Source organism: Amia ocellicauda, chromosome 9 (genome assembly GCF_036373705.1).
Source record: "Amia ocellicauda isolate fAmiCal2 chromosome 9, fAmiCal2.hap1, whole genome shotgun sequence".
NCBI lineage: Eukaryota > Metazoa > Chordata > Actinopteri > Amiiformes > Amiidae > Amia > Amia ocellicauda.
Window position 1 is genome coordinate 32,018,887 of NC_089858.1, and position 72,089 is coordinate 32,090,975.

A 72,089-nucleotide genomic window follows, 5' to 3' on the forward strand; every position below is an offset into this window, starting at 1 on the left:
ATGTTTTGGGCAACCTTTGGCCCCAACTGGAAAGTAAAAGCAGAAAAAGATCCAATAACTGCAAGCTCTGCTCTGGTAAACAGAGAGGGTATATTCAACATTCATATGAAAGGTCAAGGGATGAGTCATAAAGGAAATATTTGCTTTTTTAGTCTGAGCCAGCATGCCTTCTCTCTCTCAATCCCTTCATCACAATACTTGCTCCGTCACTGCAATTGTAAGGCTTCAATACCACAGGGGTTAGAAGAGGGAGCACTGTTTCTGAATCGATATTAAATTATAAGCATCAAGTTCCCGGTGGGCTAGTCAGGCAATGTGTGGGGTCTTGCGTGCAGGACTAGGGCTGGCTATTGATTTTCAAGCATGAAGCAAGAATATTGTCCAGGTTTTCATTGCACTGCTTGCCAACAGTTTCTTTTCTTTTCTTTTTTTAACTTCTCTTGACAAGCAGCCACGAATGGAAGGCTATTCATGAAGGAGAGAGAGTTGAGCTTTTTAAAATGACAGCACTGAAGCCCTGGACTCAAGTGTCAGAGCAGCTAAACGAACCAATCTTACTTCTTGCGGAAGTGGTAAGGAGTTTTATACACAGGTGGAGATTAAGGGAGACATCTGCTTTGTAGAGGAATTAAAGTACAATGCAGACAAGAACATAAAATCTGAAAATTATTATAGGGAATATCATGTTTTTGTAAGGAATACAGTAACTTATTTATAAATCATTTTGTTTTCTAATCGTTTAACCTTTAATATATCTTTATTCTTATATATTTTATTGCAAAAAATAATAATTTACTTTTATTCTAAAAAAATGTATCTACTTTTTTATCATAACTAACACTTTGCAGTGAATATATAATTAAAAAAAATAACAGTGTGTTTATGATGCTTCAATATCATAATTGTTAATGTGTACACAAAATCATTATATATATATATATATATATATACACACACACACACACAAATAATGGATTGTCTATCCATTTATAGAACTGGGTGCGCCCTTTGAAAAATTATGTTTCTGAAAATGTCATTCTGATCAAAGTTGGTGTAGAAAAACAAAAGTGAATACAGATGTGCAGACTACGCCGAGATGGCTTTGATTCAGAAATGGTAGGCTAATTTGAGAGAAGTGCAGTTGCAATGCCATACACCCAATATTGCAGTTATTTAAAAAAAAAATTTTTTTTAAAAAAGACACTTTGCTAACAAGAAATGTACGATTGACGTTAATCAAGTCTATTCCAGGTAAAATCTTGAATCACAATATAAAAGACCAAAAAAATTCAGCAGTGAATTACATATTATATAAATATATTACATGCTATCAGTATCTTCTATTTAATGGTTATGTCTTAAGTCATAAGCTCAGTGTACATAAAGTTTTTTGGGTTTTTTTTCCCCCAGTAGAACACTAACTTTACAGAAGCGCATGCACATGATAACATGCCCTTCCAAGCACAGATTTTTCAAAAGACTAGATGCTTATGTCGGTCTTAAAAACATACACACTTATAATCTTGATGATATTCTTAAAAACAGCACCAGAATGTCAACAAAAGAGTAAAATACTACACTTTACATTTGATTTTCACTATGTTCAATAAATAGAAAAACAATCTGAAAACATGTTTGTCAAAACTTGGCAAATCGGTCGTTTTAATTCAGCTGAGGTGGGAAAAAAATTAAGCTGTAAATTGTCTACCACCTTATGTTTCAGTATCTACAATTAATGTATCATCTGTTACCTATTTAATATAACATTAATTAAAATACAGTTTACCTTTTCAATTAGGTATAGTATATTGATGGCTGAGGATACAAACCTATTACTACAGTGGGGAAAAAAAAATATGGGGAACTATTTACCTGGTGAAGGAGGGGACACATTCTTCCACATTATCAGAGTCTATCTCTCTCTCTCTTGCTACATGAATCTCGCCACAGTGACAGTTCATTAACACAAACTCTTTGTTAATCTTAGGTTTCAATTAGCTCAGTCAATGGCATTCTATACCCCTGCCAGAAATCACCATTATAGCCAAAATTCACTTCAAATCGTGAATAGTCAAATCATCATTTGTTTTCAGAACCAAGGCATGTTTTAATGTATTCAAATCACATTAAGCTTTCTTTGTTTTTCATAACAGAAAAATAAAGATAATGATAATAATAATAATAATAATAATACATGCAGTACAGTTCTATAACCTTTTCACTTGAACGTGAAAGCCAGAGAAATACAAACTAACAGCCTCTTGAAGTGTTTCAGAATACAGCTGAGAGAACCTGCTGAAAGGTTGTGGTTGTTCTGCAGATACCATATGCCAGTAATAACATTTCACAACTTGCTGCAAAAAACTATTTTAGACATTTGAAATCGCTCAGCCACTCACTCCATTACTGAAACAGTGGCTGCCCCGTGTAGAATTTGGACGAGGAACCATACATTTATCTTGGTCTCAAAAAAGGGACTGTCCACGCTGTTGATCTGTTTTCTTGGCATCAGAAAATGAAGAGCACTGTGCAGCACTGAGAAGTCTCCAGCAAGAGCAGAATCAAGTCTCTGACCGTTACTGTATGATTATTGGTTCACTAAAAAGGCAAACTGCCAAACAACCAACAAAACTGTTTCTGCCATTTACCAAGACATGTAATACAGAGTGTTCCCCCTTAAATGTTCTCTAATGAAGATGACTAGAACCTAACTTGCCGATTCTTGGAGTCCAATACGCATGTTTTTTTTTCTTATGTTTTCAGTGAGATTCACCACTTCCATTCTTTCCACATCCATGGCAGGAAACACATTCATTATCCTAAATGCTTTGCTAACCTTATGTAACCCTTTATTGTACAAGACAGAAAAAAGGACACAAAATGCAATCCCTGTGTAACATACAGTAGTGAGCAAAAGTTTTAGGCAGGTGTGAACAAATTCTGTAAAGGAAGAATGCTTTCAAAAGTAGACCTGTTAATAGATTATATTTATCAATTAACTAAATGTAAAGTGAGTGAACAGAAGACAAATCTAAATCAAATCCATATTTGGTGTGACCACCCTTTGCTTTCAAAACAGCATCAATTCTTCTAGGTTCACTTGTACACAGTTTTTGAAGGAATTTGTCAGGTAGGTTGGCCCAAACATCTTGGAGAACTAACCACAGTTCTTCTGTGGATTTAGGCAGCCTCAGCTGCTTCTCTCTCTTCATGTAATCCCAGACAGACTCGATGATGTTGAGATCAGGGCTCTGTGGGGGCCATACCATCACTTCCAGGACTCCTTGTTCTTCTTTACGCTGAAGATAGTTCTTAATGACTGTTGCTGTATGTTTGGGGTCGTTGTCATGCTGCAGAATAAATTTGGGGCCAATCAGATGCCTCGCTGATGGTATTGCATGATGGATAAGTATCTGCCTGTACTTCTCAGCATTGAGGAGACCATTCATTCTGACCAAATCACCAACTCCATTTGCAGAAATGCAGTGCCAAACTTGCAAGGAACCTCCACCATGCTTCACTGTTGCGTGCAGACACTCATTCGTGTATCGCTCTCCAGCTCTTCAGTGAACAAACTGCCTTCTGCTACAGACAAATATTTCACATTTTGACTCATCAGTCCAGAGTATCTGCTGCCATTTTTCTGTGTTTTTGTGCATAGTTGAGTCGCTTGGCCTTGTTGCCACGTCGGAGGTATGGCTTTCTGTCTTCCATGGAGGCCACTTCTGACCAGACTTCTCCAGACAGTAGATGGGTGTACCAGGGTCCCACTGTTTTCTGCCATTCTGAGCTGATGGCACTGCTGGACATCTTCTGATTGTGAAGGGAAGTAAGCATGATGTGTCTTTATCTGCTGCAGTAAGTTTCCTTGGCCGACCACTGCGTCTACGGTCCTCAACGTTGCCCGTTTCTTTGTGCTTCTTCAAAAGAGCTTGGACAGCACATCTGGAAACCCCTGTCTGCCTTGAAATGTCTGCCTGGGAGAGACCTTGCTGATACAGTATAACTAGCTTGTGTCTTGTTGCTGTGCTCAGTCTTGCCATGGTGTTTGACTTTTGACAGTAAACTGTCTTCAGCAGCCTCACCTTGTTAGCTGAGTTTGGCTGTTCCTCACCCAGTTTTATTCCTCCTACACAGCTGTTTCTGTTTCAGTTAATTATTGTGTTTCAACCTACATATTGAACTGATGATGATTAGCACCTGTTTGGTATAATTGTTTAATCACACACCTGACTATATGCCTACAAAATCCCTGACTTTGTGCAAGTGTACCTAGAAGAATTGATGCTGTTTTGAAGGCAAAGGGTGGTCACACCAGATATGGATTTGATTTAGATTTTTATATTATGTTCACTCACTTCGTATTTAGTTAATTGATAGATATAATCTATTAACATGTCTGTTTTTGAAAGCATTCTTACTTTACAGCATTTTTTCACACCTGCCTAAAACTTTTGCACAGTACTGTATGTATAACAATTCAAAATGTAACATCCAGAGGAAGTAATGAAAGTTTGAATTGATTACATAGCAGTGTGGTTAATTGTAAAAAAACAAGTCAATTCTGTTTATATTGGCATACACCCTGAGAGAGTTGGTGGTCAATGAAGTAGCCTGAATCCAACCATCCCCTGGCTCTAATCAGGAGGGTAGATTGTCTTGTTCTTGGTGAATCACCTTCATGGCAAAAACGCAACTCACTGCCTGAACTCTGCATCTGCCAAATCAAACAGCTCTGTGAATAGGTTTGCTTATTTTACCATTTACAGATATTTCTGCGAGTTCTTAGAAGCTAACTTAGCCGTAATTAGAGTTGGCCTCCGCATAGTCTCTTTTGCAACAGAGTTTTGTTCGGTTTTCCAGAACGGCTGCTATTACAAAAAGGCGTGTTCTCCATTGTGTGTTCGCTGTTGGCTTTTCTTGTTTTCACAGAGGCTTTCAGTTTTAACAGAGACGCACTGGAAAGTTGTTTTATTTACTCGCTGAAATCAAGACGTTTAATACGGCAGATTACATAATTATCGAGCGAACATGACTGCTTACTGCCAGGGAAAATGAGATTTGTGCTTATATCAGTATTCACAAGCAGAGAAGGGTAATTTAAAAGGTAATAAGCCTGATCTCACAGCTGAGAAAATAGAAATTGTGCATCCCTTACAGTGTTTTGAATTGTAGTTCTGTTCCAGATCATATAGAATGGCAATTGGTACCATTGGAACTACAATTTCTTCACTCTTCAATAATTAAAAAAAATATTGGACGGGTATAAAATGTGAATAATACCATTCAATCTAGTAGCTATGTGAGACATTAGGTTTAAAATAACATATTTAACAGAATTGTAGAAGACAAAGAAACCAAATAACTTTGAAAGTATCCCTCACAAATGTATTGGATAAAAACAATGCATATTTAAAAAACATAACCATACACTCCAGATTTCGTCACAATCAGTTCAATGCATAAAAGCCAGACTGGGTTTATTTTAGTATTATTCAAGACAAATTTCTGATTGTATGGTATCATGGATGTGTAAATTTAGACAGCCTGATGATCTGTTTTTGTCATTTTGTTTTCATTTGATCAAACATTTCTCACATTGTATTTCCCAGACAGCCTATAACCCATAGGTGTAGTTATGAACTGGCAGAAGTCCTCAAGACAACAAAGCTGTCTGTTGCTCTATTTGTGCTCTTCGTTTGCACAATAGCAAATGCCACATAAAAAAGGTACAATCTTAAGCTGGTAATTGCAAGTGGACTATGATTAAAACACACACAGCACAGTTGGGCCTACACATCCTGGGCTACAGTTTAACCATCTGCTGTGTGTATGGCCATGAGTCAGTTTGACAGCACACTCACATGAGCTTCTCTCACTGGGGAGCCCTGACTGCAAGAAGATCCTGGATACCACAACAAGGGAGTTCGCTGGTTTGTGGTTTCCTTACTACAGCAGCTAATAATTAAAGACATATGAAAACATGACTCACTCGGTTATACTTCTGGCTTTGTGTGATTTGTCCTTTTTAGATTTCCATCACAACATGTTTACTAAAATTAACCTATAAAACCATCTAAACAGTGTAACGATTTGGACAATGCAATCTTGTATTAACAATGGTCATTATAGGTTGATTGGATCAATGTCCAATAAAGTGTTATCTTATTCCGATGTACATATGGAGTAAGGGACGTGACTGACAGGCATACATGACCCCTTCAGTGCAATCAAAGGGATCACTGTATCATAACAAGTATATAATAGTAAAAGCAAATTAATATGGTTACACATGTTTAAAGAAGAAGAAAAAAAAACATCTGTTTTCTCTTGTATTGTCATACCACATTAGGCATGAAATTGATACAAATGTAGCAATTTCTAGTAGCTTAACCAAAGGATACAATAATAAAAAAAAGAATAAACAACTTTGTGGACAACAGTCTCACCCTTCAATCTTTCCAAAAGGAGCAATAAAAAGCACAGCTATTACTGCAACTGCAAAAATTAAGGCATGTTTCTAACCTTCTGTATACAAACCCTTATCTTGACATCTTTAATTTGCATTTATTCAAGAGCAACTGTATATGAAATCAGAATGTCTTCCTACTGCATTATTTGTATACTCCTACTGCATATGCAGGTTCTCTTCCAAAGTATGTTGACTTCACAGGGCAGACATTCATTAAACCTGCAATAATCAATAGTATACCTTTGCCACCCCAAAAATAAGGAGTGAAGGGAAATAACAAAATGCAAGACTGAAAACATACATTTTACAGTCCGGCGTGTATATTTCTCTCCCCTTTGATACTGAAGAAGACCAAAATAGCTTGATATAACTACAGGACTGTTGTTTTGAATAGCAAGTAAGAAGTATTTTTATAATAACAAATCATCACACCTAGACGATTTGCTCCAACTTGCACATCTGGCTGTATTTATAGAATATTAAACATTTTTTTTCTGTGATTCTAATGTTTCCTTCTAAATAGACATGTTCGCAGATAGCCCTTCGTGTTGAATAACGATTGTACAATGTGATGAATCGTCCGTGTTTAAGTGGTTTTATAAACACTGGACCACCACAATGCTACATTTACGCTCAAAGTATGTGAGATAAATGTTTATTATAATCCCAAACACCTGTGGAAAAGACAGATCGCCCCTCGCACAGACTCCTGTCATTTACCGTCAGACACTGAAGTGGGTCTTTTTCCTACGGCTGTACTGAAAGGGGTACTTGTTCAAAAAGGGAAAATGTAAACTATTTAAAAAAAAGAAAAAAGATTTAAATCAGTAAATCGCATTCTGGCTTTTTAAAATGGCTCCGGTGGTTTGGCATAATACTAGTTTAACGAAGATAATGACTGCATGGTTAGTATTTATTTACTAGTTGGTATAATGCTTCTCAGCTTTGGTGAAAATCGCTTTCTGCCACTTAGAAACTGGCTGCTTTGCTGAAAGCTTTTTAAACCTTTCAATTGCTTATGTTCTGCTGAAACTGTAATAAGCTCATTGATTCTGGACGTGAATATGTTCGGCTATGGACGGTGTGGGTCGTGATGATGCTGGAGTCTGTCTTCATCGTGTGCAACAATGCATGCAGCTCAGTGAGAGTCCACTTTCAGCTCTATGGGCCTATAGAGGATATAAGCTTCCAGACATCAATCTTGGGCGTTTAAAATAATGTCCAAATACATTTCCCCACATGTTTTTCACTCACCTTGTGTAAACGAAGTGCACTGACTGCCTTCTACAGGGCGTAGTTTCAATAGCCATTCAAGGGAGCAATCGATCATTTACATTGAACTTAAAATGTATTTATTTATACATGTGCGTCACCACCTGTGGATCCTTTCGGCTGCATTCATGTATACACTTAGCACTGCAAAACGGCAACAGGTGGGAGGCACACATACGTCACTGGTAGTTATATACTAGTTAGAAATAGTATAATTTGTGATGTATGTGCATTACTTTCGTTTCGCCTATGATAGAGAAAAATAATTGTTTGACAGTACTTTTTGCAAGCAGAAGTTTCTGGGAGGTCTTGCCTGGTATCCTGTTATGAATGTGTCTGGGGGGGTTGACTAATTTCGCAAAATGGCTCTTTCTACATTTATTCATACCCCTTGATAAAATGTAAAGGTTTTACAGAAGGAATGCAAGTTTCTCTTGGATATTATACACGTAATAGTAACAACACTACAAAGACCAACATAATATCTACTATAAAATAATAGCACGCAATAAAAACACAAAATTCATACCTGTAGCAGGTAGCTGAAAATTAAATCCTGCATCAACACTCTGTTGTGTGAATGTTAATACGAAGCATTTGGAACTTTTATAGAAGTTTCCAAATGTCACCTGTTTCTTCAGGTGTATAAAAAGAGGTTGCACACAGAAGCAATCCGTTAGTAACATTCATAGTCATGGTCAAAGTCACAGGGCTCTTTTGCAGTCATTGTCCTCCAGAGGTTGGGTGATCTGAACAGTAAGAGGATGCAAGAAAATGTGACCAATACTTGCTATATGAAGAGTCGTTAGGGAGGCAAACAAACCCAAGACAAACAGTTGTATATCTACAAGAGAGTTTGGTATAATTATTTTTATAATTTATTTCTTAGCAGATGCCCTTGCCCAGAGCAACTTACAAAATAGAAGAGCAATACAAAGTGCAATAATACAGTGCAGTTCAGGCATAATACATTTTACAAATGTAGAATTTACATAAGTGTATACCAGATACAGTAAGCAATATATAAGGTCTTACATCCTAGATTGTAAAAGCTGATAGCTGTGGCAGGATGGAAGAAGCTTCTCTGAAAGCACAACACAACAATAAGTGATATGGATTTACCTGCATCTCAGAGACACTTGGGACCAAGCTTTATGATCAGATTAAATAAAAATGTAACTTTATGGATATGCTCACCAGCATTATGATTGGCACTGAAAAGGTGAAGCTTATGTTTGCAAAGAACATCTTCCCTCTGTGAAATGTGAGGAGGATCTATTTTGCTTTGCTTATTCTTCTGGTCCTGGTGCCTTTTGCAAAAATCTGAGGAAAAGATGGATTCCAGCAGATACCAGGACATTGTGCCTAAATACCTGATTTCCTTTACTAAGAAGCTTAAGCTTGGAAACAAAAGGACATTCCAATATGATAATGAACACAAAATGAACAATCTGCAAAAAACAATATGCAAATTAATAAATAAATACTCAGCAGATTCAGTAGCCAAGTGGCAAAACGTATTGTGGTCTTACAAACCTAAAATGCAAATTTCTGGCTTAAATACAAAACATTTTGTTTGGCTCATATCCAACACAGCACATTACACAAAGAACACCATCCCTACTGTGAAGTATGGTTAAGGCAGCATCATGTTATGGGCATGTTTCTTAATGGGAGGGACTGGGGCAATTGTCAGGATGAAAGGGAAAATAAATGGAGCATAGTACAGAAACGTAATGGAGGAAAACCTGCTGCCCTCTGCAAGAAAGCTGAAACTGGGATGAAAGCTCACCTTTCAGCAGGACAATGACCTGAAACACACAGCCAAAACTCCACTGGAGTGGCTAATGTCCTTGAATGACCCAGTCAGAGCCCCAACCTGAAACTGACCAAAGCATTGTGGTATGACTTGAAGATTCTACCTACATTGATTCTAGCCATCAGTGCTCCCCTAGGAACTTGACAGAGCATACAGTTTTGTAATGCAAAATGCACAAATATTGCTAAATCTAGGTGTGCAAAGTTGGTGGAGACATATCACAGTGGGGATCTAAAAGAAGCTGTAGAGGAAAGTGTCTCATGATTAAACAAATACCACATAAGTGATACAATACTACTGTAATTCTTCTTCACAAGAAAAGAGACTATATCTATTAAATATATCTACAACAATGCTACAGCAACAACCCATCTCCACCGACACACTGACAAGCTCAATATCTGCAAAGGAAAATGTCAAGGAGACGCGTTCTCTCCAATACTCTTTACAGCAACTCTTGAATGATCAAGACTTTGTACTGGGAAGAAAAAGGAATCAAGTTAAATAGAGTTTGAACATTTTAACAACGTATGATTTGCTTATGGCATCATCATATTTTCAAAAACACCTGAAGACCTGCAGCTTCAATTTCAAAAACTCTCAGATGCAAACAAGAAAACTGGACTTAAAATGAACCTGAGTAATAACAAAGTCATGTGTATCAGCTTTATTAAATCAAAGAAAACTGAATTACATCAACAAATACTCAATGAAGTCAAGAGTTATATATACCTTGGACAACAAATCAGCACAGATGGAGATTTTATGGAACAAATCAAAAGAGTGACAATGGGATGGAGTGCATTTGGAAGAAACAGCATGCTGTTGAAAGAAAATCTACCCATTTGTCTGAAGAGAACAGTATTTGATTAATTCATACTACCAGTGCTCACTTATGGTTGTGAAATATGGTCACTATTTGCATAAATCGTAAAGAAACTGTGGATGACACAAAGAAGCAGAGATAACAGAATAATGAGAAGAGGTAAACAAATAAATAAATGCATCTGAGAACAAATTAAAATATGAATGAATGAAAAATTAGAATGTTTAGAATTTAAAATTGGTTGGACACATTTCAAGCACAACAGATCAAAGATGGACAAAGGAAGCTATCAAATGGGTGCCAAGAGAGGTAAAAAGATATAGAAGACGACCACATTAAATCATAACCTTTGCAAGCATGAAGCTGTAGATCGAAGCAAATGGAAACATCTTGGTGGGGCCTTCATCCAGCAGTGCATCGATATGGGCTGATACAGATATATATTAATATTGTAACACAGTGTGCCGTGTGCGACATGTGCGTCCGGGGATCTGGTTTGCAAGTTGCAGTGGTGTGGTGAAATTGTTAAGAAAAGCCTTCACAAAGACGCTATAAAGAAAATAACTCCTAGCCTGGGTTAGGGCGCTAACTAAGACTGTTAATGTCATCCTATCTCCTTTCGGGATCACAAAGCTCTGGTGTAGATTTAGAGGTAGATGTGTCCTCGTGGTCATAGTGGGGACTCCTAGGTCAGCAGTCATACTCAGGTTAGTAATCTGGTCCAGGTCAGGTTTCCAGATCAGGGTCTCAGTCAGACAGTAGTTCATGACCCTAAGGCATATTTTATACTTAAAACCCAGTTCAGTTGTTGTAATGGAAAGGACTCCACTCTGTCATAGACGTTATGGACAAAAAATAACTAAAAACACCATAATGCTGAAAAAGAATTAAATAAATCAATGAACACACCTTTTGCTTTTACTTTGGTTCACCAAGCATACTTTACATATGAGTCTCTGCACAGTGATTCAAAACAATGTCAAAGCGCTAACAAGACAGTGACATCTGGACATGCAATTCTGTCATATGTCTGCACGGCTGTGCAAAAAATAGAAAATTTGGAAATCCAAAATGAAGAAAACAGCAAAATCACAGGACTTACACTGAAAGTAAACAGTGTTCCAAAGCCTCTAATTACCCTGAAATCTCAATCTTTTCACTGGAATTAAGGGGCTTGAGGATCAGCTGTGGTGAGTGCTGATTACTTAATAATATGTTGATAAACAGAGCTATAAATCAGCTGGTTCGACTTGCGTTTAAATTCAGAAGAAAATGTCCAAGGCACAAGCTGCTGACTTTCTCACTGCACAGTATGTCATAAGGAAATATAACCATACTGCTGGTTAATAAGTTGTAAATGTGCATGTGAAATAAGAAATGAAGAATGAGGTTCATATATTGATTTTTAATAATAAAAACATGCCCTTTGTCAAGATTAAGTTTTGACATAACATCACAAAACAATAAACATAAAGAGTAACTACTAGGGCAGACATATTTAGACTACTGGAACTATTTCCAAAAATAAAATCTATTACTTTTTATAGCCTGTTTGGAAGGCTTTGTTCAGTGTGACATATAAGACAAGGAAAAACAAGAAAGAAAGGTTAAATAAAATACAAAAACTAAACTGTGACATTGTTTTAATTCAATGAAATGCAGCATCTTTGTTTATTTTTGGGTTATATTGCACATTGTTTCAGATTTATGCATTATTTTCAAGTTTGTATAAACATAAAATCCACATTAGAGGTTTACAAAATACAAAAGGAACAGAGTAAATATGCTGTCAGTTAAGCCTTGATATTATCCCAGCCCTGTCTGCTATATTTATAAATATTGCCAATCGTTTAAAAAAACCTGTCATGCATTTTCTACTGACAGATAAATAGAATCACCCAATAAAAAGTGAATATTGAAGGTTTATGGGTTTGTGTCTTTAAAAGACCTTAAGATTGTTTTCACAGAATTTTAATTAAGGCACATTTTCATATATTTTAAAATAAAAGAAACAAAATGTAACAGTCACTCATTGTTTCTGTATTTATTTATTCTCGGGAATACATTGTCAGTTTATCTGAGTTTTTCACTGTGAAGCAAAAAGTCATCTAAACTACATTAATGTAATTAATTTCAAAATAGAAAATAAGCCCAAAAAACAGACTTTTTTCTCAAATTATACCAATATATTTACAAAGCATTTGTTCAAGAAAGTGCATTGTATTCAATGTATATACAATATCTGATTCTTGTTGTTATATATGTGTTGCATTACAAACAATTATTGGCTGAATGACATTTTAAAATCAAAACATTAAACAAAATGATTGAAATAAAGAGAGATAATTTAGTGGTCAAATACTTGAACACTAATCTCAGATGAAAACATGTTAAAGGAGAAGCATTAATGTATTATTGTCTAACACATTGTTTTAGACAGTTTTCTCAGTATATTACCTGTACTAAAATTCAGGCAAAAGTTATATTTACAATATTTAACATAGCAGACAAAAACAAAGTAATAGTAATAGTGAGCTTAAAAATCACATAAAACAAAAAAGTCTGACAATTTAAAATAAATTGAAAAAAGAATCAAGTACTAGGCAGACCCTTTGCAATGCAAAATATAACTCATTATGTGTATTTAAGACCTGCACAAAGACTACTCCTGAATTACATTGAATTAAGAGATCAACTGATAACAGAAGGTGTTAGTTTATATCTATCCAACATTTTCGCAGGTATGTTCCCTTTCCTTTTCCCAGTTCTTGGAATACTTGAATGACTGAACCAAACCTCTTGACATCTCACAGTCTTAAGTAGCAGTTCCAAATTATATCCTTCCAAATCCTTAAAAAAAGATAATACATAGATAAATATTTAAAGTTAACTTTTTACATTTTAAAGAGCAATATCATGTACATATTATTTGGCCGATAACTGTCCATCCTCATGAGGTCGTGACCATAAATAATTACTCCAAAAACAAAAAACAAAAGAAAAACATGTATTTTAAAGTGGCAGTATGGGTTTGAGGATGCAGCGAGGGAAACCTTGTGATAATCAGAATATGCTAGTGTAGGTTTTTCCTGCAGGGTTAATAAATACTCTCCTGCAATGAGAAAGTAAATAGACTTATGTTCTACTTACTTTATTGATCTCTCATAATAAATTAGTAAGTAGAAAAAGGACCCTGTGTCTTAGCCAGAATATTTGTTTGCAGGGCTCTCAAACTCAGTCCCTGGAGGGCCACATTATCTTTATGCTTTTGTTGCAACTCAGCTCCCACTTACTGAATTGTTCTGATTAGTTGATTAACTGCATACATTGAATACTTCTCTACAGACTGCAAATTGTGACCTGAGAAGTACACCTTGAATCACAACATTATGTTCACCATCCACTGTACTTTGTAGAACACAACAAACAAAACAAAAAACATCACCAAAAATATACTTTAATATAGTCTTATATGTTTAATTGATAAAATAACTAAATTAATATAATTGAACGTTACAACTGGAATGAAACCCAGAAAACATTGCCGCCCTACCGAATTTCAGGACCTGAGGCCACTGGTGGGAGACCAGTGGTTTAAAGGGTGATTTTAAGAATCACGTAAGAATCTATTTTCATCTGGTTGCTCTGAGTGACAGGTTTTGGTTTAATTATTGTTCCAGTTTCTCTCATAATCTTAGGCAATTTCCCTCCACAAAATGTTCTATAATGTGTACACTCTCAGAGAAGGGACCTCCTTAGACTAACATCTTACATTTCTTTCCACTCATTTACACCTTTAAAAAAGGAGATGAAAAACATGTATTTCAGAAAATGCATGCTAAGAGATGGAGCATTTGAGATGGCTTTATAACATACGCATACATACCCTAAAGGAATCATAAAAGTACTGAGATACTTCACAGCTTCCGTGCTCTTGCTTTGGAGACCAGTGCTTCATTGCGTGAGATCTAAATGACAAAAAACAAAACAAAACAAAACAACAAAAGCACATATTAAAATGATGAATCATTCTTCAGCATGATTGAGATTCATGCAAAACCATGGAAAATAGATGGGCAGCTCCTATCTCTTTCAATGTGAAGTCATTTTTTCAAATGAAAAGCGTGGGTAAATTCGAGGTGGAGTGGTTCAGTTTGGATAGAGTAGTATAAATTAGGTTCATCCTGTTCCATGTAGTGGTGAATTGATTTACGAGTAGTGAAAACCTTGTTTACACTGGCTTGCCAAGTTGCTTTTTCTGGGGAATGGCACTTTTCAGTAAGATTTTTTTTCCAAAAAGTACTGATCAGCACTTTATGTTCTTTTAAGCCGTGTTTTAAGGGGGAAATATGCTACTTCCCTTAAGGTTTACATCTGAAGAAAAAAGGGCCAAACACAATCCAGTATTAATCTAGCAACTGTCATATGGTGCTCTCCAAGTTTTCCACTTCCATTGTTACAGGCTGTCCAGCGGAAAGAGGAATAAGCAGGTGGAAATAAAAAGCCCTTTGACAATTTCAAGAAAGATTCCCTGTGAGCTCCTTTCAACATTTAGATAAGCTCCTGGGAGCAGGTCTTGGCTGCAGAACAAAAACAAATTCCAAAGCAGGAGATGACATTGTCTCGGGCCTTCCACAGCCTGACTGTGATGCATGTTTGTTTCATCCTTCTGTATTGTCTGCCTCTGGAGCGCCCACCCCCCCCTCCAGCCCAGGAGCACTGAAGGCTCCAAGAGATCCTAGACCAGAGCCATTCTGTCTCTGGGATCGTTCACAATTCAGGTGAACACAGACAGTACCGTTTAGCTTGTATATATGTTCAGATATTATCCCTCTACCTCCTTCTGGTCAAGAGGACTCTGGAGGGGTAACTACACCACCATTCGGATCAGAATATAACCCAGCCACCCTCAATCAACCTGGGCAACAAAACCTTGACGCATAGATTATAAACTCTGAAATTCAACGCAGTCTCAGGCACACAGCTCATTTTGTACATTATGTCGGTTTAACATGATGCGTTCCTAGGATCCCCTGCTCTTGAAATAACATAGTAAGGATAGTATTGTTCCTTCCCTTGAGTTTCTATGGTAGCTAGTGGGATGTATACTACACTGTTCCATTAAATTAATACAAACAATAATAAGGGCTGCTCGTTTGGGGCATTGAGCTGTACTTAAAACCAGAAAGACATATTTGTTTCAGAGCACTACAAATTGAGATTAGCTGAAATACCAGCCTCCCACCAGCCACCTCCTCTAATTCTCTTCGTGGTTTTAAGTAGGTGGCTTGTCTGTGGCTCAAAATAGCAGTAACTTTTCAGAGAGACCCATGGAAATGAATATAAATAAATAGATAAAACACACATTGAACCACACAATTTTTTGCATTATTTTCTCTATGATTGTTTTGTATTCTTTTTCTTTTTATTAATGTTTCTCTCTCTCTCTCTCTCTCTCTGTACAAATTGAGATCACTTTCAAAGCAGTCTGCAAACTAACCTGTACCAGAAGTTGTGGTTTTATATGTTCAGGTCGAATTCATGCTTATGATGTTTTACTCCTGATCCATAATTAGCTGACATGAATAGGCCTTTTTGTAGTTAAAGAGGGAAACAAACAGAAATCATGACGATTTCCTTCAGCCAACACTCCATGACCATGTGTTGAGCTACAGAGCCTGTGCGCAGTGCGTGAGAAGGAAAATGGCAATTTTATAGTGGTTTCTCTGGTATTTTGCAGGAGGAGAAACTGTACCCATACCCAATCTTTTGAATCCATACCTCTCAATTATCATTAGTAGTGTCTGTAGAGAAGTACTGACAGACCAAGAGGATCCGTGTAGCGCTATCCATAGCAACAGCTCCCTCTCTCTGGTAAAGAATTTTCATATTTACAGTGAGGGTTGGTGGGAAGAAGTTTGGTTGAAACCTGAGCTAGATCAAGGCCAAAATCCCAGATTTCACGGAACTCATTATAGCGAGCCTTATCATAATAGTGACCGTGGAAAGTCTTTTTTTTTAAAGGGCCTTCTGAATTTAGCCATGCAGAAATGTTCTAAGATTGGAAGATTTCAAAATCCAGCAGCCTTTACCTGATGTAAACACAAAACAATTGTGGTTACCTTGCCACCTTTCTGTCCTCAGTCACTACCAAAATCCAAACTGTCCCTGGAAGCAACGTCAGCACAATAACTGTTCGTTGGGAGCTTCATGAAATGGGTTTCCGCTCACAAGCCTAAGATCACCATGCGCAATGCCAAGTGTTGGCCGCAGTGTAATTCACCACCATTGGACTCTGGAGCAGTGAAAACATGTTCTCTGGAGTGATGAATCTTGCTTTACCATCTGGCAGTCTGACGGACATATCTGGGTTTGGCAGATAGCAGGAGAACGCAACCTGCCCAAATGCATAGTGCCAACTGTAAAGTTTGGTGGAGGTGGAATAATAATCTGGGGCTGTTTTTCATGGTTTGGGCTCGGCCCCTTATAGCAGCAAAAGGGGGACCAACTCCATATTAATGCCCATGATTTTGGAATTAGATGAGCAGGTGTCCACATACGTTTGGCCCTGTAGTATATATAAAGTGCAGAATTACAATGAACAGCTCAGGAGAATAAGTTGCTATATTATAAGTGTAGTCTGAACAGATGTGTATTGAGTAATCGCTGGATGGTGGTCAGGGACTCTGCTGTCCTGACTTCAGTGGGAAGGTCGTTCCACCACTTAGGGGCCAGGGAAAAAAAGGAGCAACTCTGGAGGAAGGGGAGTTGAGAGGAGGCAGAGTTAGTCTACTGATGCAATAGGACCGGAGAGGTCTGGAGGGGATGAGGGTCTTAAGGTACCTCGGTGCAGTCTGGTCGAGACAACGTTAGGTAAGAGTCAAAGTCTCAAACTGGTTGCAAGTCAAGATCTGGAAACAGTGGAGGAAGCGGAGCAGTGGAGTAGCATGTACAAATCAGGGCAAAGAGACACCAGACCAGCAGGAGAGTTCTGGATGAGTTGGACCGAGTGGGTAGTAGTTTCAGGCAGGCCAGCCACACGGGAGAGAGCCAGGGTCTGGACAAACAGTTGAGTCGAGTAATCGGTAAGGAAGGGTCAGATTCGTCGTATGTTGCTCAGAAACGGCAGGTGTTGAGAGTAGGAGAACGCAGGATTGAGGGTGACTCCTAGGTTTCTTAGTGGAAGAAGAGTGAGACAGTGTGGTAGATTCTAAAGGAATTGAGATGAGAGATCAGCAGAAGGTGAGAATGAACAGGGAATTAAGAGGAGATCAGGTTTAGAGGGGTTGAGCTTGAGGTGGTCCGAGTGCAACCAGGAGGAAATAGCAGACAGAAGAGGGAAAAGACAGGAAGATCTGGGCACAATCAGCATAGAAATGTTAGGAGGAACCATGGGATGCGATGAGGGGCCCAGAGAGTGAGTGTAGAGAGAGAACAGGAGGGGGCCCAGTACAGAGCCTTGGGGTACGCCTGTGAGGAGAGCTTGAGGTGTGGATGAAGATCCCTGCCATGCCACTTGGTAGGTCCAGTCGTTGAGGTAGAAGGAGAACCAGGCTAGAGCAGTTCCAGAGATTCCAAGGTCAGCGAGGCAGGAGAGGAGGATGGAATGATCGACAGGCAGCAGAGAGACCAATGAGGATCAGGACTGAGGAGATGGAGGCCACCCGAGCACAGTTGAGGGAGTCAGTGGCTGCCGGAGAGCCGTCTCAAGGTGTGAGTGATGGGATAGAAATAGAAATAGAGAGAGCTGACAGTGAACAGCTCTCACTCAAGGGTTTTCGAGAGAAAGGGGAGCAAAGAGACTGTAATTCTGAGGAGAGGTAGGGTCGAGGCTGTTTTTGTTGAGGGTGGAATCACAGAAGCTTGTTTGAAAGCAGGGGGAAAACAGAGAGGAGCAAGGAGGAGATGAAGGGGAGTAGATCAGGAGCAGCCGTCTGGAGGAGGCAAGTAGGGAGGGGGTCGAGAACATGATTCTCATTTCAATAGCAGGTGTAATTTGTTACAGACATGTAAACACTTTTAATTCCACTCACATCATCCTTCAATAATATAAACCAGTTAACATGGTAAAAAGATCGTCTTATGGAATTCAAATCCTCTTGCCAGAAATTCTGACCTTAAATAACATTAGCCTGATAGATGTATTTCTCCACTTTTTTCAGTAACATATAATAAGGCCAAAAAAAATCAACATTTAAATTTAAAGCGACTACTGGTAAACAAAACAGGACTCATGAAAATAAAAACAGAAAGACCTAATTTTGAAAAACTGTTTCTGGCCATATTTAATACAGAACATAACTCACGCAGCATTTCACTGTTATATTGGGTGCAGTTTGCTCCATGTCTTTCGAGGATTTCATGGGCTGAAATTTCCGCCAGGGAGGGCAGTTTCTCCCCTGATTTCGAAACTCTCAGCTATGTTCACACAGTGTTGTATTCATGATCATGGACTGTACACCTGTATCTTAAATTCCCTGAAGTAGATTGTGGTTACAAGTATCAAGGGTAACAAAATACACCAAGTAAACTAGCACTGAGTGAAACAGCTTTTTCAACTAAAATAAATATATAACTTAAAATAAAAAGTGATTGTGTAATTTCACCTGAGCTGCAAATAAAAACACAACTGAACAATAATCTTTATATTTTCCAATAATAATATTCAGCTATATATATATACCATTCCAGCAACCAGCACAAAACCATCAACACGTAGTGTTCGTCTATTACTGAAATTTAACAGATTAAAATACTTGGATTATTATTATTATCTATTAATTTACACTGTTTTAAATTAATTAAATTAATTACAATTACACTTTGCATAGTGAAGGGTAACCTTAACTGAACTGAAAGCTTTATCTGGAGTCCTGACAAAGGTTTGAGTGCCAACAGGTATTTACATTAAACGTAACTGAAACCTACTGTTAGTGTAGAGGTTTCAACCCATTGCAGTGTTACCGTTATGATCACCTTTTGACTTTGCCACTTTTAATTTGGGTTCTTTCTCTCCCGTCCCTGTGCAGCACAAAGCAGATCAATGGGATAATTTAATTCAATGTTAGAAGTATGTAAAGTGACGGCTTGTCCACTCCACACTGCAGGTGCGCGGATGTACGCAGTCGCAGTAGTGGGCAACAAGTGGAAGAAACTGAAGGAAAAGCGGAAAAAAGTATTATTCGCTTTAAATCCGCAATGCCTCCTTGTCTGCACACATCTTTGTTTGTTTGTGTGTCTGATTTTATACATTTTAACGCTTTTAATAATAATAATAATAATAATAATAATAATAATAATAATTAACATGCTCCACAAATATATGTATTCAACGCAAATACACGGTAATACTTTATCAGAACATTCTCACATATTTTAATCTCATTTAAATAACAGACAAACATTTCAGAGGCACACACCTAATGTTTCAATGGCAGGCTATACTGGAGCAATTCATAGGGATTGGAAGCTATTTGTTTAAAATAATCAGTTACAAATATAACCAGGAGCTTTACAAAAATAAAATGATTCTCTCGCACATAAGTAACTACTTTGTTTCTCTACAAGTTTCTGATGCAGGCTTTCACAATCCTCACCCCCCTTGTTCAGAAAACCACCCCAGTGGGAACCCTCAGTGTTGAGTGAGATAAAAGCATACTCGCCAAATAATGATTAATACAGCTTAAAAAATGTCATTTTCCAAAACTTTTCATGAGACACAAGACTGTTAAGACCGATCTATTTACTTAATAAATTAAAGGCCCAGGTGAATAAATGTCTGTTTGTTCATAGCATCTCCCAGTCACGAGTATGAGCTACCGCTTTTGCATCTTAACATATTATTCTCATCTCAATGTTTGTATCAAACTCCCAGCGCTTTCCGAGATCAAGCAGACAGGTTTATCTTATAAAATCATCCTTAGTGAATGATAGCCTCTAAACCCAACTGCGAAGTCTTAAGGCTTTCGTTTACATACTTGAAATATCCAGACAACAGCCTACAGATTATGTAGGGCATGAGCTACAGTAGGCCTACAGACACAGGCACACAAAAAAATCACAAAAGTGTTCAGAGTAACCCAGATGTTTACGGTTATATTGCATGATGATGTTAGTGATGATGGTGGTGATTGGTATTACTACTACTACTAGAACTACTACTCCTGCTCCTACTCTACTACTACTACAGTACAACTATAACTACTAATAAGAGCATTTATTTCCTGTACATTTAAAGCTGGTAAAATTGGTAATCTTGCACAATTGTAAACTAAGTAAAAAAATCAATAGATATGTGTGATTAATCACAAAACCACAGTATATTTCATGTTAAATGGCATATCCAGCGGTGTTCATTGTGTGGAGGTTTAGCTGAGCACTGCGATGACAGACGCGCTCGCTTGCCTCCTGCACTGCTGGCAGGTATGTATGTTCAAAAGATGGAAAGTCCTATTTTGTGGATATGGAACGGAAGTAATGAATCCACTTATTTAACCGCTGACTATTAATACATCATTCAAGAATGTAAACAGTTCTGTCGTCACACAACTTAAATATAACAATAAGCTATTCTTCCAAATCCGTTCCTGCTGGCTTTAGGCCTGTTTTAAGGGCGGTGGACGTTAAAGATGTATCGGGGATGCTCTTCAGGATGTGACATTAGTAACCTATATTTATTTTGCATGTTAGCGCTTCTAATATTAGGATATGTCATTCGTCGTAAGAACCTCATTCATTTTCAGTGTTTTAATTGATGTTCTGTATCAATAAATACTGTTCTTACAGACAAAGCTGTTTCGTTGCGGTTAATTACTGAATTAGACAAAACGGTAATTACAATCTAATACAGGTGTTCTTTAATTGGATTTTTTTAGTAACCTATCACTTGTACAATGAAGATGTGATAGACAGAGGTGTCATGCCTTTACTGTATAACCCCCCACACACACACACACAAACGAAAAGGTCGCTTGTGGATGCCAGGGTGCACCCGAAGCACAGCTGACAGTCAGGTCGGCTGTATAGTTAACTTAAAACGAGGCCTCGACTTTTTCTATGAATTAACTGTCAATTTTACTTTCAAAATTAAACCAATCAGTGCATTCTTGTTTATTTAATGCACTACACGTTACAAGCAATTTCTTATTCCAATATTCTAAACAATAGGCTACACATGATTTCCATAATAGCCTACCAAATGTAATATAATAATTATTTATGTATATGTTTATTTGGAAAATTCTGAATCTTAATAGGTTTGATATATTTACACTGAGGAACTCATGTAAATATAACTAGTATAACCTCTACATTTGTAATCAAGTAGATTCAGCTTTAAAATAAAAACTACGAAAATACACCTATAAATGCAATATTTTAATACATATTTTAATAGAACCAATAAAATAAATAAGCCTGCAATAGCATATAGCCTACTTAACAGAATCGTTTTCGATTTTTAATCAGTGTGTGTGTGTGTGTGTGTGTGTGTGTTTTCTTGTTAGTGCTAGTGCATAAACCCGGGTTAACCAACCCAAAAAGATATCCTCGCGTATTTGATGGCGGGTTTCCATTGGCTTTTGCCATAATCCAGTTCAATACGTTGGATCTCGCCTACAGTGGTCCCGACCAGAATGCAACCCCCTGCCTACCTCCAAACTCTCATCTGCTCTTACACTCCACCCAGACCACCTCGGTGTCCTTGCGCTTCCTCCACAGCCCGCTCCTTTCCCACCGTCCTTAAATGGTGAAACTACCCACCGAGGGCAGGAACCGCACAGTCCCTGACCACCTTCAGGCGTCAGCTCAAGAAACACCTGTTCATACTGTGTAATACCGCAGACAACCTCTCCTGCAGTCTTGCTCTAATGCACTTTCTTATTAGACGAATTTGCTCGCCTCTGCCCCTGATTATTATCGAATTTGTAGCACAGTTAATAAGTTTACTGAAAATACTTATGCCTACCCTACACCTTGGCATAAGTCAGGGATTTAACTTTTGCACCTAATTTCTATTAAGATGCTTATTGCACATTGAGGTTAATGCATTGAAAATTTGAAGACTGTAAGCAGGGTAAGGGCGTCTGCTAATCCTACTACTACTCCTACTACTACTACTAATAATAATAATAATAATAATAATAATAATAATAATAATAATAATAATCCTTAATTAAAAATAATTTAAAAAGTAAAGTACAGTACTGGTATTGTACTGAAGCATTTATCTGTGGTATACGCTCCAAAGTTGATTTAATGCAAGTGATCTGTGAATAATGTTGTTATTAATACGCTAACATTTTCCTTATCCTTTATCCCTGATATCAACATGCAAGTCACAGACTTCATTTTCAGCACTGAACAGCGAATGGAATTTTAAAAATCCTGAGATGTTCCAGACTGTAAACTACACTTCAGAGAATTGTGACATTGAGTGGGGAGGGGGTCTGACTCTGTGATCCTATCAAAGTGTTGCTGTTTTATTTTACAGGAAGAGTAAAGGCTAAATATACCGGAGAATTTAAACCTATATAGTGTTGTGTGCAGATTCGGTTAAACGTCTTATTTCCTCAGTGTGACAGCACGTCTCCCATCTCCAAGAATGCAGGGGGTTACTGAGCAGTGAATTTGAGTCTGAATGAGGTCACTGTCATTCCGACAGCTTGTTTAAGAGAGCGGGGCCATTGAACACCTGCTGAAGACTGCGCTGTATCCACCGAGTGGTGACTGATCCACTGAAAAGACGAATGCCTGCAGTTCATAGACGCTAGTGTCCTGACATCTGTTGACACGAGTTGTTTTCTATCACGTCCGTCTTTACACAGATGTTCAGTCCTACTACATTTTAAGAAAGCAACGCAATAGAACTAATTACACATTATTCTGCATAATGGAACATTTCGTTAATTATATTATTCAAACTAATTCCATAGGCGAACAACAGGTGGAATTTTAAAGGCTAAGTCGAAGACATCTGTAAAAATAGATACTGTATGGATATTAGTAAATGCATCAATATTTATATATACACACACAATTAACTATAGAGACACTCTACAAAGCCCCGTAACTGTGGTGATTAAAGCACGGCACAAAACAAAACAATGTCTCACACAATAGGCTACCTACATGCTTCTGCTTAAATAATCCAGTTCATTTATTTAGAAGCAATACAACAGCGCACTCAGAAAATGACCACATACCGCCATAATATCAGTGAAGACCTTCTAATTATGTTGGTGGTGCATTTTGACATGTTGCGTTCTGCTCAGTGGTGCAGATGTTTTGTATGTCTGGAATCTATCTATTCTACGTTTTTGTGAAATCTATAAACTCAAAACAGAAAACATCGTTTCCATCCATTATCAGTTGTATAATTAATAGTGATTCCATTTACTCTCGAAATACTTTTGCATTTCTTTAATTTAATCCGATTTAAACAGTCCTCGATCGAGTTTGCAAAATTATTCCCCATCCTAACCCATGATGTGCAGCCGAGGAGAGTGAAGCCACATCCTTAATTAAAAAAATGAAATGAGAAACATTTTGGAGTTTTAATATGTTAAATGTTTTTGAGAATAGAATCTTCAACCACAACAATATACAATAATAATAAGCACGTTTTCATGCAAAACAAAGCTTGCCTTGAGCAATAGCCTGTGTGGGGATTTGTTTAAATCGAGTAAATTGTTCCCTATGCTGCACATTTTGGAAATCATTTGGTTTTGAACCTCTTTTGAATGGTCTGTGTTTATGCCAAACAGTTGATGAAAATTCATACCTCACTTTCGACTTTCTTGTATCTGTCTAAACAGACAATGTCAAAATAGCATTGTGAACAACTCGTATAAAATCATCCTTAACAAGAGAATGATAACTGCATTTCAGATTAGACAGATTGGACTTTCGTAAGTATTACTTGGATGTAAATATGCTTAAAACCATATACTTATATATGCCTACATTCTCTAGGAATTAAATTATTACTGAGACCTATGGTTAAATTACACCTGTTTCATTAATTGTTTTATTTTTACACCAAAATACATCAGTGATGCCAGTGGTGTGAATCTTTTATTTTATTTGATGAGACTGTCTTACTTGTGAATTTGCACAATAGTACATATTTAGCAGTATCCTATTCTGAGTGCTTTGTGACTTATTTACAATTCCTCGATCCATGGCAGGACCCAGAGGAAGTTACTAAAACACGAAAGTGATTCTGTCCCCTCCATGCAGAAAACAATGCGTCTTGGAGGTCCAAAATCCTGTTTTGGCCAGAAGAATTAAAAAACCATATAGTAACATTCTAGTTCTGCTGATTACATGAAAGGGTGGGGCCCATAAATACACAGTTCAAATCAATCTAGCATCCCAATGAGAGTAATCAGTGGTCTGTTTGTAATCCCATCCTTTTTCATTAACATAAACACCACTTGAACAAAAATATACATGACCACCTACTAAGTAAGTAAAAGTGATGAGTGGGTACCCATGATTTTATTTTATACTGTTTTCAATTAAATGACAACAATGTAATATATACTGTACGTGAACCAAGCATTCAATCGTGTTTTAATGCACAGATAACTCGATTAAAATTGACAGTTTCATGTTAATAATTATATATTTTGGGAATATATAGGAATATATAAAAATAAGCTAATAGAGAAAATGTTGGACGGACCCACAGGAACACACACACGAACACACACACACACACACACACACACACACACACACACACACACACACATATATATATTCCAGTAGCCTACAACAAGTATGAGGAATTGGAGTTTTAGGAGACGCCAACGGTCTGCCAGAAAACATCTATGATCACACAGTTGTTTCTTAGAACTCGTGTAAAAGGGCGGCAGTGTATTTAGACATATTCAATAATTTTAGGTTTTCATCAATAAATAAAATCACTATTGAAAGTAAGGGCTGATTTTACATTCAGCATCTTTTACAGCATATTCACACATATACAAACATATATATGGATACATGCGTGTAGATGTATGTAGACACACTGAAAACTACACAATAGGGTGTCCAAACCAGAACAACATAATATTTTGTAAAGTCAATAACGTAACAACACTGTTATTTTCTATCACTTCTATTTTCTTAAAGAACAGACTTTTTTAACAAAAACAAAAATATTTTGTTTGATATGCTGTCCCCGTGCGTACATCATATTCGTACAGGCTATGCACTACAAAAGTGTAACATAGTTAAATGTTATTTTCAATACACATTGATATACAAAATAAATATAAAATATTTAAAGGTTATATATTCACATGCATTTTGTTCCGGAAGTGTTTTCCATTAAAACATATTTTTACAGATAACTGCGTGACTTCGAATTATTTTTCTGTCATTACACATGTGTATATTAATTAATAGATTTTCATTTTTAAAAGTAACTTTATATTTTAATGTTTTATGAAATATCTAAAACTGTTATCCCCCTTTTATCTAAATGGAAGTAAGGCATATACCAATTTGATTTCAGAATGTACAAACTAATACAGTAGTTTAGTTGTATGAATTGTATTATTAGTAAGTTGTATAGCATCCAATATACCGTGTCCCTAAAAACAAGAATAGACAACTTCGGCAGGAGATTTCACCCTAAAACGCACTAGAACACATTTGTTTTATAGGCGCCGCCCATTGTTCTGGTTTGATTGTGAGATGTATTTATGAGAACATTTTCGAATGCTCATAGCTATTAAGGTCCTTTTAAACTTTAGATTCCATAACGACATGCTTTATGAAGCCACTGCTTCCAAATTCGAAGCTCTGGGATTCTTTCGTTCTGAATCACTCCGGCCTTCATGGAGCCCAAGCTGCTGCATCTTGAGAAACAGAACACTCAGAAGAACATCAAATGCCATAAATAAACAGCATTAAGGTTCGACTCCAAAACTTTGAATAACCAATATAGAGCACCATAAATCTCCATAATTACGTTAAGAAATTGATTATCGGAAAGAATATATATAACATACATTAGACCCCTAAAAGCGATTAAGAATGAACCATTTTAAATAAAGCTGGTATAGAGATGTACCCTCATTGGATGAAAAAAGTAAACCACAATATAGTATGAAGCAAAAACTTTCCCGGCTGTGTAAGCAGACAAAACGAAATTACAATCAGTCTGTAATCCCCTACAGTGCAGTACAATTGAGACCTAGCCTACCTATTTTTTTCTCCGCTATTTTGGTTTGGCAAGGAACCATCAAATTATAACCCTGAGTGTAACCTGGCCAACACAGGTCTCCTGTTTTTCTGCAATTAAAGGACGGGATGGAGTTCATTTCCATACAGCATGCAAAGCTCCAATTTTAATGTGAAACCATATTATTTTGAATTGTTTAATTCACTGCAATTTCAAACCATTGTCCAAGCGTGCTTTTCTGTCCAGATATTGTACAGACGTTTAAAAATACCCATAAATAATGTGAGATTTGGGTAATATGCTTAACGTGCTATATAACAGTAACACCGACGTCTGCGCTCAGAGACAGCCAGCCTTCCACAGCGTTACATGTTTATTTGATTATTGATTGGAATCAACATTTAAACACACACACACACACACACACACACACACATATATATATATATATATATGTGTGTGTGTGTGTGTGTGTTTAAATGTTGATTCCATTCTATTGAACTTTAAAATGTGTATCCATATGTTCACAACCTGCACATGTATTGATGATATGACACGTAAGCAGGTAAATACATAGATTCTTCTTTTTTTTTTTTTACCAAAATTCGCTTATACAGGCGCGATAGTGTGTGACACCAAAGTTTGCATTGCCTTCCTCAAAAGTTCAGCGTCTCACTGAGGCTTGTGTCCATTATATTATGTATTTAGATTTAGATTTGACCAGAGTTTGCGTTAAATAAGTGTGAATATCATTATATACAAGGGACTGGTTAAATTCGTATGAAAACGTTCTAACGTATTTTGTTTTTGCTGAAAATAACATATAGTAGGCCTACTATAAAAAAAAACGTAATTAACTTTTATTACATTCATGCTGCAAATTGTACATTTACTGAAATGATTATATACATAAGGTATAAACCGCGGGTGCCGTCTAGCAATAAAGCTTCTACTAACAGGCTTATATTTTAATACATAGTTCATCCCTTTTTAAAATACTGGATTGGGATTAGGAATGCAAACCAAAAATGTGGATCTTATCTTAGCGATACATCAACAATTTGTTCATCTTGTAAGCTACTTTGAAAGGCTCACCAAATGGGAGCATTCAGTGATTGTTTGAAAACGCCTGTGACAGCCGGGTTGATCACAGAGATAATAATAAATACGTCCTCGTCTGCAAATTCACTGTTGTTAAATACCACAATCTTTCAAAATAATCAAAAACTGGTCGCTACACCGTCGCTTTAATGAATTGAACATAGGGTCCATAACACAAAACAACAACAACCTATCCGTCAGATCAGTGGAGGAGGAAGTCACAAATAACAGTCTGGTCATTGTATGCGGAAGCTGATGCTGTAAGCTCATCACATATTTTGGAACTCGAGGGAAATAATCAATTTCGTATTAAACATAAATATATAAAACAGCTGATTCAGTCAGTGAACCTTCTGTGCGCTATAGACTCCACACTTACACATATATTATATATAACAGGGGCGAGTCAACTTAAAATAATTCAAACGCAGACCAATTTTGTAAGCATACCACCTTACTCAATTGTAGTTAATACCGTGCAGAAATAACATAAAAGTTCCACATGTTAAAACTAATATATAACATTTGTTTAAACTGTCCTATTTGGATACTTGTGCAAGCAAGTATTGTGTGAATGATGCCGTAAAAGAGTATTATTATTAAATCGTTTAGCAGACGCCTTTATCAAAGGCGACTTACAGGTTTAAACCAACTAATACATAATGCTCAACACATATATACCATTTTTAGGGCTAACAACGTCACGTCAACGTCAACTAAAAGTACATTAAGAAAATTGCATTACAGAAAGTCATATTTGGTAGCTTTCCGTGGCATTAGCTGATGCACAAATAAGACAGTTCATCAAAAACAAATAGAGTAAGAGTCTGAAGAGTAACACCGAAATACAGAATGAAAGAAATTCACGAAGATGCAGAAACAGAAGATGACATAAAGTCAAAAGTATGACATAAAGTATAGTGACCACATTTTTTAGTCGACACAAGATAGCATTGCTAAATATAATTTAAATAGTTTATGTACACTGTTTACATCTGTAATACTGTATTACATTTATTTGAAGCTAAGAACATGATCCTAAAAATAAGATGGTAAACCTTCAGTTACATTCACACAAACCCGACTTGTTATCAATGCAATGAAAAGTGAATTCATGAGTTATCAATGTATAACACATTTTGCACAGAAATCTAAACATTTCAGGTGATCCGATGAAACAAGAACTATATATTTTTTATATGTATTATATTATATATGTATGTTGCATAAATGTGTCCCCATATATATGTGGAATAACAAGAAGAGATAGAAAAAGAAATGAATGGATCCAAGAACAAAATATGTGACATAATTGATGCAGTGAAAATGTTAAAATGGCAATGAGACTGACACATTGCAAGATTAACAGGTCAAAGATGGACAAAGGAAGCTATAGAATGGATCCCAAGAGATTAAAAAGAACTAGAAGACGATGGGAAGAAAATGGGAATATGAAATCATATCTTTGCCGTCAAATGGAAAAGAGCTGTAGACCGAAGCAAGTGGAAACATCTTGGGGAGGCCTTCATCCAGCAGTGGATCGATTTAGACCGGTGTTGCTACATATATGTATGACAAACATTATTATTATCAGTGCACAGAATTATTTCCCCATGTTTTAAAGACAGATCACATTTACTAGACTGTTGAATGTATTTGCTGAATTTAAGTTAAAACGCTTCCTTTAAAGTAGGCTGCATTATTTCCCTATTGTTCATTTACTTGGAAATGCAAGTAAATTGTATTGTTTTTCTGTGATATACATATTGCAACAAAGTCCAACTATAATACATGAATTAAGATGTTAACATGTTATACCTATTTACTAATAATAATAACAAAGAAGAATGAAAAAAACACTTTCATGCTGCTAAACATTCAGTCAAGACAATGAAGTATTGAAACTAAAATCTGAAAGAAACGCAAAAGTCGTTTAAATGATTCCTCTTGTTTAGTTACCCTTACACATACACACACACACACACACACACACACACACACACACACATATATATATATATATATATATAGTCTTTATGTGTGGGTGGGTGTAAACACAATACGCACATATAGCTCTGATATACAAGTTTGAAGTGTTATCCTCATGCTGTTGTCAGGATTACAATATTTGCATATCAAACAAAACTGTTAAAATCTTTCAATTAATGCAGATATGTGTAAGTGTTTTTCATTATTCTTCTTCAAAAAACATACATAAGAGGTTTAGCTCAACTACTGACAAAGCAGTATTTCACATAATATGTTCTGGATTAGGTTGCGATGGGATAGAAACTGAAAACTTTGCATATAACCTGATTTAAACGGAGAATTTCTAAAATGATATGTTAGTAATGCTACTGGATTAAAAGATTACCGAATGCAGCATTACATGCAAAAAAGAACAATTTAAGGTCAATTAATTTATCTGGAACGCGGTTCAACTTTATGACTACGGAGTTGATGCCAAATGCTGCGAAATTCTCCCAGCGAAGTGGCCGTAAATTCCAAGGGATGCAATGTTGTCAAATATTTCATTGAAGAACGTCATGGAAAATGTGTGTACTTTCAGCTGAGAGAGTCAAATGGATAACAGCAAACTCGGGACGCTAGGTATGACCATAAAATGACCTTCTAAAAACTCCACACAGTGACTTTTCAATTAACACATTTTCCACACTTTATTATATATAGGAACAACTTGGAACGGTTTCGTGTTCTTTTCTTAGGCTATAACTCGCCAAGATTGCTATATGCAAACACGTCTCACTGTCTTCAACGTGTTTAAATTAAACGTGTTGTTATAATACATTTGATAACTATAATTACAAAAAATATGCATCAAGGTGGTTATACCATTAGGCCAAGATAGGTTAATTGTGTTCGTGGTGTTGAAAATATATTTTTAATTGTTTAATATTGCACGGCTAGTGCGCCCAATACTTTGCCTTTGCCTTTCAGATTTGATATTCCATAGTGTGATTGGGTTATCTTCGCTTCCGTCCGTAAATGCAGATAATAATAATAATAATAATAATAATAATAATAATAATAATAATAATAATAATAATAATAATAATGTGACAGACAAATTATGTTGGTATTTTATTGGTAATCCGCAAATACCAAGTAAATGCCCAGAGTGACCATAATATATGGCACTGCCCTGTCAACACCTTATAACTGGAACATTTACAAGTTAACAAAATGCCAATCCTCTCTTGTTTTCTCTCTCTCGTTGCCAACTGGTGGAATTACTGCTGTCACTCCCCCTTCTGGTTTGTGTAAACGTTTAGGGATCAATTTGCAGAAGACTATGGATTTGGGAGCGTAGGCGGGGGTGTGGGGGGGTCTGTGGAAGCAGGGTCTTCTCGCAGTGAAGTCATCAGCGCTAATTAAAAGCAGGGAGAGGACGCGCGCGCCCGGCCCGGCCCGGCCCGGCCCTGCCCTCGCGCGCTGGGTGGTCTGCTCTTCTGATAAATGCGTGGGCCCCCTTCCAGCCCGGCGCCCACTGTACAGACTGCTTAAAACAATACTACCTATATACATGGCTTTACTCGGGTTACAAGCTTAGTCGCTACAGACTCTAGTTCGCTTGTGTTATTACCCCCATAAACATATAACGTTGACCAGGGGGAGACCATGCATATTTTCTTGTTTGTTTTCCCGTAGTGGGACAGTCACCTAATAGCCTGAAGAGTAGAGAAACGGGTTGGAACTGGAAAAAACAAACAAACAAAAAACATATCTCCAACGTGTATTGATTTGTATGTCTTCATAATCTTATTTTCTTACACCAGATGTGAAGCAGTACAAAAAGTCACGTATGTTTTGCCACATTCAGATATGTCACCTATTATCTCTTATTTTGGTGAAATATAGAGGGTAAATTAACCTGAAATTATATGGGACAAATAGGAACTGATATAAGCATCATACCATTTCAAGTTGCATACGCAAGATGCACCTTATAGCGATATTTCACATACATTTTGATCATACCTATATATTGTTTGTGTTGTGTAACCTGCTTTCGTATTTTGTTTAATCTTTTCTCCTTTCTCCTATTATACTTTACGCACGGTGTAAACTTATCTTTCGCATATTGTGCTCTTTTTTATTTAGTTAATTAAACTCTAAGCCAGGTTTACAAGCGCAACGTTATTTAATGTCCAGAATTATAGGCCCAGTGCTATTTTAGTTTGTATTATCATTATGTCAACAAAGTATACACAAATGCCACAAAATGAAGTGAAGTGGAAAATATAAAAAGGTGCCCATTACGATTTTACGTTTCTAGAGAAAGCTCGCGAATTCATAAATCATTCTTGATTCTCCTGGGAATAATAACGAAATGTTTGACATTAACCACAACAGGAGTCCCAGTCAGACTGCAGCAATTTCCAGGTTTAAGGTCAATGCTCTGCGGACACTGCCTTTACAGCCACTCGCTAGGCTGACAGGTAAGGACTTGTCTTTTCCCCGGGAAACACACTTTCACTTTCAGCAACTACAGTACGGTGTTTATATTACGTTGAAACAGTCCTTCTAAAAGAAACGTTACATAAAAATAAGAGTAATTGCCGAAGCTGCACAATTATGTTGCATCATATATAAGCTGAAGTAATAGAAGTGTGTGCATGTGTTCAAATGTTAAAGAGATCAAGGTTATTTGCAGAAGACTGCAAAGTACGAATCACTTGAATGGATAATATTTCCAATCGTCTAAATTAAAACAGAAAAAAACAAAGCACGATGAAAATACCAATTTACACCAGATCAAATTATAATCTAGTCGCACTTATTGATTGTTATGGATTCATACAACAATACCGACACTACATTCGCATTGTAGGCTAGTTTGTTGTATCAACGGTTCCACAGAAGAAAAAGCATAGAGGCATTTAAAAATGTGAGTGATTTAATTGTATTAAATTGGTCCATCGTGTTTTTCAAAGTAATGATTAAATGCATTGAAAAACATCGTGCTCCAAAGCTTAAAACAAACAACTTCACTGTTCTTAAAACGAATGTGTTGAAATTCTACCCTAAATGTGTATCAATTAAACTGACACATTTTGGATACATGTATGCACTGTGGATACTGTGTAGGTCCATGTAGTATAATCTGTTTCTCCTAACAGTTAAATGCACATAGTAATAATAATGTGTAATCATTATTTAATGTGTAAGAAAAACGTGTTTAAATGTGTTTAAAAGCTGCATATATTCACCCATACACACATAGATAGTATATATATATATATACCTTTACTGTAATCAGTAATATAGACAACACATATCAAACAATGCTAAGTTACATGGGCCTAATATATATATATATATATATATATATATATATATATATATATATATATATATATATACACACATATCTGAGGATAAGGGGATTCTTTGATCCCATATTCTGAAATGTGTTCTTCGGCAGTTAGTGCTTTGATTGGAACTGGCGAGGAACACATTCTGACACCTTAGAACCTACTGTGCCAAAGCAGTCAGTCTTTCGGTAAAAGTGACAAGAGTTGAAAGTGACTTACCTTGATTTGTGGATGACATCTGATGCAAGAAAGGATGCCAGGCGCCTCTACATATCCCCTTCAAATTCTGTAGTTCAGATGGTGTGCAGCAAAACGCAGGGGATGCATTTCCCTCTTCTTTAAAGTACAAAAAAAAAAAAAAAATCGTCTCGGGAAGAGCTTTAAAGTCTATCTGCAATTATTTTTAAAAGTCAAATCCAAATACACGACTCTCTCTAAAACGGACATTTTCAAAGTATCAGAAAGGGGCATTAGCCGATCTAGCTGGAGTTTTTGCTTGATTTTTTATTTAAAGAAGCCCAGCGAATATGTTTACATTCTGCTGTATAAACATCCTGCCCATGTTCCTGTCTATCTTAAAAAGAAATCAGAAACGCTATTTAAAATGGATATGCCCTTTTCTATTAAACAACTCTTTCATATTTCAACACTTTAAATTATTTTATATTTAAATAATTTCAGTAATGGGCAATTTGCACACCATCTAAAAGTGTCAGTTTGAACAATGGTTGCGTTATGATTGCCTTATGTGCTAGTAAGTAACTGTTACGTTTTTATTTTCCTAGCTGTCAGACTGATACTAGTATGTTATAGTGCTACATTGCTATAAAATACTAATACTACAAAGCTGATTTCAAATCGACACAGAAAAGTTGAATGCAAAAGAATGTTAAAAATGTCAGCGTTTCAGGCACGTATGTGGTTTCAAATTGGGCTGTTACTATTCGGATATTTGAGAAATACGTTTTTAAGTTGGTTTAACTTTGCAGGATAGTATGCAGAATGTATCTTTATCTATATATATAAAGGGGGAATGTGATGGGGGGTGGAAAAAAACATTAAAAATCAAGGCGGGCTGTTCTTCGCAGTGAAGCAGCCCACCCGAGCGCAGACTCCTGAGTGGGAGGGGGATTGGGCGGGCTTCTCCAGCGTCTGACGCTCCGGACGGTCAAGAGCCCACAAGACGCTGATGACAGGAGATAAGTAAAAGGCGATCTCCAAAGGAAGGAAGAGAACAGACCAACAACGTTGAAAAGCGACTCCCAGTGCTTGTCCACTGGCTCTTAAAAGCAACCCAGACCTAGCCATCTTCGGTGAAGAAAGAGCGCACTTACGCATGCATTGTAGAAATAACTTTATAGTAGTTGTTTTGAGTTATTATAACTAGTATTATTATTATGATCAGCCTTGATATTTTCAAGTTCTTTTGAGACTTTTAGGGTTTTCTTTTGTGTGTGTGTGTGTGGACGTTTTTGCGAAATACTGCGTAAAGTTTTCACTTTGAAGCTTCTCCTTCAAATAAACGGGGGGGGTTCTGGTTTTCAAAGTGTCTGAAGTTGGGCGAAAGGACTTTGTAAATGACGGCAGAGGTTCAGCAACCATCGCAGACTCCTGCACAAAGCAGCCCGATGTCTGCAGCACCGGAAAAACCCAGCGGCCAGACTTCAGTCATGGAAACGGCCTCTTCCACCACTAAAACAAAGAAGACTAACGCTGGGATCCGCCGGCCGGAGAAACCTCCTTATTCGTACATCGCCCTGATAGTCATGGCTATCCAGAGCTCTCCCACGAAACGCTTGACGCTCAGTGAGATTTACCAGTTTCTCCAGAGCCGCTTTCCCTTTTTCAGAGGCTCATACCAAGGATGGAAGAACTCCGTGCGTCACAATCTGTCCTTAAATGAGTGCTTCATCAAACTGCCTAAGGGTCTGGGTCGACCGGGGAAGGGTCACTACTGGACTATTGACCCGGCCAGCGAATTCATGTTTGAGGAAGGGTCCTTTCGCCGAAGGCCAAGAGGATTTCGACGAAAATGCCAGGCACTGAAGCCCATGTATAGCATGATGAACGGCCTCGGATTCAACCACATACCCGAGTCCTACAACTTTCCGGGGGCCGGGGGAGCGCTGTCTTGTCAGCCCAACAGTTTATCTTTGGACAGTGGGATTGGCATGATGAACGGACACTTGGCAAGCAACGTGGAAGGGATGGGCTTGGCAGGACATTCTGTGTCGCATTTATCAGCCAATACTGGACATTCCTACATGGGGAGTTGTACAGGACCGTCAGGAGGAGACTACCCTCATCACGACAACTCGGTGCCGGCCTCTCCACTGCTAACCAGCGGCGGAGTGATGGAGCCTCACTCGGTTTATTCCAGCGCAGCCTCAGCTTGGGCCCCCACGGCGTCTGCGTCCTTAAATAACGGCACTTCTTATATTAAACAGCAGCCATTATCACCTTGTAACCCCGGAGCAAACCCACTGCAGCCCAGTTTACCGACACACTCTCTAGACCAGTCGTACCTTCATCAAAACGGCCACACTACCACAGACCTGCAAGGTATTGTAATATTCCACTGCGTCTATAGAAATACTTTAAGCAAAGGTTTTAACAAATGGAAATCCATATTACTTTCTGCTTCTGTTCATGTTATCTATCCCTCTAGCTGAAATACGTACGTCCAGTGTTGTTATAAATTCAAGGGACCCTCGTTCACCTAATGGTGAATACGAGAAAATGTTCGGAAACATTACTCTCTCTCTCTCTCTCTCTCTCTCTCTCTCTCTCTCTCTCTCTCATATATATATATATATATGTATATATATATATATCAACTATAGCACCCGGCATTTAATATTTTCATGTAGACTTGTTTAAAACAAATAACGTCTGTTCGTTTGTTATGAGAAACTTTTCAATTTCAAGTAAATGTTCTTAGTAATATTAGTATTTGCATATATTTAAATATTGGCGTTAAATATATTTAAAAGACCTATGATACTTGTGTATTGTGATAATACGGTTTGGGAAATTACATTATTTCGGGTTTGACGCAATGGTCAACAAAACCAAAAACATAGATGGCCAGTCTAATTAGCCCATAGCAAGGAAGTTAAGTACTTTAGCTTCCTGTCATCGTTTAACTGGGCAAGGACTCGTCTAAATAACAAACAGAGGGTTTAACCCTGACTCTGTTTTGCTAATACATTCCTGGAGGTGGTTGAGGAAGCATGCGCAGGCACCTCTGTGGGGCAGTGCTCAGACGTGCCAGTCCTGCAGCGAGGGCACCTCTGTGGGGCAGTGCTCAGACGTGCCAGTCCTGCAGCGAGGGCACCTCTGTGGGGCAGTGCTCAGACGTGCCAGTCCTGCAGCGAGGGCACCTCTGTGGGGCAGTGCTCAGACGTGCCAGTCCTGCAGCGAGGGCACCTCTGTGGGGCAGTGCTCAGACGTGCCAGTCCTGCAGCGAGGGCACCTCTGTGGGGCAGTGCTCAGACGTGCCAGTCCTGCAGCGAGGGCACCTCTGTGGGGCAGTGCTCAGACGTGCCAGTCCTGCAGCGAGGGCACCTCTGTGGGGCAGTGCTCAGACGTGCCAGTCCTGCAGCGAGGGCACCTCTGTGGGGCAGTGCTCAGACGTGCCAGTCCTGCAGCGAGGGCACCTCTGTGGGGCAGTGCTCAGACGTGCCAGTCCTGCAGCGAGGGCACCTCTGTGGGGCAGTGCTCAGACGTGCCAGTCCTGCAGCGAGGGCACCTCTGTGGGGCAGTGCTCAGACGTGCCAGTCCTGCAGCGAGGGCACCTCTGTGGGGCAGTGCTCAGACGTGCCAGTCCTGCAGCGAGGGCACCACGCCGCGCGCACCCCCTGCGCCCCTGCAGCGCGAGCCTCGGGCAATTAAAGCCCCCCGATCCGCACACACCCCAGTGCTCACCAGTCCGCACCCCAGAGGATAACGACAGTTTTGCTTAATTGCCCCTCATTTTGCAGGACACTTTAATCATGCTGTAAAGTCGACATTTATTTAAAATAGAAAGTGTTACATATAACACAAACAAGTGTGACAAACAGCCCAAACACACGATTTTGTTTTTCTAAACAATGTTGTTGTTTGAGTTTGTATTTTTTTTTACTATCAGTGTTTAAATGACATATATGTTTTTTAACGCTGAATTTCAGTGTTGCTATTTTAACTACAGGTTGTGTTTTATTTTAATAAAGCATTATCTTACAAACTAAGTGAACACACCTGGTTTAAAAATATTAAATAATAAGTTGTTATTAAGATTATTACTATTATGATTATTTAATAAATCATCTCTCACTGAGCACTAAGCCAAACATTTACTCGTCAGCATATTTGTAGATATTATTATCTCTTATACAGAAAAGAAAATTAAAAATATCACCCACGATAGATTTTCAAGATATATTATTCTAGGATATATTAATGTTATGTGCAACAGGTGTGCCACATTGTTCTTAGATAAATACTTCAGCATTTGGTAAAAATAAAAATAATAGGCTTAATAATATTGAAAATATTAACCATTGTCTGTAGGCCAATTTTATTGTAGTTCGCTAATTTAAAAAATCTGTGAGCAACGTGTAAATGATATATCCACAGGCAGTTTAGAGTGTACTGCACAAACATTTACAACTAAATATTAAAAACCTACTGAAACAGTATTTTCCTTCGATAACGGTATAATTTTAGACTTCATACTTCAGCCTACTATTATATCAATCTATAAAAAAGATTTAATGTATGAAACTGGCCTGCCACAATTTTTATCTTATTGCATATACTGACAGACAGGACGATTTGCTTTCAGGGAAAAAAATATTCTTACGAAAAGCTATCAAAATAAACGTTTGACAAACGTTATAATACATATTGAAACGTAATGATTACACATGCAATTTACACCATTCCCTTTAACCTTCAATTCCACTCTTCTTTCTAAGAGTCAGACGAAATAGGCCTACGAAAAGAAGGTTTCTGTAAGTAGGGATTCGCCGATTGTAAAGCATATTTAAAATATATATTATAATTTTACAATAAACTTTCAAGTTAGACATAGGCCGTCCACAAGTATCATGCAATCATCGCGTTAGGCATCATATCTACACAAAAAGGCCTATTTTTACCCGGTTGGAGGCGTCGGCCAAATAGACAAATCAAATCAAAACTTTCAGAAACCCACGAATCGCCAAGTTCAGATGTCTACCCTATCGCAGTTTAATGTATTGTTAGAAGCCACTCTATACTATTTATAAATCAAAACGCTATAGGATACAACTATTAACATTTGGGATTTGCGGATGGGTGCAAGTTTGGATTTGGTCTAGCCCTTAATATAAACATGGTTGCACAGGCGACTTAAATGAAAAGATAATTATGTATTGATTATTTTGATGTGTAAACAAGTTCGAGACAGAAAGCCCATAAGAGTCACAGACGATACTGTCTGCCGTTGTTGCAGGAAAATAGCCGACAGATTAGATATGCTGAATTTTATCTTCTGATTTTAAAATTTCACAATTAATATTTAAAATTACTAATGTAAATGGACCATCCATCACATGACATCCATCAATTTAATGTTTTTTGGGGAGTTACATATATATATATATATATATATATATATATATATATATATATATATATAGGCCTAAAATGATTAAAATCACTCATATTTTAAAGTCATTCACATAATTGATCCATTTAATTTGGAATACACACTAAGTAGGCCATATTCCATAATATTAACCTTATGTTGAATAAACTTTTTAATTGACTTTCTTTAACTTTCTATGTATTATTATTGCTACTAATAATACTAGGCAACTTCTATAACGATGTTGTCTTTTTGTGTTTGTTTACAGGCATCCCGCGGTATCACTCCCAGTCCCCCAGTATGTGTGATAGGAAGGAATTTGTCTTCTCTTTCAACGCTATGACATCTTCGGCGATGCACTCTACAGGCGGAGGGTCCTATTATCACCAACAAGTCGCCTACCAGGACATCAAGCCTTGCGTTATGTGACAAGGTGCTTTACAGCTACACTAAAAAGAAATCCAACACTACCGAAAGCCACTGAACCTCTCTTGAGATTGAGAGGACTGAAATATATATATAGACCAGTGGGGACAACGTGGAAAAACAAATATAGTAGGCCTACCCCCAAAAACATTACAGAAAAAACAACAATATACCTGTACTCTGGAAGAGACCAATATTAGGCTACATGTATAACCTACAAACAGGAGCAGTTTCTATTTTTTCCTTTTCTTTTTTGCTGCTCATGTACAACATTTTCGAAAACAATAAACGTCTGAAATGTAAAGTTTGAGGAAGACACTGACTTAACCCGGAAAACTTTGAACATATCTCGACTGTTGAACATACTGACTATGGCAATATGAAGATGCATCACTATCCCTCGACCTCACTTTTGGGTTCTCTCTCTGCTGGCGGATGACTACCACTGTTGTACCTTTGCTACGTGTTATTTTAAAATCAACACACACAGGAAGAGCTGAAGAATAATCTGTTTTTTACCCAATTTACACCCCCAGCCAACATGGTGCATCAACACATGGTTTATATAAGTTGTTGTTTTTCTGTATAATGCGGGCGCTGTCCCGCGGAATATGGTATATATGGATAATTAAAACGTGCTTTGACTTTTTATCATTAAATATAAATGGACACGATTTTAACGACTGCGGAGAAATTAAGGCACTTTTTTTATAGCAAAGCGCAACCTCTTATTTATTCTGCGTATACTTAACTGTAAAAACATAGCCTCAGTATTAAACGGTTTGTACTTTACTGGCAATATTTGCCATGAAGATTTCGTTTTTGTTGTTTTAGAATTCGATGTAAACCAAAGTTCAATATAATCTGTAACTTAATGTCAGTTACATAGTTTTTTTTTTTTAATGTGTGTATATCCGTATTGACACTCATGTTATTTTTTCTTCGGCACTGTATAAATTGTAAATGTGTATTGTCTTTGTGTATTTTTCTGATTGACCAAAATGTTTCAGTCTGTACATAGACTACACAATATTTGTATTATAAAAGTAAAAGTATTGGCATGCAGTTTTTGAGTGAAACTGTTAGAAACACATATAAACATTTTTCCAACGAATGTTTGTTGTCCATTTGTTCAGTTCTTGTATTTATTAAAAACGCCGTGCTACCAATACTCATACAATTTATCAAGAAGTCTATAGTTTAGATCAGATTAATATTAAGTATAAGTTGTAGGCCTACTTATAATGCAAATAACGTGCCCAGGTTATTATAATAATTTAACCCTAACTGCAAAAAGAATAGTGTGTAATATTATATTATAATAATAATATTCATCATCATCAACATTATCTAATATCAGAGAAACGTCTTAAATATTTTGAAATTATATTACATGATTAAATGGTTTGATGTTTAAATTATTTCCAATAAGTGAATCATTTACTTCTAAAACTGACCGAGAGAAGACGCATTTTCCTGGGAGGAAGTGCATATAACAATGGGTCTAATATGTGAAGAATGTGAACATTCAAAATGTAATTATCATACTTTATATTAATCAGTACAAGTATATTACCAGTCAATGTATTTGGATATCTAAGTACGCAAAATGAATTTTTTTTTTTTTACAAACTATTCAAACAAAGGACGTTAGAACTCCTTCCACAAGATTCGGTGTTTTGACAACCACAAATGTTGCGGAATTGAAGTTGTGTTACTATGCACGCAGTGAGATGCTGTAATTGCGCAGCACTGCAGTGCGGGGAGTAAGTGACTGGTATGATTCATATCTGATTCTGTTTTATGCTAAACGAGAGCAAGCACACTACCAACACCGTTGCTCTCCCACCGGAATACCTCCTAAAGAAACTGGATCTTTTCAAACATGACATTTTAGACTCGGGGTTTATTTTTTAAATAATTTCACCGTGAGTTTATTATTATTATTATTATTATTATTATTATTATTATTATTATTATTATCATCATCAAACAAAATAGCACACATTTATTTTAGAGCAACTCCTTAAAAACAAGTTCTGATATATCAATAAGAAATTCGTTTTCAGAAATTCGAAAAAAAATACATAATAGGAATTGCAAGTTTTATATATCGTTAACTCCAGAGACTGTCTATTACACGGCTGAGTTGATACGACAACATGTGAACTCAAATTCAGCTTCATACTAAGCCACTGAGCAATGTATCCACTGTAATAAAAGTATGACATTTTCAGCACCAGAAAAACATTATATTTGTCTTTTATAAATGAAAACTCCCAATAAAATAAGAATCATTATGTACTTCGAAATTAGCAACCTCACCATTTGAATACATTCAAACATTATATTCTTCTTAAATGAGGGAAAACATGATTTTATTGCAGATTGTATAGTGGTATATTAAGTATAGGTCATTTTGTCACATTTCAGTATAATATATAAATATAAATATAATATTAATATTAAAATAAAACAGAATATAACCGAATACAATACATAATCATAACAAAACTAAATATTCTGCTTGTCTACAGAGATATCTTATGAATTTCGAGAATATGCATTAATGCATTAATGCATTAATCTCTCTCTCTCTTTCTCGCTCTCTCCCTCTCTCTCTCCCTCTGTCTCGATTTTTAGTACATATAAAAATATATAAAACAAAATAAGCGAGCAGATCCCTGAATTAACATATTCTTTTGAAAAGCAAACAAAAACAAGATGATCCCATTGCCAAAGTAATATTTAAACATTCGACAAAAACCGTATGATGAATCAATGTATATTTGATTACTTTTTTTGGGAAAAAAAAAACCCTTCATAATACCTTCAAGATGTTTTCAACTATTTTGACAGTGCGTGGATGGAAAGTTGAAAACTTGCAATGTATTTACCTTTAGCGACATCTAGCGGCGGCGAGATCATAAAATCAACAGGCTCTCGAAATTGCACTCCACGAATTGGTACAATGTTTTAAATCGGGGACAAAGTGTTTTTTTTTTGTTTTTTTGTTTTTTTCTTAACAAAAATGCCATTGTTTTAAGAACGAATTATGTTTTATTTTTAATTTTTTAGTGTAACTATAGAGCATATATCTTGAAAACAACATAACGAACATTTAAATAGTAGAGACCTAAAAAAGTACTTATTTTTCAACTTTACTTCATGAATCATTTTCAGTTTTTAATCTTCACACCTAACTTTTCATTAACATCAATGTATACTAGGAGAAGAATATCTTTAGAGCCTAAGAGAAAACCGATACAATTCAGGCAATGGTTTCCCAAACCGACCGGGAGACAAGCCCACTAGTACCGTCTAGGTGAGTCCACTGGAGCACAGAGAAGAAACTTTTCTGGGACGGCTGATGTTTTTTAATTTAACATTTATACAAAAAATATAAATAAATAACAATAGCATTAATTGATTGCAATATACAAATAATTATGTACAATTCTATTAATCCTTTGTTTTTTGTTTTGTTTTTTTAACAGAGATCATCTTGTTTTATGATATAAAACTGAAAATATTCACCAAACACTGTCTAGATTCCAGTTATTTTGATGTTTTTCCAGGCACTTGCCTTAAACATTGCTGAATTATCATGAATACTGACCACTTGTTGAACTTCAGCAAATTCCTTTATATCAGCTCTACAGAGGCTGTCCAACATTTGTGAAAAGTAGGGACCACACATTGGCCGGCTGATGATGTTAGACAGAGCATGCTGGCTGTGCCAAAGGGTGAAATTCCTCTCCCAGCCCACAGCTGTTCGTCTATTCACACGATAACTCTATAAAACCCAGCTTGTTTAGGAAAGAAGACATGCGATAAAGTCATCCATCAGCCTAGTCTAAACTACACCCACCTAGTGACTCCACTGTATACAGGTACACAGCTTGTAATGAAGTACAAAAAGCATCACCCACTTGAAAATCAAACAGCCATTTAAAAGTTAATGCAGATGCATCTCCCATCTCAAATCTCTGACTTGAGACACAGACAGGACAGTGAAGTAATGGGGTTGCTGTCCCAGTAAGACTGCCCCTCTACTGGATTTCAATGATAAGAAACTAGTCAAGGTTTCAAACTAAGCAGTGTGAACTATGTTTGCTGCTATTATGTACTTATTTTTTCATTAAATTAAAGTAAATTTTATATATATATATATATATATATATATATATATATATATATATATATATATATATATATATATACACTCACCTAAAGGATTATTAGGAACACCTGTTCAATTTCTCATTAATGCAATTATCTAACCAACCAATCACATGGCAGTTGCTTCAATGCATTTAGGGGTGTGGTCCTGGTCAAGACAATCTCCTGAACTCCAAACTGAATGTCTGAATGGGAAAGAAAGGTGATTTAAGCAATCTGCTCAGTTACTGGGATTTTCACATACAACCATTTCTAGGGTTTACAAAGAATGGTGTGAAAAGGGAAAAACATCCAGTATGCGGCAGTCCTGTGGGCGAAAATGCCTTGTTGATGCTAGAGGTCAGAGGAGAATGGGCCGACTGATTCAAGCTGATAGAAGAGCAACTTTGACTGAAATAACCACTCGTTACAACCGAGGTATGCAGCAAAGCATTTGTGAAGCCACAACACGTACAACCTTGAGGCGGATGGGCTACAACAGCAGAAGACCCCACCGGGTACCACTCATCTCCACTACAAATAGGAAAAAGAGGCTACAATTTGCACAAGCTCACCAAAATTGGACAGTTGAAGACTGGAAAAATGTTGCCTGGTCTGATGAGTCTCGATTTCTGTTGAGACATTCAGATGGTAGAGTCAGAATTTGGCGTAAACAGAATGAGAACATGGATCCATCATGCCTTGTTACCACTGTGCAGGCTGGTGGTGGTGGTGTAATGGTGTGGGGGATGTTTTCTTGGCACACTTTAGGCCCCTTAGTGCCAATTGGGCATCGTTTAAATACCACGGCCTACCTGAGCATTGTTTCTGACCATGTCCATCCCTTTATGACCACCATGTACCCATCCTCTGATGGCTACTTCCAGCAGGATAATGCACCATGCCACAAAGGTCGAATCATTTCCAATTGGTTTCTTGAACATGACAATGAGTTCACTGTACTAAACTGGCCCCCACAGTCACCAGATCTCAACCCAATAGAGCTTCTTTGGGATGTGGTGGAACGGGAGCTTCGTGGCCTGGATGTGCATCCCACAAATCTCCATCAACTGCAAGATGCTATCCTATCAATATGGGCCAACATTTCTAAAGAATGCTTTCAGCACCTTGTTGAATCAATGCCACGTAGAATTAAGGCAGTTCTGAAGGCGAAAGGGGGTCAAACACAGTATTAGTATGGTGTTCCTAATAATCCTTTAGGTGAGTGTATATATATATGTGACATCAATGAAAATGTTAAAATGGCAATGGGCCATACACAAAATGCCTTGCAAAAGTATTCACCCCCCTGCAGTTTCCACATTTTGTTGCCTTCTGAGTTTCCAAGGCAATTTGAAGATTGTCAGTTGCATAAGTATTCAACCCCTTTGCTATGGCAATCCTAAATCAGTTCAGGTGAAAAAGACTTGTTTAAAATTCAAAATTCAAAATAAGTGGGGGAAAAAAGTGGAAGAGAAGCACAGATCAGAAGAATACAAGAAAAGTCACTGAGTACGATGGAGACAATCATTAAAAATTGAATGCATTTCATATTAACCAGTTCCTAGATCAGACCGACCTTGCAAACTGAGCAGTCGGGGAAGCAGGAAATTGGTTAGGGATGCCACTGTGAAGCCAACAGTGACTTTGAAAGATGTCCAAAGTATTATGTCTGAGATGGGGGTCAGTGTTCATACATCAACAGTATCCCAGTCCCTGTACAAAGCTGGCCTATGTGGGCGAGTGGCAAGAAAGCAGCCATTACTGAAAAAGACTCATCTTAAATCTCATATGGGGTTTGCACAAAGCATGTAAATGATATTGCAGAAATGTGGCATGGTTTTGTGGTCAGACAAGACAATAATTGAACCTTTTGGTCTAAATTCAAACCATTACACCTGGCACGAGCCCAACACATCACATCAGCATCATGTCATGGGGATGCTTTTCATCAGTTGGGACGGGGAAGCTTGGACTGAGGGGGAAAAGGATGCAAAAACAGGCAAATCATAGAGGACCTGCTTGAGTCAGCCAAGAATTAACACTGGGTTGAAAAAATCAAATTTCAGCAGGACAATAACCTGAAGTACAAGGCCCAAGCCACACTGGAAAGGCTGAAAATAGAGGAAGTGAATGTCCTTTAGTAGCCCAGTCAAAGTCCAAACCTGAATCCAACAGAAAAAGAATGTCAAGTCTTGAAGATTGCGGTCTATCAACTGTCCCCAACGAACTTGGCAGAACTGGAATAATTTTGCAAGGAACTATGGGTAAAATATACATCAATTTATAACATTTTCTTTGCAGGTTTTTGTAATCAAATGGTGACCATTGTGACACCATGCTGGGTGGCACAGTACAGGACCACCCTGAACTGCTCTGCTCCTCCCTGGACACTGGGGAAGGAAAATTACCGGGGGACAAATGACCGCTGTCTCCCCCATGACTGTCGCTCCCCTCGATACGAGAGCCTGGGAGTCAGAATGGATTGTTTTTTTGTTTGTCTTGCGTTCATGTTTATATTAGTGAAAGGTGTAGAGAGGGCTCTGTTACATGTGTTTAGTTTAGGCAGAAAGAGGTTTTGGTGTTGGTTTTGTATGTCTATTTGTTTACCCTGACAACTGAACCACAACGCATAAAACCCTAGCTCCTCGTGAGCCTAACTAAATTAGTAACAGCTCCCTCTCTACACATAAAACACTAATAAACAAACACCGAGCACATAGCAACCAGTCACAATTACAATCTATTATCAAAGTTACAGTTCATAAACAAAGTTCAATTACCAGTATCACTCTTTTTCTTGGTTCTGCCCATCTCTAAACTTCTCTCTCAGTTCCAACTCCTCCAACAACCCAGGTCTGCCACCTTTCTGCCTTTTTGCAGAAGCCTGGTCAATCATTCTTTCTGGTTAGATGCTCCAGACCGCTGATTCATTCCCTTCAGGCCGTCAATTTTCTGCACTACACCACCCAATCCCCACATGAGAGAAAGGACAAGTGAAGGAGGATGGCTATGCCACGGCCACCCCTTCCCAAAGTCCAGCCCGGGAGGCATACCACTCAGGTGACGGGCTGAGATTAGGAGAACTCTCTTAAAGGGAGTGCTCCTAATCTCAGCTCGTTACCTGTATAAAAGACACCTGTCCACAGAAGCAATCAATCAATCAGATTCCAAACTCTCCACCATGGCCAAGACCAAAGAGCTGTCCAAGGATGTCAGGGACAAGATCGTAGACCTACACAAGGCTGGAATGGGCTACAAGACCATCGCCAAGCAGCTTGATGAGAAGGTGACAACAGTTGGTGCGATTATTCGTAAATGGAAGAAACACAAAATAACTGTCAGTCTCCCTCAGTCTGGGGCTCCATGCAAGATCTCACCTCGTGGAGTTTCAATGATCATGAGAACGGTGAGCAATCAGCCCAGAACTACACGGGAGGATCTTGTTAATGATCTCAAGGCAGCTGGGACCATAGTCACCAAGAAAACAATTGGTAACACACTACACCGTGAAGGACTGAAATCCTGCAGCGCCCGCAAGATCCCCCTGCTCAAGAAAGCACATGTACAGGCCCGTCTGAAGTTTGCCAATGAACATCTGAATGATTCAGAGGAGAACTGGATGAAAGTGTTGTGATCAGATGAGACCAAAATCGAGCTCTTTGGCATCAACTCAACTCGCCGTGTTTGGAGGAGGAGGAATGCTGCCTATGACCCCAAGAACACCATCCCCACCGTCAAACATGGAGGTGGAAACAACTGCACCGCATCAAATGGACGATGGATGGGGCCATGTACCTTCAAATCTTGGGTGAGAACCTCCTTCCCTCAGCCAGGGCATTGAAAATGGGTCGTGGATGGGTATTCCAGCATGACAATGACCCAAAACACACAGCCAAGGCAACAAAGGAGTGGCTCAAGAAGAAGCACATTAAGGTCCTGGAGTGGCCTAGCCAGTCTCCAGACCTTAATCCCATAGAAAATCTGTGGAGGGAGCTGAAGGTTCCAGTTGCCAAACGTCAGCATCGAAACCTTAATGACTTGGAGAGGATCTGCAAAGAGGAGTGGGACAAAATCCCTCCTGAGATGTGTGCAAACCTGGTGGCCAACTACAAGAAACGTCTGACCTCTGTGATTGCCAACAAGGGTTTTGCCACCAAGTACTAAGTCGAAGGGGTCAAATACTTATTTCCCTCATTAACATGCAAATCAATTTATAACTTTTTTGAAATGCGTTTTTCTGGATGTTTTTGTTGTTATTCTGTCTCTCACTGTTAAAATACACCTACCATTAAAATTATAGACTGATCATTTCTTTGTCAGTGGGCAAACGTACAAAATCAGCAGGGGATCAAATACTTTTTTTCCCTCACTGTATGTTGTAAGTCACCCTGGATAAGGGCGTCTGCCAAGAAATAAAAATAATAATAATAAAAAAGGAGTCCTGGAAGTGATGGTATGGCCCCCACAGAGCCCTGATCTCAACATCATCGAGTCTGTCTGGGATTACATGAAGAGAGAGAAGCAGCTGAGGCTGCCTAAATCCACAGAAGAACTGTGGTTAGTTCTCCAAGATGTTTGGGCCAACCTACCTGCCGAATTCCTTCAAAAACTGTGTCCAAGTGTACCTAGAAGAATTGATGCTGTTTTGAAGGCAAAGGGTGGTCACACCAAATATGGATTGGATGTAGATTTTTCATCTTTTCACTCACTTTGCATTTAGTTAATTGATAAATCTATGAACATGTCTATTTTTGAAAGCATTCTTACTTTACAGCATTTTTTCACACCTGCCTAAACCTTTTGCACAGTACTGTATATAAAGACATCATAATACCCAGACAACATGCCAGTTGGAAGAGGCCTAATGAAGTGGCCCATGTACTGCTGTCTGATATCCCCCCTGGTTAATGTGAGCTGCGAGAAGCTGAAGGAAAGCTTTCATTTCTTAAAAAACTGAAGATTAAATACACAAATGTATGCATTTTATAAAATCATTTTTTTAACCTCTCCACAATGAGCTATGATTTTAAATAAAAACATTGCACAATGTAAAAAAACTTGACATGGAATACATTTGCATGTGTGGGTTCTTCTGCTTTTTATTGGGCATTTTTGGTTTTAAAATGAAATCAGTGGAGCACACCTTGTTTCAGCATTTAGATTTGGTACTTTGGGCTGTGGTATGTACTGCACTTACAGGTGTTTTGCATTAATCATATGTATATTTGTGTAAAGCAAGTTGAACTGAATCTGTTACACAATTTAAGTAGAACCTTGAAACACTTCTGCGTCTTGTCAGTATAATTGACCAGGATATAATTGATTAAATGTCTTCAGTGTTTAAAAAGTAATGAAGAGCTGATGATTGTTTAATTATTCTTATACGTTGAATATAATAACCCTTGTAAAGCATGGAGATACTGGCAGTGCTCACAGTTCACTTAGAGGACCATTCATTTATGACAAAATGAGTTGCCATGAACATCAGAACTGCACAATGTCTAACCTCCTGCCACAGCTGTTGAGATTAGACCATTTTAATATTCTCTAATACCATAATGTGATTCACTGTAATGATGATTTTATATAGTGATAGACGCATTGGTATTATGGTGCGTGTGTAACATTGTATGCTAGTGATTGTTGAACCATGTAAGCTGCCTTAGAAAAGGGTGTCTGCTAAATAAGAATAATGTGCTATATATATTAATACAAATCTGTTTCAAAGATAATACCAGTTCCTACAAAAATAAAACTTTCCTCATTGCTCGTGTTTCCTAGTCAACACATGCCTTATTTGTCACCATGTTCTATTACCAAATTATACAACAAGTGATCATCAAGAGTACAACATCTTCAGCAAAGCAATGAAGAACAGAAGGGTCCTCTTTCACACAGGCCAACTATCGAGTCAAGAACATCTAGCAAAGCAGTGGGTTTATGGAGCGCTCTGGTCTTGGGCTCCACTCTCTGCAGCTTTGGTCACCTTGGGTCTCCTGGGAGCCCGGCCTGCGTTCCTGTCACCCCTCTGACTCCTGGCCAGCTCAGCACAGACACTGTTGCCACTGAGGATGAGCCCCTGCAGAGCTGCCAGGGCCTCCTCTGCACTATGAAGGTCGGTGTAATCCAGGAAGGCCCTGTGCTGTGCCCCCTGCCAGTTCAGGCGTAAGGGCAGGGCTCCCCGCTCTCTTAGCACACCTTTCAGCTCACTCACCCGCAGGCCGGCGGGAATGCCACCCATGTAAACCGTAGTGATCCGGCCCTGTCTGGGGACTTCTGACACTGAGGCCGGGACACTCCCACCGCCCCTCTCTGGCTCCCCATCCCGCTTCCCAGGCTCCCTTGCTGCAGCCTGGCTAGGGTCACCTCTAGGGAGCTCCTTCTTCAAAGCCACATCTTTCCCTGCCTCTTCTTCCATACGGCAGAGTTTTTTCAGAATGGGGATCTTCTCCAGTGTGTCCACATCACACTGGGAGAAGCAAAAAATGAGTTTTTAACTGGGGAAAAAGTCCACATCACAGCATGAGGGACTGCTCCATATCCTTGACCATACAGTGCCATTCAACCAGTGTCCATGCAGAAGTGATTTTAGTACAATTTGTGGTTAGTAGTCAGTAGTTCACACATTTTAGGAGATTGTTAAGCTCTTCACTGTAAGCTGCAGTTTAGCTGGGGGAAGCAGGATGATGGCTACTCACGCAAGGGCTCACTTATCAACAAACACTGACCAATATCTTCATCAAATCACACAAGTTCATTTTCATTGTTCTTTTTTTTAAAATATATATTAGAAAAACAAATAGCTGTGATAGCTGTATGTGGCCAGTTCCTTAAAATAATCGGATTCGAAATATCACAAAGAACTATTAATTAAACAAACAAAAAGCTGATATGGAAGAATTCCAACCTCCCTTTAAAGTTCAGCCCACAGTTGACTAGCATCAGTAAAGAGACTTTCATTGCATTTTTCTATCCCTGATAATTCCCTTCATGAAATCCACTTCATTCTTATCCATGAGGCTCTGTCTTTCTTTATTCTTGATTAAAAACTATTATCTGGACATTAAAGGAAAACTTGACAAGACTTCCTAGATACGAGCACTGACTGGAATGCCTTCGTTTGTAAGCACCATTGCCAATTCTGCACAGGATATGTAAGTCTATTGTTCCAACCTTGACCTTGTGACCCGTTTCCATTAAACATGAAAATCTGTGCGTGCCAGGTTAAAAGTGTTTGATTAGTCATGCACTTCATTCTTAGTTCTTAATGTGCCTCAAGAATTGGCAGGGCTTCTTTAAATCCCAGGCCACCAGCAGCATCATGCCATGAGGTGGGTTGAACAATTACATTCATCTAACCTCAGGAAAAAAAGCATGCAAGGAAAAAAACTCAATTTAACCTGCACATTTTTAAATTAAGGAAGGCTGCATTTACATTAATGAAACCATTACAAATCACTTTATTCAGCTGGATCACCACAGAAGCATGTATATATTACTTGATTTTCTTAGCAGACACCCTTATCCAGGGTGACTTACAATTGTTACAAGATATCACATTATTTTTTACATTTACCCATTTAGTGAAGCAACAGCACAACAGCAGTGCCCCCACCTGGGAGCAATATTTTTTGTAAAGTTGCCATTGTTATTATCATTACAAGAGAAATATCTTACACCTATATTCTTACTCGTCATATTTCCTGTCATTCAGAGTCTGAAAAGCACTTTCAGTGGCTGAAATAGCTTCAGTCTGGAATAACAATCCAGGGCTTCAGTGTCAATTACTGTGCAAGTACACATGGAAATTATACTTTGTATTTAAAAAGGGTAATTTCACTTGAGCTTCCATTTCAGAAAGAATTCAGTTTCTTTTTCTGAAGAATGAGGTAGTGCAATTTTGGAGAAGCAACCTACCTTAGTCCACAAAATCCCCTGTGGTTTTGGGCATGTGCAGTCAGTTTTAATCACTCTAGTTGGCGTGAGGATGTAATCCACTGTGAGATCGTGACTTTCAATAAGCTCCTCTGGAATATTAACAATCTGCAGGATGTATACACAGTTTGGTTAATGCACCAAGATTTGGAATGGCTTTTGGAAACATTTTATCACATATTGCTTTTACAGAATAACCATGTGAAATCAGAGCCAGTTCATGAATCTATTTAAGATTTGTATTTATAGGGGTTTGTTTATACCTGAAGCTCTGACATTACTGCTATAAAAGCTTATGTTCCACAGAAACATCTAATAAAATAGTTGCCAGTCCAAAAATGTTAAGATTAACTACATTTCTTTTTAAGATTTTGCCCGATTTTGAAACTTCACATTAATTAAAGAACTCTGGATTTTTTTGAGTGCTAACCTGACAGTCATGGACAATAGTAACAATGATTGTAGAGTCTGTCACAGCTCCCATTGCCACCATCATGGCATACTCTAGATCTGCAAAGCCTTCTCCTTTTCCTATGCGATAGCCTGGTGAGAAAGACAAGGAGCTAACAAGAGCAGAGCAGAAGCATCTGAGATGCAGAGGAGAAACCAAACCAGTCCACCTTGGGCCCATAATAGAGAGGACCAAAATGCACAGCCTACAGTGCCGTAAACATTAGTTTATACAAAATGTGTTATACAGGTTGTAAGAATACCAGCATTTAAAGTGCATCTCACCTTTCTCAGACACTGCCACGGACCCCACCACAACCAGGTCAACATGCACCGAAGCGTCCAAACCAATGGGCACACTATACTCCTTAACACCCTGCAAAAGCCAGAGTCAAAGAGAGCAAGTCATTAAAACAAAATGATATACACAGACAGAAAGGTAGGTAGAGAGAAAAAGAGTGAAGTCAGATGACAGAATATCCTTTATGTTTTCAGGCTTTATGACCATTCATAACAGGAACCAACAGTGCCCAATTAAGAGTCAATTACTTTCTGGGGGTCTTGGATAAAAGATAAACCAAAAGACCCTGTGGATTTCCAAGTATGGGACTGGCCACTCCAACAGCAATAAAATAAGGAACAGCACACTCAGCTCAGTCAATCATAGAATGCAGCAGCATTTTGAAGGATCCCTGTTTATCAGGTTCCAAAATGCAGCTCAAGTTTATTCCATGTGCTTTCCTTTCACACCATTTACTCCTCCTAGAAAAACATCCCAATAGCTATGGTTTAATGCACAGCACTACACTGGCTGACTGGTTTACTGTAGATCCAATAAAAGAGAAACTTTGCCTTCCTAAATATATATTTTTTCCAATGAAAAACAAGAAATGAGGATGGATCTGTGCGGATAATCTTGGTCATTATATTTGATGGACAAACAAGACACACAGGGGACACAGATCACCCGGGATGTGGAGCAGATACGCAGTTCCTCCTTTGTGGCTCCCTGAGGTGGGACAATCTTATTGAACAGCCCAGTCCTGAGGCGTGGGGTGGGGACCAGCAATGTTTTTCTTGCCTAAAAACAAACAAAAGGACATTCCCTTTGCATTTCTAAGAGTAACACAAATCTCCTTTCTCCAGACTAATATTTAATGACTAAACTAAAGGCATAACTACACCTACCACTATAAAGGATCAGATCACAACAAAAGGTTGATCTGATCGTCTGTTGTGATAAGTGTAGATAAGATAAGTGCCTTTTCTTTTTAACAGTTCTACTACATTCTCACTGATATTGTCCACATGTGCTGTATAATAATGCTTTGCCTGATTTCTTAAGCTTCTTTATTTTTTACTTTATTTTATCTTCAATTTAATCTATTGCAATTGTATTGTTGCATATGATTCAACCTAGATAAGAGCATAAAATCATATTTTAAATTGGTGACAGATTATACACTCATTAAGCGAAATGCACAACTGAGTGCTAATCAGAGCAAATTCTGTTATTTAACTTGATTTGAAAATGATATGCAACAGCTACCATAACTTAAATCTCGCTACACCTTTTTCCTTCTAACACTGTCTCTCAGTGGTATTTTGAAATAAAATGGCATTTTTCAAGACAGTGAATGAAACCAGAACAGAACATTTAAAACGACACTGATACTGAAAGACTAACAAACTTTAATTCTCAGTGTAAAAGAAAAGACTGCTAATGCAATTCTTAACTGCGTGTGAATGGCAAGGTTGGCAGATTTAAATCAACTCAGCTTATATTACAGATTTTCAATCAATAATAAAAAATACTTGAACCTATTTTATATACTTTGCCAATTAAATGTATAGTTTTTATTAACACATTGTATATTCATTTAACTTAATCAAATAGCTTGTTTCATATGCGGCAATCATTGATTCGTACATTCCTTTACGATTTGGTTAGAATGTCAAATTTTCAATTGCACAAAATAAAAATTAAATAGTATTTAAGTTTGTTATGTTATTTTTAATTTCAATTGTCAACCCCCTATTTTTTTCCCTCGATTTTCCACTTCCGACAAGTACCTGCAGGGCAGCCAGGCGAGCTCCCTCTAGCGGTTTGTCGGGGTCCACTTTGACCTCTTTCGCATTCTGGAACACCTCCAGGTTTGTGACGTGTTCACAAGCCGCATAGGCCCCCTGTGTCAAACAGAGAGGGGGAAATGGAGACTTACGTCCAGGGTAATAAAGCGAGCCTGCTCCTGGGGCTTGTCTGGGTTCACTTTGACAACACTAGAGGACCTGAACTCCGGTAAAGTTGCCAGCTTTCCCCCTGCTTGTGCGGCTCCCTGTCCGTGTGAAAAACAGAACCAAATCCAGCACAAAAGCGCAATCACAACACACTTCACATCACTCACAGAGACAATAACATATGTTCACTTATTTTGATTAAACCAAAGCAAATACAATACTTTCAAGTGCATGTAAGTAACGCTCGAGTATAAATATACCTACAACATCGACCATATCCCATTCCATTGCAGCATATTCATTTACAATTATATAAAACACGGAAGAAAATATTTCTGTTACCTTGAAGTTGGGTATTCTGTGGTGAACCGGTCTGGGGAAATTGGCCAGATTGTTGGCTTCAATGTAATCCCAGACTTTCTGCCGAATATCCCATTTCGTACAGCCTTGGATTAAAAAGACAGACGGACACAAGCCAAATAATGAGTATACAATGAGAAAATAGAAACAGCGAAAGGGAACACGTAGATAAGATGTTACTTTATATGTCAGTAAAAAATACACTTTTACAGATTCATTTCAAAAGTACATTTACCAGGATTTAACTTGATAGCAGGTTCCATTCCCAAAGTTTTATAGTGGCCGCCTAGGAAACTGGATGCTACTTTGTACAAATATAATACACTATAAATATGCTGGCTACGAATTACTAATAAATACAATAAAGTCTTACAAATGGACTTCTAATGATATGGTGATAACAGCGTGTGTTACAATGTTAGGCATCAATAAACACATTCATTGCACACGCTGGGAACTTTAGACAGCTGTTTTCTGACACACGTTTTATTTGGACAGACTACGGTGGCCATCGAAAGCCAAAACTCCTGGGCAACCAAAAACGCAATTCGCGATTCGTTTGTTATATCTTTACTGCGTAGTTCCATATCGCCAAGACTGCTGCTTAAAAATCACAAATAATCATTCATGGTTTTCCTATTTAACGTAGCTTTTCTAATTACTTGGTATTCTGAATACTAATAAAATAGGTCGTAATTTTGCTAAGCATGAGTGTCATTATGTACAGTTAATTTGCTGAATATTGTGTTTTACTGCACAGTCTAAGCGATGTGTTCTGTTATTCCACTCTACAATACGCAATGCTTACAATGTGGCGAGGCTGGAATTGCATTCTAGCGTCTTATTCGCATATTTTCTAATTCGCATCATACATTTGAAGAATATGAAAAAGATGAACTGCTTTAGCTAGTGGGGGGTACAACAGTACTGCAAGGATTTCAAGTATTGCAAGGATTTAATGCAAAAGTTGAATGGCATGCAATGTAAGGGGTTAAGTAATACCAGGCCACTTAGTTAGCTTCATATTCAGCAAGGGGGTTATATTTTCTACAAACTGCAACTGTAGAGCTTGGGCCCAATATGGATTTCCTTGATTAAACAGGGGTAGACTTGTGCCAACTTCTTAAAAGGCGAAGGAAGCAACTGAAAAATACAAGGATTGCCTGAATTTCCAGTCAAGAGGGAGAAGAGTGCATTGACATACACTCACCTAAAGGATTATTAGGAACACCATACTAATACTGTGTTTGACCCCCTTTCGCCTTCAGAACTGCCTTAATTCTACGTGGCATTGATTCAACAAGGTGCTGAAAGCATTCTTTAGAAATGTTGGCCCATATTGATAGGATAGCATCTTGCAGTTGATGGAGATTTGTGGGATGCACATCCAGGGCACGAAGCTCCCGTTCCACCACATCCCAAAGATGCTCTATTGGGTTGAGATCTGGTGACTGTGGGGGCCAGTTTAGTACAGTGAACTCATTGTCATGTTCAAGAAACCAATTTGAAATTATTCGACCTTTGTGACATGGTGCATTATCCTGCTGGAAGTAGCCATCAGAGGATGGGTACATGGTGGTCATAAAGGGGTGGACATGGTCAGAAACAATGCTCAGGTAGGCCGTGGCAATTGGCACTAAGGGGCCTAAAGTGTGCCAAGAAAACATCCCCCACACAATTACACCACCACCACCAGCCTGCACAGTGGTAACAAGGCATGATGGATCCATGTTCTCATTCTGTTTACGCCAAATTCTGACTCTACCATCTGAATGTCTCAACAGAAATCGAGACTCATCAGACCAGGCAACATTTTTCCAGTCTTCAACTGTCCAATTTTGGTGAGCGTGTGCAAATTGTAGCCTCTTTTTCCTATTTGTAGTGGAGATGAGTGGTACCCGGTGGGGTCTTCTGCTGTTGTAGCCCATCCGCCTCAAGGTTGTACGTGTTGTGGCTTCACAAATGCTTTGCTGCATACCTCGGTTGTAACGAGTGGTTATTTCAGTCAAAGTTGCTCTTCTATCAGCTTGAATCAGTCGGCCCATTCTCCTCTGACCTCTAGCATCAACAAGGCATTTTCGCCCACAGGACTGCCGCATACTGGATATTTTTCCCTTTTCACACCATTCTTTGTAAACCCTAGAAATGGTTGTGCGTGAAAATCCCAGTAACTGAGCAGATTGTGAAATACTCAGACCGGCCCGTCTGGCACCAACAACCATGCCACGCTCAAAATTGCTTAAATCACCTTTCTTTCCCATTCAGACATTCAGTTTGGAGTTCAGGAGATTGTCTTGACCAGGACCACACCCCTAAATGCATTGAAGCAACTGCCATGTGATTGGTTGGTTAGATAATTGCATTAATGAGAAATTGAACAGGTGTTCCTAATAATCCTTTAGGTGAGTGTATACTGTAAGGGCAAACATGGGTCCAGATTAAATCAAAACTTTGACCCACACATATTGAAATAGGGACCATCTGACCTAGCGTCAAGATTGTTTACCTTTATTTAAAGAAAGTTCTTTTTTTTGATATTCAGATGTTGTTGTTTTTTGCTGTGGTATTGAAGAGGTATCTACTATTGTGAAACTGAACTGGTATCGTGTCAAAGTTCAAACTTCTAGTATCTTGACAGTCCCAATCCACAGAGCTTCTGACGTTCAGGGGCGAGTAAACTTTGACTACAGTAATTCCATATCACAAACGTCAAACTGTTTGCAAAGAGGTTAAAGACACGCTGAAGTTGGAAGTAATAATAATAGTAAGCTCAGACTCAGAGTGGTGTAGCCCTAAGCCAAAGCCTGATGGCAGCATTAGATTCTGTGTTGATTTCAGAGAACTCAATGCAGTTTCTATGTTCAATACCTAATCCATGCCCAGTGGATTAATTGCTGGATCGGCTCCTTTCTGCTCACTTCTTTTCAACACTGGACTTTTAAAAATAATTCACCATTTACTCAACTACTTTTGAACTTTTATTTAGTATTGTTTCATTAACACACTTCAATCTAGTATAGGCAGGCTAGGCTTTTCTGTACGGAAACTAACTGGCTTGCTTAGCGTAGGATATTTCAGAAATTCAGAACAGTTCCGACTACAACAATGAAGAACATCTCAGAAGAAGCATGATTTCAGTGGAGAGAGAAATCTTTGGGCAGTTAACCCTGTAATTAGCCCTATTGAAAAAAACAACAACATCACAATAAGAAAGAGTTTTCAGTGTTTAGGCAAAGTTGGAATTTAATGAAGCATAATTATATAAAAGGCAAAATTACAGGACCACTGAAGAGCTCAGGAGAATAATTTATATATATGTATATATTTATATTAAAAGTACAGTCTGAACAGATGTGTCTTGATAAATTACCAGAAAGTTGTCAGGGACTCTGCTGTCCTGACCTCAGTGGGAAGCTACCATTAATCAGCCACCTTGAGCAGATATCTCCAACTCTAGTCAATCTGATAGTATAGAGCACCACATTATAATATATAAAAACTTGGAAACATTTAATTCTGATCAATTTAGCTGGTGTTTTGATAAAAGCAGTGATTTACAAATAATTGGAAACAAAGACATAGATAACATTTAGCTCCCAAGGAAACCTAAAATACATGTAAAAGCAAATGTATGCATTTTTGAAATAAACAGAACTAATGTTAGAGCTCAGCATGCTCATACAAATTCATCCCTGCCTCTATTTTTTTAGGGAAAACTTCAGTCCAAAATCTCAATCGGTGCTTTTTCAGTGTGCTGTTAAGGGTCAAGTTTAGATTGAACTGCATATACTCTTCAGTCGAGGTATATGTGGGCCAGTCAAGCAGACCATCACCATTGGGGTTTCTGCAGAAACAAACAGTAATCACAATAACAAAGAAGTAAATAAGAAGCTCTTCAATTTGATGCAATTAAAACAAATAATGTTCACTCATTGGAGAAAAGATGCTTGAATAGAGCAGTATATGTCCTTAAATAATCAATTACCATGCCTTTGTGTATTATCAAAATAACTGCAGGCTTATCAATGGAGTTTAATTCCAGGTTAATTAAATTTCATTTGTATGAAAGCACAAGTTTCTTCTTTTTCTGAGACAGGGAAAACAAATCTATGAATATGAGAAAATCATGTTCATCAGTGTCTTCAGTATGACAGTGTTTTTACAGAAAAGTTCTAAAGTCTTAATAATGTCTATAAGAGCTCCCTCAAATTTACCCTTGTGCTAAATTGTAATATTCTGGAGGCATTGATTTAGAGATGGTATCCCTAACCCTGTCCCTGGAAAAACCCAGTCCTGCAGTTTTAAAAGTCACCCAGACACCTGTTCCATTATATTTGTAAACTTTGTATATGAAACTAACTAGATTGGGGCTAGGACCAAGGCTGAAGACCACCAGTTTAAAATTCAGCTCTTACCCATTCTTAGCAAAGTTTGTCCAGTATTTTATCATGGTCCTGCTCAGCTCTCTCTCCTCCGCAGTGCTCTTATCTGGAACCATCACAAATGTTGATTTTGACATTTGTCTTTCAGTGCAATTTAAATGGGAGAATGCACGATTCCTAAATGTATGGTTTAATGAGTCTTTACATGTTGCTAGAATTAACGTATACCACTTTCCCTACGAGTCATAGTATTGTGCTTCACCGTCTCTCCTTGATAGAAATTATAATTTCTGTAAAAATATGGAATTATTATTTTCTCCCTTCCAACAACAGAGAAGATTAATGCAGTGAAAAATAGTTATTTGTGTGCATGTTACACTCAATTTCCACATTATAATCATTACAAAAAATATATATATATATATCTGCATATAGAAAACACTGACAAAAAAACCCCTGAAAACAAGAAAAGTAGGCATTGTCTCTACCAATTCTCAAATTGGATTCAAGTCCAGGCTTTGACTGGGCCACTCTAAGATTTTTTGCAGACTGAAGCAGGTTTTTTTCAAGGCTCCATCCATTCTGCCCTCTACCCTGACAAGCTTCCCAGTCCCTGCTGATGCAAAGCATCCCCATAGCATGATGCTGCTACTGCTTGTTTCACAGTAGGGATGGTGTTACCTGGGTGAGGTGCTTTTTTGTATTTTGGCCAAATAGGTCAATTTCTATTTCAACTGACCACAGAATCTTTTGACACATCTTTAACCTGAGCTATTGTTGACACATAAAGTTTCTCCCATCTCAGACATGGACTCCTGTAGGTCTTACAGAGTTGTCATTGACCTCTTGGTGGTTTCACTGACCAGTGCCATTCTTATTTAATAATCCTAACAGATTATATAGACTCAGCAACCGTATGTGGAACTGTATGTGATTTTGGATGACAAAGCGCCAGATCTTTTCCCCTCACCAGCACACGTTTTCTCCACTTTTGAGAGACCGGGAAAGGAGAAAGCAATAAGAAAGGTAAAAATCATGTTACGGTTTTCAAAATGGTCAGGGACATGAAAATGACGAATGTGATTGATACACATCTTGGGGAAACAGAATATAGAACAGAAGTAAATCATGTCAGTTATAAATTATGTAAAAAGTGCTACATATTTTACACAAAGACACATAAAATCATAATTTTAGGAATTGTGCATGTTCCCCTTTAAATTAATGTTAGGAGAAGATGGTACATTTCTATTAGTTAAAATCTAGTATTCAGAAAATTTACATATATAAACTACAGGACTGACTTCTCTGTAGTCCAAGAATTAATAGCTTACAATAGACTTCTATTAAAAACATAATTAATAATTGTTCGTGTTTATTATTCAGAGAATGATATGTCTGGTCACATACATTTCAATTAAGTAGTACATTCCATACGATTATATATATAATAAAATTAATAGAGCTTATACTTAATATTTGTATGTCTTCAGTCCAGAAGGGGGCACCAAACACAAAGCCAACCTCATCGAAATGATCAGCTTTCACAAACTCAGGTCTGCTCTCCCTGTAGACACTGGGACGGTGCTGGAACTCGTAGAAGTAAACTGGGAACCCAGCATCTGAACCAGAAGAAGCATAACGTCGCAATAAAAACGCAGGAATACAGTTTCATCACTGAGCAACTGAAAACATGATTCGAGAAGCTTATGTCAGTTCTCAAGCCAGATTACAATATGGTCAGTCGACAAAAAAATCCCCAGTACTGCGCAAATAGAAAAGCGCTACACTGACTGCACTACATCAGTCTAGAGATGTCTGCTACGTTTTAAAGAGAAGACTGCTTAAGCTTTTTTCTTTTACAAACAAGTACACGTTTGTTTTAAGGTGTAGTATTCATAATAAAAACAGTAGTTATTTTAGTTAATGTGAGAAACGTAAAACTTCTTACTCAGAATACTTGGATTTATTGGGAATGTAACTCCTTTTGTTTATGTATAATAAATCAGAGTGGTTAGTGTATCAGTAGGCATTACCATAAACAATGGTAATTTAAATAAAACAGCATATTTAGCCATTAAGCACTTTTTCAACTGAAAAATAAGCTTTTCCAGGGTACTTACCACTGTGATATCTTGTCGTTTTGATAGCTGGAAACCCCAGAAGCATATCGCTCAATAGCTCCACAAATGTCTGCCTGATTTCGATAGGGTCCTCCATGTCCCCAAAATACTCATCATTAATGATTTCCAATGCAAATGTAGGTAGATCCTGCAGACAACTCATAACATTAAACCACTTAATAGAATGTGAAACAATTAAGTAATGTGATAATGAGGAAATTAAACAGAGTTTTAAGGGTTGGAAAACACACTTGACTTAGACCATTTGTTCGCTAACTTGTTTCAAAGTGATATTCCCTTCTGACAATTTTTCATTTTCTTCAATAAATGGCTGCAGTCATACACACTCACCGCTTTCTTTAAAATGGATGACAATATCATTGACGTGGTCTCTCGGGTCATTCCACTGTCCCATCTGGGAGGGAACATAAACTGGAGCAACAACCAAAAGACAAAACACAAAACTACGACCCATTCACAAATATGTTTGACAATTTACTGTGCGGCTACAATGTTGATAATCAGAAGTCTGTTAAACATCAAGGAAATTGGAAAAACATTAAAATGTAATTAATGTAAATATTATACTAAAGTCACTGATTTAAATACAAAATGTGTGTTATAATTTTAGTGATTTACATTGTTTTCATGCATCAGATGTGTGCATACAGTTCATTTGCATTCAAATTAACAGACATATGTTAGACAGTCGTGCAATCAAACTGTGGTACATACATGAGGCAGCATCCAGCCAAATTCATGGTTGTTCATTCCTATTATATATGGAACATTATTGAAAGCCATTTCCTGCAGAAGCTCCTCTGGGTTTTTGGGAATAAACTCTCCATCCAAGCTAGGCATCAGCAGCAGTTCCCCCTAGTAAAACACCAATGGTGAGAAAGACAGAACATTTCAAGACATCAAACAAATGATAATTGCCCAATTTGGAATTGCCAACTATTCATCTACTTGGTTTACCAATACACCCCTGACTTTCATAGTAATACCGTGAAGATGTAGACAGTTTACATATGTACAGTACTCTCAGACACACACTGAGGCCATCATGCTGTCTGTGCTCCGAACACATAAGCCCTGTGCAGCAGGGACTCTGTATTCCGACACTGTTTTGTTGGGGCAGGAGACCACTTGTGGCTCCACCAAAACGGGTGGCAAAAAGACCATGGAAAAACACTAGTCCAGTTTCTTGGGCTCCCTGGAATTGGCAGAAGGCTTCACTGCTGCGTGTGGGGTGGGGGCAGATACTGGATGTCTCTAGGTTGCCTGTACATCCGCCAAGATGTCCGGGAGTAGGGGGACGACAATCTGTCGGAGTTAACACCACATTGCAGCTGTTCTTAACATGGAGAAAACATGGATGGAGCGGTGGCTTTGGCAGAAAATGGGAGAACACATGCATTTTCAATTGTAGCCCTCACAATTGTTTTTAAAAAAGGGATGGCTTAGCAGGGGGCACCGACCAGTGTGGGCGCTGAATCAGCACTCCAGGCCCCGAGGCAGCACATCAGACTGTTGTGGCTAGCAGGAGGTTATCTGCACCGCTCCACACACAGAAACCAGCTGAAACAGCAACGCACCAGTTATCTCCACTTGTTGTAACGTGCAGGGTCCTTTCTGGGTGTCTGCACGAGAGTGCACTATGTGAGGAGCACTGAACCACCACGTTGCAGCACAGTATTTTACAGCATGGGCCTGTACTCACTCAAATGGGCAGCGTAATTTTCCCTTGCAAGAGCAAGTGTTCTCAGTCCTAGAACCCTAGAAGGAGAGCATATCTAACTATAGTCTCAGCCATGGCCTATAGTAAATGTAATGCTGTCAGAGATGTCTCAATTGTGGCTCAAGGCTTAAAACTCCTTCTTTAACCCGTCTCCTCCCCTTCATCTACACTGACTGAAGTGGACTTAACAGGTTACATCAATAAGGCATCATAGCTGTCACCTGGATTCACCTCGTCAGTCTATTGCATGGAAAGAGCAGGTGCTCCTAATGTTTTGTACACTAATAATTATTATTAAAAGCGAACGAGAACTAGCTATACAGAGCACCGTGGTATAAGTAATATTTGTTACTATACGGAAAATACGAAATATTAAGGGCTGCTTGATTGACACATACAAAAAACCAAAAGGCAGCTTTGTTAGACAAATGCGTTTGGGAGGTCCCATGGTAACTGTGAAGGCCCCCTCCCCCTTTGGGAGGTGTTCTCAACTTGAAAGATAACCAGGGTTGGATTTGCAACCTAACGAAATCCCTGCTGTACTGCAAACCTAGGGAAAGCCTGGTAGACTGGAGGGCCAGATTCCTGCAATTATTTGATGTCTCTTTCCATTATCCAGGTGAACTGACATCTCAAAATAAGTTAAATTAAGTAATTAAGAACTGGATTGTTATGAAGACCAAAAGACAGTAAGGCCTGGAGTTGCCCTACTTGCACAAACATATAATGTCTGAAACTAACCATAGTAGCAGAGGCTGCCACAATCTCCTCACTGGTTTTGTTTCTGAAGCAATCCAATAAGGCAGCAGAATCGTCAGTAAAGCAGCCTGCAGAGCGAGCAATGACCTGCAGAGAGGAGCAACACCAGAGCAGCACCACAGACAACAATGGGATGGAGAAATAACAAAAAGCAATACTACATTAATATATAGTTTATGGAACAGATTAATAAGCTATCAAAATGCTACACTAAAACTATTTGTGAGTTTGTCTAGTATACACTACCGGTCAAAAGTTTTAGAACACCCCCATTTTTCCAGTTTCTATTGAAATTTAAGCAGTTCAAGTGCAGTGAATAACCTGAAATGGTACAAAGGTAAGCGGTAAACTGCCAGAGGTTAAAAAAAAAGTTTAGGTTACCAAAAACTGAAAAATAATGTATATTTCAGAGTTATATACTGTGTTACTACACACTCTACTACACCCATTATTTGGCAGTGTTACGCACAAGTCCTGTGCATAGAAGTTACACTGTATTGCTACTATGCGCACATAGTTTGAAACATTATTCTCTTGGCTACCAGCGTGTTTCATTCTCAAACACATCCGATTTACAGTTTCCGTGTCGCCCTCCGTCATTCAGAGCCCGGGGGTATGTTAGATTTTGTATTCCTACTCAGACCAAGTATCCCCCCACCCCCCCATTTCAGAATTCTGAGGGAGGTGGGGGCGGCGTAAATGTGTGCGGGGTATAAAAACCTAATTTTTCACATCATTAGAAAGCTGAGAGTCTCAGCTTTCATGGGATATCATCACACTTGTCAAACAACACAATAATGAAGAGTACACATGGGATTAAAGAGAAGCACATGGATTTGGTGCCCTTTTAAGGGTAACGGGGGGGTTGTCAGCTTAAGGGGTTACATTTTGTTAACCAAAACGATTCCATTAATTGTTTATTTGTTCTGTTTAAATTTCAGAATACATTGAGACACTAAATGTAAATTTCAATACAAACTGGGAAAATTGAGGTGTATATTGTTAACTGAACCCATGAAAACAGGAAAGAAACAGGAATTAAAAAGCTGTAAATGTTTCAGTAAACAATAGTAGCTGTAAGTACAGGTGATGCTGCGGAACATTTTTGCAAGTACAGGTGAAACAATGTTAGGTGCACTGAAGACAATTATGAACTGTGTTTTGTAGCCAACTCGTCAATGATAAAACATTTTTTTAAATAAGCTAATTAATGTAAAATGTCTGGAATTTGCATTGCTATGAAGATTAGAAGGGGTGGGTAGAGAGGTAGAATATGTAGAGAGGGAATATGTTTATATTGGATAAATCGTAGAATTGTGTAAAGCCGTATATGTTTCTGACTAATCCCGTCTATTTGTGATCATTATATTGGACTGACAATGTGGAATTTAAACACAAAATGGCACTCATTAATTAATTGGACCATAAAAAACTGAAATTATAAGGCATAAAAATAAGACATTCAAATCTAAAATGAAATGGGTGCAAACTATGATAAAAGCAATGAGACCTGAGCTGCTGGCTTGGGGTTTCTCAGCCAAAACATAGGGAACAGACCCACTCCACTCTGACAGATCGCTCTATGGAAGAGACCAGAGGATTTGGGGGACAACATCTGAAACAGATAGCAGGGCCTCAGTTGAGTCATATTGTGCACACTTCAGCCAGCATTATCGCCTACAAGAGAATTAAGTTTCTAGAGTAAACAAGTTGAATAAATAAACAAAAACAATATTTAGAAGAAGAAGAATCTCCATTTCAGAGAAGGCATTCCTTGACAAAAACAGGCTAACCAAAACAGAGCAAATTCTAACTAGTAATATGTGATGAATACACCATCTCCAACATAACACAGCAGAGCTTTACCTCAATGGTCTTCATATGCTCAATATTAGAAACAGCTGGGCATTGTAAAGTCTTCAAGACATGAAGACACATAAAAAAGTATTGTGTCTGTGTCCACTGTATTCTGTGTATTTATACATACGTGAAAAAAGACGCTCATGCCGCCAGCAGACTCCCCGAAGATAGTAACTGCCTCTGGGTCACCCCCAAAGCTGGCAATGTTCTCCTGGATCCACTGCAGAGCAAACACCTGGTCCAACATGCCCACATTCTCTGCAGTGATGCCGCTTCCAGTGCTACATACACAGACAGGCACAGACAGACAAGACATGGGGTAATCCTAATGTGACTGATGTTACATGGAGGCAAAGCTTCTGTCTTTATATAAAGACTAATCATTAAAAGGGAAGTTGAAACACACCGAAAACAGTCAACGCAGAAGACAAGCGAACCACTGAACATACATGGAAAATAAGGGTAAGAGCACATCTTTACAATTTAATTAAGGTTTTATGTATGAAGCTTAAAATAGTTCAAATATAAATCTTTCAGAAACTTATTTACAACAAAGAAAGGGAAAAGTCAATTGTCATTAGTGTTTCTATATTTTAAAACAAAAATGTAAAGAAAACCAACTTTTGTTTTTTTAGTATAATAACCTCTACAGTAACCTCTATTTTTACCTTCCTTGAGTCAGTGAACCAGAGCAGGGCATACGGATTACATTCCGACTAGACTGAGGAATGCATGATAACGCACAGTATTTTAAGACAAAGCCAGTTGCATCCAAAATTAAGGTAAATAGAGAAATGCTGCAAGGCTACCTTAAAAATCCCAGAATGCCCAGACGGTACTGAATGGCTACAACCACCACGCTCCCCAGGGCAGCCAGAGAGGAGCCATCATAGCATGAAGCCCCTCCCAGCAAATAGCCCCCTCCGTGGATCCACACCATAACCTAGTCCAACAAAACAACATTACAAAAGTACTGACTAACATGGCAAATTGCATTTTTTTTTGTGCATTTACTGTATCACGTATTGTGAAAGGTTTACATTTTGTGACAAATGTAAATTACCCTGAGTAAGGGTGTCTGTTATATATATTAAACATGTTTTAAATATTTAACAGACCACAATTTATTAGGATTTACACCCCTCATATTATAAATCGTTATAGTAAATCAAGAAGAGATGTTGACAACTTGTAGTCTGCACTGACAGGGTATTCTTGCTATACTTCTTTGCACATGAGTAACTGTATCACAAAACTTCTTATACAATGCCTTGCGAAAGTATTCACCCCCCTTGGCGTTTTTCCTATTTTGTTGTATTACAACCTGTAATTTAAATGGATTTTTATTTGGATTTTATGTAATGGACATACACAAAATAGTCCAAATTGGTGAAGTGAAATGAAAAAAACAACTTGTTTTAAAAAATTCTAAAAAATAAAAAACGGAAAAGTGGTGTGTGCATATGTATTCACACCTTTTGCTATGAAGCCCCTAAATAAGATCTGGTGCAACCAATTACCTTCAGAAGTCACATCATTAAATAAAGTCCACCTGTGTGCAATCTAAGTGTCACATGATCTGTCACATGATCTCCGTATATATACACCTGTTCTGAAAGGCCCCAGAGTCAACAACACCACTGAGCAAGGGGCACCACCAAGCAAGCGGCACAATGAAGACCAAGGAGCTCTCCAAACAGGTCAGGGACAAAGTTGTGGAGAAGTACAGATCAGGGTTAGGTTATAAAAAAATATCCGAAACTTTGAACATCCCACAGAGCACCATTAAATCCATTTAAAAAAAATTAAAAGAATATGGCACCACAGCAAACCTGCCAAGAGAGGGCTGCCCACCAAACCTCATGGACCAGGCATGGAGGGCATTAATCAGAGAGGCAACAAAGAGACCAAAGATAACCCTGAAGGAGCTGCAAAGCTCCATAGCGGAGATCGGAGTATCTGTCCATAGGACAACTTTAAGCCGCACACTCCACAGAGCTGGGCTTTATAGAAGAGTGGCCAGAAAAAAGCCATTGCTTAAAGGAAAAAAATAAGCAAACATTTGCTGTTCACCAAAAGCCATGTGGGAGACTCCTCAAACATATGAAGAAGGTATTCTGGTCAGATGAGACTAAAATTGAGCTTTTTGGCCATCAAGGAAAATGCTATGTCTGGCGCAAACCCAACACCTCTCATCACCCTGAGAACACCATCCCCACAGTGAACAGTGGTGGCAGCATCGTGCTGTGGGAATGTTTTTCATCGGCAGGGACTGGGAAACTGGTCAGAATTTAAGAAATGATGGATGGCACTAGATACAGGGAAATTCTTTTGCATCTTCAAAGTGGTAGGCATGTTGTGCAAATCAAATGATACAACCCCCCAAAAATCCATTTTAACTCCAGGTTGTAAGGCAACAAAATAGGAAAAATGTCAAGGGGGGTGAATACTTTCGCAAGGCACTGTACATAGTCCTATAGATAGTACAATACATATCCTTCCAGCACTAATTGTGCTTCAGACATTTCAATTTTACACAGTTGAGTCACTACAAACATCTACTTGAATCTCCAAGAAATTAAAGGAATTTTCTGAAGAAACTGGGAATGTATAGTATTTGGAAAAACATTACCACCCATGAATGATCCAATTCTTTATTTATTTTGACACGAATCGCACTTTACTTTCCAATTCCAATCAAATACTATAACCCCGCTTATTCACCGGTAGTCTCGCTGAGTCTCCCGGCTTCACTGGGCTGTAGATGTTGAGGTACAGGCAGTCTTCAGAGCTCTTGAGAGGAGGGAACTTTCCCCCATATAAATCGGAAAGCTTCTTTGCATGGTCCAGATCCTGTAGGCACCTTGACAGGGAATTGACTTGTAAGAGCAGTGACTTAGTTGCTCAGCTCTGCAAACCATATATTTATTAAATGTAAAATTCTACTTGGAAATATTTCAAGTTGCATCTGTCTCCTTGCATTGATCAAGCCCAAAATCTCAGTTTGAAAAACAAGCAGAGAATGCTGGGGACTCGCAGACCAGGCATTAGAATTGCTGTTCTAGACAAAGGGCCAGATTAAATCAAAACATTGACCCACCCACTAATAGAAAACTACAAAACTGTACTCAGTTGTGGCTTCATTTTTAGTAAGATGCCACTTTCTTCTAATCATAAATATAACCACTACTATGTACAGATTTGTAGTTTTCTATTAGCGGGTTTTGATTTAATCCTGAAGTTTTGATTTAATCCTGCCCAAAGTGTGCAAACTGTGTGGAGCACCTTGTGCAAAATAATCTTAAAAGACAACAACAGTAAAAGCCCTTAAAACACCGTTATTTATATCTAACTGATAAAGTAACTAGACCAGGGTTCGGCAACCTGCGGCTCTTCAAGACTTAACATGCAGCTCCCGAAAGTGATCACATTGTTTTGCCAGCATACATTTTGTTGTCTTTTCACTTAGAACCATAAGCAGATGTCTAAAACTTGTTCAGGCATGGTTTAACACTAGAAGCGCCGACATTTCAAATTAGGCTACCGAGTACAAGCACCAAAATGGACCAATAAATGTTAATTGAAAACATAACTGTCATCTCATGCATAAATCACCTGAAAACTCTAAATCCCAACGTATGTTACACATTAATATAATACTATTCATACGTATACAGTAAATAACATACTAAGTTATAAATAAAATGTTACTAGTAAAAAACAGCCTATTTTATTCTTATGCAATCACATTATTAGACCAACCGTGTTTGTTTTACAGACAGTTATTCTCTATTGTCATATACTTGTCTTGTATATCTATAGGCATAATAGTATGACAGCTGGTGTCCTTTGGACAATACAATACTGTACCGTCCTTGTGATAGTGTCTTTGGCTATGATCCCTAACATCAAGCTTACAACCCAATGATAGAACATTTTGAAATATACTGATATAATGAAACGAATGTCCTTTTAACCATCAGTAAATTGTTGCTTGATATTAAGATCTGTGCATCTGTCTGGTTTTTTAATTTAAATAATGTTTTTGTCATTCAAATGGGTACTGTGGGTTAGACCAGTTTTGACCAGAATTGCTAAATTAGCCCTTGCCAATCCCTGAACTAGACTTATTGAAACAAACCCCCCCCAAAACACTGCAGCCTTCTGTGAATTTCAGACCCCTGATCTAATGAAACCTACAAAACTGTGATACTCCAGGAGCATAAATAAAGGGATAATTACAGGGGGGGGTACATTGTGGCATCTCTCAGTCCCGTCCAGGCTTTTGGTGGCTGTGGAGGAGCAAACCTCAGCTGGTTCAGGGGTGGCTCTGCGAAGGGAATCCCCAGGTAAGCGGAGACCGTACGTGTTGTTTCTTTAACTCGGACATTCTTTCCCATCAGCTGGCCATATTTTGTAACAAGGACGGGGGGGCTGTCTTCGGTTCCTGGTAAACATATAAGACAATGACGATGCTTAACCATCCAAAAGGGAAAAAGTAAAGTGTAAAAAAAACAAAATAGCTTGTCCTCAAAACTCTGTCTACCAAAATGTTATTGAGCAATCCGCTGCACATTATAGGACATAGTGAAGTAACATACGGTTTAAGGTTTTAAAGGATCTGCATTTAAAATGGGAACAACTAAATATATCACATTTAATACATCCATTTTCACTGCTTCATCCAGTACAGGGTCAAATTGAACCAGAGTAATTCAGAGGACACATGGCACAAGGCAGGGTCTGAACGGGATGCCAGTCACACACAGACACACACACAGCAACCAGCAGTGCGTCTTTGGGATATGGGAGGCAAGCAAAGCACCCAGCAAAAACACACAAGGTATGGGGAGAAAAATGTAAACCCCACAGGCAGACACTGAAGGCTGGAATCAAACCTGGGTCCCAGGAGCTGTAGGGCAGTAATAACTCTGGAAATATTTATCTGAATATGGTACAGAACATGAACAGTATGGATGCATTATAGCTAGCAGTACAGTTGCTGCATATCCAAAGCTATGTACATAATAATTTTCATTTTTAGCTGCCAATAGGGGGAGACACTTGTATTGTTTAGTTTTTATACTGTTATGTGTGATGACTTTTCATAATAAAAACATGTGATCACAAAAATAATAATAATAATAATAATAATAATAATAATAATAATAATAATTTCCTACATTGTTAGCTAAAATATCAGACCTAATTCTGAACCCTTCTTAACATTTACAATCAAACACGCATGGTGTAGTTTTGGTAGAAACTATGTACTATAAACAGAAAGTTGTGCTTACCTGTCACAATGTGGATATTACAGCACATTAACACTAGACACGCTTGTAGTAAGACTATTTCTTTCTGGCTTTTTTCAGTCATTGCCATGTTGGGTTTTGTAGAGAACTGCATAATATCCAAATAAAAAAGTTACATTTACATTGATTACGCACCTAGTGGATTAAATTGAGTGCAGTTATTACTTTTTGAGAGTCTTCATCAATTGAGGATTAAATTAGTTATATAAAATGTTGTCTCTTGATATTCTCTAGCATAATGAGGGGTGCTGACACCACTGCGTTTCCAAAGATTATTGTGAAGTAGACATTACTTTAAACCCTAAAAAATGATTCAGTTGTTTCAATAAAAAATAAAATAAAAAAATAACCTGGTTGCTTTAAAATCTCGAGTTAAAACAACTTGAAATGTAAGTTAATGATGTGGTATTGTCATTGTCTGTATTTAACAAAAAGTAATTGTTTAAACAAATTTAGTTCATTTTACTCAAGCATGTATGTTCTGTCAACTTCATTCAACTAATATCAACTTTGTTTTTGTTGTTGTAATAATTGAAATTAAGTTGTACTAAGTAAAATTACTAAAACGAGACTATATGGTTTGTGCAAATAACTGATTGGGCTCTTGATAACAAGTTCACCTAGTTAACACACTGTTTACATTAGATGAGATAACACAATTCATGTTTGCATTAAGTTATTCTGAGAATAACAATCAATCAAATATATTTGAATGTACAACACAAAATCATGCCACATAAAAAAATATAATGTATTGTAAGTTACTAACATGTTACCTGCCTACATAAACGTACAAGCGAAAATGACATGAAATAAGTAACTCGTACACATTGCCAAGCCATACAACTCTGCATTAGCTCAGTCAGCTGAACGGCTAACAGTTAGTTCTACTATACGTTTTACAACTTATAATAAAATCAAACCCGTTGTTAAGGTGTACTTGTATATTATAATTATGCAGAAACAGTAAATTCTGCAAAATACTCACCTTCAAGAAGTACTGTCAGAAACCTGGTTGCGTTCGTGTTGCGCAGATTCCCGCAGATCTGCGCTGTTCCACCAATGGGATCGGTGGAAATCTGCAGATCTGCGCTGCGAGAACGCGACCCCTGCCTTACTTCCAGGCGGAGATAAAATGGCGTCTCCATTGGCCGCGTTCGTGTAGCGCAGATTTCCGCAGTTCTGCGCAGATCTGCACAATTCCGCCGATCCCATTGGTGCAGCCGCGCACATCTGCACTGCGTGAGCGCGACTGCAGTGAGGACAAACACCACGAGCAAGCGCGTGATCGTGCGCGGACGTATCTGAGCATGCGCGAGTGTACTTGATAAATATGTGAAGATAACGTAAACCGTCTTTATTTTTTTGTATTTTTGTTTTTAAGTTGGACATTTACCATTAGTTTACACACTTACATTTTATATTAATATAAGTTGACATAATTCAATTTAAATTTAGATTAGTGCAGCTATTAATGAACAGCAAATATATTTATAACAATTAGACATTAGAATAAAATAATTTGAGCCATTTCTACGACAATCACTTATTTTGAAAAAGTAATATCCAAAACTAAGTCTAGTTTCCCATTATTAACACATGCCTAACTACACATCACTTTTAAAGTGCAATGAAAAATGCAAAATTAGATATTTAAACAAGTATAAGACGTGCATAATGTCTTGTATGGTCTTTTATTTT

The 72,089-nt window shown here is 38.0% G+C and overlaps 3 protein-coding genes and 1 long non-coding RNA gene across 7 annotated transcripts; 1 reads left to right on the forward strand and 3 right to left on the reverse strand.

Moving 5' to 3' along the window:
* Nucleotides 1-11,774: 11,774 nt before the first annotated feature.
* LOC136759195 (uncharacterized) lies at nt 11,775-33,640 on the reverse strand. Its single transcript, XR_010820014.1, has 3 exons — nt 33,241-33,640; nt 14,276-14,357; nt 11,775-13,239 (listed from the first exon to the last, which is right to left on the reverse strand). It is a non-coding gene; the product is annotated as an uncharacterized LOC136759195 (long non-coding RNA).
* Nucleotides 33,641-34,133: 493 nt separating this feature from the next.
* On the forward strand, nt 34,134-40,175 carry foxf1 (forkhead box F1). The gene is made up of 2 exons (XM_066714088.1): nt 34,134-35,583; nt 38,904-40,175. Exons 1-2 carry the CDS (start codon nt 34,599-34,601, stop codon nt 39,062-39,064), a joined length of 1,146 nt encoding a protein of 381 aa, XP_066570185.1. The 5' UTR covers nt 34,134-34,598; the 3' UTR covers nt 39,065-40,175.
* Nucleotides 40,176-48,298: 8,123 nt separating this feature from the next.
* On the reverse strand, nt 48,299-54,697 carry mthfsd (methenyltetrahydrofolate synthetase domain containing). Of its 3 annotated transcripts, XM_066714091.1 has the most exons (9): nt 54,444-54,697; nt 54,191-54,294; nt 53,833-53,946; nt 53,684-53,797; nt 52,578-52,691; nt 51,896-51,986; nt 51,591-51,703; nt 51,143-51,268; nt 48,299-49,694 (listed from the first exon to the last, which is right to left on the reverse strand). In XM_066714091.1, the coding sequence occupies exons 1-9, from the start codon at nt 54,469-54,471 to the stop codon at nt 49,164-49,166; spliced, it is 1,335 nt and encodes a 444-aa protein (XP_066570188.1). In that variant the 5' UTR covers nt 54,472-54,697; the 3' UTR covers nt 48,299-49,163. The 3 variants fall into 3 exon arrangements, with proteins under 3 accessions (XP_066570188.1, XP_066570186.1, XP_066570187.1); XM_066714089.1 differs by lacking the exon at nt 53,833-53,946; XM_066714090.1 differs by lacking the exon at nt 53,684-53,797.
* A 2,476-nt stretch (nt 54,698-57,173) lies between these two features.
* On the reverse strand, nt 57,174-71,460 carry LOC136759197 (fatty acyl-CoA hydrolase precursor, medium chain). Of its 2 annotated transcripts, XM_066714093.1 has the most exons (14): nt 71,377-71,439; nt 70,371-70,476; nt 69,316-69,520; nt 67,798-67,936; nt 65,883-66,016; nt 65,201-65,354; nt 64,724-64,828; nt 63,196-63,300; nt 61,449-61,589; nt 61,065-61,145; nt 60,714-60,861; nt 60,063-60,212; nt 58,624-58,696; nt 57,174-58,052 (listed from the first exon to the last, which is right to left on the reverse strand). In XM_066714093.1, exons 2-14 carry the CDS (start codon nt 70,456-70,458, stop codon nt 57,869-57,871), a joined length of 1,707 nt encoding a protein of 568 aa, XP_066570190.1. In that variant the 5' UTR covers nt 70,459-70,476; nt 71,377-71,439; the 3' UTR covers nt 57,174-57,868. The 2 variants fall into 2 exon arrangements, with proteins under 2 accessions (XP_066570190.1, XP_066570191.1); XM_066714094.1 differs by lacking the exon at nt 70,371-70,476 and having other exon boundaries at nt 71,377-71,460.
* Between the last annotated feature and the right edge of the window lie 629 nt (nt 71,461-72,089).

What these genes read in the sequence shown, in the direction of transcription:
- foxf1 (XM_066714088.1), top strand. Translation starts at nt 34,599, where the DNA reads ATGACGGCAGAGGTTCAGCAACCATCGCAGACTCCTGCACAAAGCAGC. An exon ending in CACTACCACAGACCTGCAAG is followed by an intron (nt 35,584 to 38,903) that starts GTATTGTAATAT and finishes GTTTGTTTACAG; the next exon opens with GCATCCCGCGGTATCACTCC.
- LOC136759197 (XM_066714093.1), bottom strand. Translation starts at nt 70,458, where the DNA reads ATGGCAATGACTGAAAAAAGCCAGAAAGAAATAGTCTTACTACAAGCG. An exon ending in GGCATTCTGGGATTTTTAAG is followed by an intron (nt 65,355 to 65,882) that starts GTAGCCTTGCAG and finishes CTGTGTATGTAG; the next exon opens with CACTGGAAGCGGCATCACTG. An exon ending in GCATGAGCGTCTTTTTTCAC is followed by an intron (nt 64,829 to 65,200) that starts GTATGTATAAAT and finishes TATCTGTTTCAG; the next exon opens with ATGTTGTCCCCCAAATCCTC.
- mthfsd (XM_066714091.1), bottom strand. Translation starts at nt 54,471, where the DNA reads ATGGAACCTGCTATCAAGTTAAATCCTG. An exon ending in TGCTATCAAGTTAAATCCTG is followed by an intron (nt 54,295 to 54,443) that starts GTAAATGTACTT and finishes TTTTAATCCAAG; the next exon opens with GCTGTACGAAATGGGATATT. An exon ending in CTCGCCTGGCTGCCCTGCAG is followed by an intron (nt 52,692 to 53,683) that starts GTACTTGTCGGA and finishes GTTTGTTTTTAG; the next exon opens with GCAAGAAAAACATTGCTGGT.